The 66,604-nt window shown below is 36.1% G+C and overlaps 5 protein-coding genes across 7 annotated transcripts; 2 read left to right on the top strand and 3 right to left on the bottom strand.

The window, feature by feature from the left end:
• Window positions 1-8,784: 8,784 nt before the first annotated feature.
• LOC129243129 (bromodomain adjacent to zinc finger domain protein 1A) lies at window positions 8,785-15,590 on the bottom strand. Its single transcript, XM_054880281.1, has 5 exons — window positions 15,111-15,590; window positions 11,446-14,617; window positions 10,799-11,379; window positions 9,118-9,750; window positions 8,785-9,057 (listed from the first exon to the last, which is right to left on the bottom strand). The coding sequence occupies exons 1-5, from the start codon at window positions 15,230-15,232 to the stop codon at window positions 8,967-8,969; spliced, it is 4,599 nt and encodes a 1,532-aa protein (XP_054736256.1). The 5' UTR covers window positions 15,233-15,590; the 3' UTR covers window positions 8,785-8,966.
• Window positions 15,591-18,219: 2,629 nt separating this feature from the next.
• Window positions 18,220-19,874, top strand: LOC129243113 (probable enoyl-CoA hydratase). 3 transcript variants are annotated; one of them, XM_054880261.1, is made up of 3 exons: window positions 18,220-18,326; window positions 18,385-19,201; window positions 19,279-19,874. In XM_054880261.1, exons 1-3 carry the CDS (start codon window positions 18,273-18,275, stop codon window positions 19,407-19,409), a joined length of 1,002 nt encoding a protein of 333 aa, XP_054736236.1. In that variant the 5' UTR covers window positions 18,220-18,272; the 3' UTR covers window positions 19,410-19,874. The 3 variants fall into 3 exon arrangements, with proteins under 3 accessions (XP_054736236.1, XP_054736227.1, XP_054736245.1); XM_054880252.1 differs by having other exon boundaries at window positions 18,382-19,201; XM_054880270.1 differs by lacking the exon at window positions 19,279-19,874 and having other exon boundaries at window positions 18,382-18,631; window positions 18,723-18,808.
• Window positions 19,875-22,633: 2,759 nt separating this feature from the next.
• LOC129243106 (probable enoyl-CoA hydratase) lies at window positions 22,634-26,274 on the top strand. Its single transcript, XM_054880240.1, has 3 exons — window positions 22,634-22,878; window positions 22,939-23,703; window positions 25,892-26,274. Exons 1-3 carry the CDS (start codon window positions 22,755-22,757, stop codon window positions 26,077-26,079), a joined length of 1,077 nt encoding a protein of 358 aa, XP_054736215.1. The 5' UTR covers window positions 22,634-22,754; the 3' UTR covers window positions 26,080-26,274.
• Window positions 26,275-31,431: 5,157 nt separating this feature from the next.
• Window positions 31,432-51,248, bottom strand: LOC129243093 (acyl-CoA Delta-9 desaturase-like). Its single transcript, XM_054880213.1, has 5 exons — window positions 50,922-51,248; window positions 36,968-37,278; window positions 33,089-33,425; window positions 32,840-33,025; window positions 31,432-32,723 (listed from the first exon to the last, which is right to left on the bottom strand). The coding sequence occupies exons 2-5, from the start codon at window positions 37,257-37,259 to the stop codon at window positions 32,405-32,407; spliced, it is 1,134 nt and encodes a 377-aa protein (XP_054736188.1). The 5' UTR covers window positions 37,260-37,278; window positions 50,922-51,248; the 3' UTR covers window positions 31,432-32,404.
• LOC129243099 (uncharacterized) lies at window positions 34,556-36,080 on the bottom strand. Its single transcript, XM_054880226.1, has 2 exons — window positions 35,516-36,080; window positions 34,556-35,438 (listed from the first exon to the last, which is right to left on the bottom strand). Exons 1-2 carry the CDS (start codon window positions 35,831-35,833, stop codon window positions 34,725-34,727), a joined length of 1,032 nt encoding a protein of 343 aa, XP_054736201.1. The 5' UTR covers window positions 35,834-36,080; the 3' UTR covers window positions 34,556-34,724.
• Window positions 51,249-66,604: the final 15,356 nt, after the last annotated feature.

Raw genomic sequence — 66,604 nt, 5'->3', positions numbered from 1 at the left:
GCATTTTTCAGCCCGAAAGGAAGCCTACAAAATTCGTATTTTCCATTTCCGACAGAAAATGCCGTTTTTTCCCTGTCTTGCTCTGCTAAGGATATTTGATGGAAGCCTGATTTAAGATCAAGCGTTGTGAAAAATTTTGCTTTACCAAGATTTGATAAAATAACTGTAACGTCCGGAATAGGGTACTTGTCATCAATGGTCTTTTGATTTAGTTTCCTAAAATCTATTACCAATCGTTTTTTAATGTTTCCATTTTCATCTTTGCCTTTCTTGTCGACGACCCAGATAGGATTGTTATAGGGTGATCTAGAAGGTCTAATTATGTTATTTTTCAATAAATCCCGTATTTCACTGTTAACAAAGTCAGCTACTCCCATCGGGTAAGGGTACAACTTTGAGTAGACTGGGTCATTATTTTCCGTACGAATAGTGCCCACAATGTTTGTATTGAATGGTAAAGATTCATTAGGGTTTGCAAAAACTCCTAATAACTTTTTTATCATTTTTCTAAATTTTTCTGTAACATTTTGAGGTACAACTATGTCTTCTATTTGTGTGAAATTTACATTTGCACACTTTAAAAATTGTAATTTTTCCAACCCGCTTTGGGTTTGGATTTCTTTGTTTTTGAAATCAAGTTTTGCCCTTAATTGCGTTAGCAAATCAAGGCCAATTATACCATCGAATGTCGACAGTGACGGTAAAATAAAAAAGTTGCTGTTCGTATTGAATACGTTAATAATACATTTTTTTTTAATGGTCGTGAAACCGTGAATTGATTTCACTGAAAAAGGGTTATCTACAGGGGTTACGTTCTTTAGTTCCCGTAAGGGTTTAATGTAGTTTTTCGAAGCCCCTGTGTCTATTAATAGTTTAATGGTTCTCCCTGCGACTGTCCTTTCTATGAATGGTAGCAGGGAGTTCTGTCTAAAAAATTGACCTGGTCAAATTCTTCAGCATCGATTTCTGACGCAGCTGAAACTGCCTGTTGCTCATAACATTCGAGTTCAGCTGAGGCATCCTGATGGGAAAAGTGGTTAATTCTTTGTTGCTTTGGTCCCGTAAATCTAGCGGAATGTTCAAACTTACGTTTTACGGCCTGACCTGAGGTTTGATTATTGCCGTAATAGCCATGTGGTTGTAACCCGGTCCTCATTGGCACTTGATTATTATAATACTGTGCCTGGGGACCAATATTAGCTGGTTGGCGTCTTGCCGATTGTATAGTACGCATTGATTGATCGTAATCCGCTTGCTGAACTAATTCTTCTTTTTTAGGAGTCCTGTTGCCGAAACCTTGCCATTTAAAAAAATGTGGGTGTTTTAATGTCTGATTACCTGTACTAATTATTTTATTTTGTGTTTTAAATTCCCCTTTTTGTCTTTCCTTGTCCTCTAGGCACCTAGCATAGTTGCTGGCAAATAAATACCGTTCATGGTTAGATTCAACCTCTTGGGCTAATGCTAAGGCCGAGGGTAAATCGTTCGGCCGAGCCGAAAAAAGTACGTCGCTTAATGCTTTTTTTGTTCCAGATATGAACACACGTAGGGCGTCCATTCTATACTTTTCGTTAATCGAAGCCGCGGTGGTCCTATCATATGACATAATTGTCTTGTTCGTCAATAAGGTAAGTTTCTTCTCGACTTCATCATAAAACTCTAAAAGGGTCATGTTTCCCTGGCGGAGAATTGAAAGCTCTTGTTCGATTAAGTAAATCGGCCGTTTGTCTGAGTATGTGAAATCAAGCCGATTAATAATTGCCCTGAAGTTCAGGACTGTGTTGAAGGAGGACAACACCATGTCCGCTGGGCCTTTAATTTTATTCCTAATTATGGCTACTGCCTGGTAATGCTTGGAACTGCCCTCCGACTTTTCAAAAACCTTATATGCGATGTGTGCCGCTTGGCGCCACGAAACATACGTCTCCTGCTTGCCTTCAAAATCAGGCAGAGATTTAACAATGTCCAGTGGCTCATCACATTTTTGCCCCTGTATTATCTCTATGTCTTTGTATGTTTCAACCTTGGGGGTGTGAATGACACACTCATCGAATTTTTTCTGAAGATCCTCAATTTGTTGGTCGAAAACCTGTTTCTGAGATCTTAGGGCGGTTCCAATGGCGACCTCTACCATTGCCCTTAATTGTTCTGTTGTGAGAGACATTGTTGTGTTTTCCCACCAATTAGTTGCTCCTAAACTATTTCTATTTTGTATCTTATTGACTTCTATTCCGTTGATCCCCTCCAAAACTTGTTCTAACTCGTTATCAGATTCACTCATAGAAATCAAAAATAAAATCAAAAACAAGGAGCCAGATCAACCCGTGCAAAGATTTACAAAAAAATATTTTTAGTTTCCAAATTTAAACTTTGTTATTTTACGTAAAAAAAATTGTATTTATTCTTATAGAAACAAAAACAAGGATATGACACTACTTTTGCGCTCTACTTACTTAAGGTATTGCATTTTTCTTAAAATATAAGACTCCTTTTGCTGGTTTCCTCTCTGGTGCTCCGGTAAATTTTTTCTTTAACTTTTGCTGCTTGCTGCCCAGGCTATTTCGAAGCTCTGGTGACTTTTCTCCTTTTGCTGGTTTCCTCTCTGGTGCTCCGGTAATTTTTTCTTTTACTTTTGCTGCTTGCTGCCCAGGCTATTTCGAAGCTCTGGTGACTTTTCTCCTTTTGCTGGTTTCCTCTCTGGTGCTCCGGTAATTTTTCCTTTTACAATTTGCTGCCCAGGCTATTTCGAAGCTCTGGTGACTATTTTTTATTTAAAAACTTGTTGAAAATATTTTATTATTGTTCTGCATAAATTTTTTATTTTCAAAAAACTTTTGTTAAAAAGGTTTTATTATTTTTTTGAATTTTAATTTAAAAACTTCACTTTTTTACTGTTCTGGATTAATTTTTTGTTAAAAAGATTTTATTATTTTTTGATTAGTTTCTTAGTTTTTAATTAATTTAATCCGCGTTGGGCGCCAATTACATTTATTTAACAGCCAGACCTCGTAAGATAGCCCTTGTTGTACAAATTACATTTATTGGTATTTTTATTATTATTTTACATTTTATTTGGTATTATTACTTTATTTGATTACACTTGAGCTTCATGCTCTGTTTGAGTACTCTAAAAAGACTGACTCTAATTAGGCAAGCACAACATAATGAAACCTCGCTTGACTGCATTTACTGTTGACGATGCAACACGTGCGCGTCAGATTACCACAAAACACTTGGCACTGTTTCTGCCAAAATATCCGCTGTCGCAGACATAGCGTCAGCATAATATTTTGTGGGAATAAACAAATGAAGTTAATTTGAGTTGCTGAATACGTTAACTTACATATCAATACCTCGACACAAAATTTTTAGCTACAGCAATACGTAGATACATTTTTTGCAATTTTTTTTATAAAATTTGAGTTTTCAAACTGTATAGTAATACAACGCCGTCATATGCTGCTTTGAAACCTATTAAAGGTTACTCAAAAAAGTAATGGTTACTGAATAAAACAAGATTCAGCTGCCACCACTTGCTACCTTGGCTTTTATGCTATTTTTTGTGTTACATGCATCTTGATTATGTTCTAGAATATACGCTATTTCACGTGAGGGGGTGGCCAATAGGGGTGGAAGGGGGTGGATTTTCAAAATTTTAAGATCAAATTCGTAATCAGCGACCCCGACAACCCCCGAGTAAGAAATTTTGAATCAATTACTTAATTTTTTGAGTTTTGGCCAGCTTTTCGGGAATCGGCCGCACTGTGCGTTCCGTCAAAAAATTTCCGCAACAATGTCAACGTTACGCATTCTGTTAGTAAAATGTTGGCAATCAGCAGCATTCAGTAACTAATCAAGTGCAAAAAAGCTTTCACGGAATTCAAATAGAAGGGAAAGGTAAGTTTTTATTTAATAAATACTACTTTAAAGTTCAATGTTGTTAGCGCAAAATAAAGTTCAAAGTTATTGATTCGTAAAATTCCATATTTTCAAACAACGCGTTCGGCGCAAAACTACTTCTACATTAGGCCATCAAAAAAGTAATAGGGTTTCGGATGATAATCGGCTCTCAGCGAATTTGAAGAACTCAGCTGATTTGCAGACGTAATAAGGGGTATTGCAGCAGTTTTTTAGCAACACAGATGAACAAAAACTGAGATTGTTTTGATGATATACGAAAAAACTCAACGCAACCCTTGCCCCTGGTAGAGCCAAGCCTTAGACTTACCTTAGTCTTCATAGAAACCTAGAGGTTGTTGTCTTTCATCGTCCACGTTTACAATGTTTTGCTTTATTGTTGTTGTTGTTGTTGTAGCAGCATAAACACTCCTCATACATATATGGGGAATGCTGGTGAAGTGACAGTCCTTAGCCGGATATAAATCCAGGTCGTTCCGGTTTCGTGGAACCGCCTATCGCGGGAACGTTGTTTGCTTTGCCTTTATTTTCGCTTTGACGCGTTTCTATGTTTTACATTTGTGCGAAAAAACAATTATGTATAGCATATTTGGAGAAATTCCATTCTAAATAGGTAAGAAAATTATAGATATATAATTGGCGCTTACACCTTTTTTGGTTGTTTGGCCGAGCTCCTCCTCCTATTTGTGGCGGGCGTCTTAATATTGCTCCACAAAAGGAGGGATCTAAGATTTTAAGCCAACTCCGAACTGCAAATGGTTTTTTATGAGCTTTTTCATGGTAACAAAACCAAACGGAGGTTTGCCATCGCCTTTGCAGGGACGACCGCTATTAGAAACCATTTGTTCTACCATTTTGGTGTTTCACGGAGATTCGAATCTATGTACTCCGAATGATAGTCACGCACCAACCTATTCGGTTACGGCGGCCGATATAGCAGCACGATTTTCTCACGGATCTCAATTTTACGTAAAATACAGAATTTAGGAACTTAAAAACTTTTCCAAGTTAAATTGAGTAGAAGCTAACCAGAAACATGTGATGCGGCTATGGAAGGTTGGCCTAAGTTATGTAAAATTATGTCCAAGTCTTAGTTAACAACGATTTTACTTCACTGCCGTCTGAAAACCGACTGATTGGAATTGTGCTGTCAAGTCTCCAATGACGTAACAGCCAAAGTTACCTTCACAATTTTGCTTCAGATGACCAAATGCGTGACCCTTTATATAATTACATTAGGGTTATATTTTCGTAATAAATTTCTCAACTTTTCATAATTCCTTACAAATTTTTACATCATAAAAATATGTATTATAATAATATACCCTCTGATCGAAAAAAACTTGGTCGATTTACGCAGATTCAGATGAAACTATAATTAAGTATCAGGATAACTGGTCGAAGTAGGGCTCTCAGTCCATCATTGCAATATACGGCAAAATCAACGTATACACTTTTTTTGTGAAGATTGAGTCATAAGTAAAAAAGTAATTTATCCGTATTTTTGAGCACTCATTTCCATTTTTTACACAAAATTTGATGCAACTTGTTTGGTCCATTTTTTCGATAGCAGAAAATCGCCGAACACGCAAAACACTTGTCTTATTTATGTCTCTCATAAACAAACTAAACAGACTGTATTGCGAAAACCGTGAACATATCTTCGAGACGAGTGTACCCACATAAAAAAAAAAAAATAATCGCAAGTCGAATGTGCGTAGCGCGCCAAATTTGAAACTTTCACCTCAATTTTTGAACACACCTCGTATGTGCTTTGTATATAAAAATAAAAAAAAACTTTTAAAACGAAAAAAAAAACTATATTTTAGAACAAGGCAATTTAACAAAAAGAAAATTATTAATTACTAATACTATTGAGTATTTTATAAATATAAAAAAAATAAAACCTTTCATATAAAACAAAAGAAACTTCCACTTTCACACGGTGTTTTTAAAAATTTGGATTTTTATCAACACTTATGAGCACTTTGTTGCCTTAAAAATCGCGGTCATCCTACATGTCGTGATTTGGAAGTGAGTAAAAGAGAATACAAACAATATATAATATAACAGGGTGAGTTCATATGAGCTCATGATAAAGTTCTTTCGAATTAAAAAATGCCGATCAAAACTGCGAAGTAAAACTGCAATGGAAATTTGTTTTATTTAACATTTATTATAAAAACAAATTTGCTAAACATAACTCCAATTGTTGAATCAATCTATAGCAATATTGTGATCAACCAATCATAAAAGGTGAGTCTTGGGTCCCAGCATGAGATCTAGACCCTGATATAGTCATTCCAAAAATGGTAAAAGAAGAAATTAATCAACTGATTTCTGGGGTTGCTATAATTTGGTATAAACCGGGTAATTTACGTTCTCCCGACAGTTGGTTCTACGTTACCAGAACGACCCGGTTTTACTATATGTCACTCCAGCAGCACTCCCCGTACATGTATGGGGAATGTTTTTGCTGCTACACCAACAACAAAGTAACAACAGTGTAGAACAGTGAGTAGAAATCATCATATATTTTTTTACGTTTTTTCAGATGTCCATCACCGCGATATTATAAAATTGCATACCCAGAAGTATTCTAAAAATTCTTATTAAACTTGGAAGTTTTGATGATTTATAAAAATTATCTCAAAAAACCTCACTTTATATTTACTAGAATTACCTAGTATTAATTTTAATTATTTGCACACATTAATTTTAAATAATTTTTTACTAAAGCCCTTATTTCGAACTTCGAAAGCCCATATTTCAAAATAAGAGGATAACTTCAAGAAGCGGGTAAATTACTTTTTTACTTATGTGTGACTCAATCTTAAAATAAATAGTTTGGTTCAATACCCACCCGAGTGCTGTACACGTTATATTATCATATCTATTGAGTTTGCAAATATTCCGCCAGCCATTTTGAAAAATTCAGTTACTTCGAAAATCTTGTTGGAAAGTTTAATTATGATTAATGTAACCGAATACGCCTAGAACTAATATTTGTAGATATCACTTCTTAACGAAACAGAACTTTAAAAAATGTATACCAAGACAGATTATTGGGGATGTCTTGGGAAGCGATTTATGTAAAAATGAAAGGAAAAGTTATTTACATATATAGAAAAACTCTTTCTTGCAAGCAATGCCATGCTTGTTTTTGTTGTTGTAGCAGCATAAACATTCCTCATACTTACGTACGGGGAATGCTGCTGCAGTGACAGACAGATATAAATCCGGGTCGTTTCGGTAACGTAGAACCGACTGTCGTGGAAAAAAGCAATTTCATGTTGTTGTTGTAGCAGTATCTTCGCCCTGTCAGTGTAGTGTAATTACCGGTCGTCTTCGTCTAGCTCATCTAACGGTAGACCCACGAAACTAGCTGTTTCGACGGGTTGGATCCAGAGGGAGAGAGGTTTTAGATGAGTGGGAGCAATGTCATGCTCTTGTTACCTGCTGTTAATACATCAAACGAAATGCGAATTGCTCTGCCGTCGCGTTGAGGCGTCTGTGGGATACGGTACACTAGACAGGGCTAGTTTACTGGGGCGCAGCCCTTGGTCGGGAAAAACCCGAGTCATTCCGGTAACCTGCAACCGGCTGCCATGGGAATGCTAAGGCATCTGTGACAGTTCGCTCCTCTTTCCGGATTGATCATGTCCGAGACAAGCACTTCGTGGGCAACTTGGCTATCTGAGTAAATTGAAATATTATTTTTTTAACAAATGACGCTTGCATCCCGAGTTGGTCAGCATCTACATATACTGCTCCCTATTTTGGATCAATCAGTGCCGAACCAAATGGAATCATGTGAACATGCACTTCTTCTTCTTCTTAATTGGCGCTATAACCGCTTACGCGATTTTGGCCGAGTTTAACAAAGCGCGCCAGTCGTTTCTTTCTCGTGCTAACCGGCGCGAGTTGGACACACCAAGTGAAGCCAAGTCCTTCTCCACCTGATCTTTCCAACGCAGAGGAGGCCGCCCTCTTCCTCTGCTACCACCAGCTGGTACCGCATCGAATACTTTCAAGGCCGGAGCGTTTGTATCCATTCGGACGACATGACCCAGCCAACGTAGCCGCTGGATCTTTATTCCCTGCGCTATGTCTATGTCGTCGTAAAGCTCATACAGCTCATCGTTCCATCGTCTGCGATATTCGCCGTTGCCAACGTGCAAAGGTCCAAAAATCTTACGCAGAATCTTTCTCTCGAACACTCCAAGCGTCGCTTCATCGGATGTTGTCATCGTCCAAGCTTCTGCGCCATACGTTAGGACGGGCATGATGAGAGTCTTGAAGAGTGTTAGTTTTGTTCGTCGAGAGAGGACTTTACTGCTCAGTTGCCTACTTAGTCCAAAGTAGCACTTATTGGCAAGAGAGATTCTACGTTGGATTTCAAGGCTGACATTGTTATCGGTGTTAATGCTGGTTCCTAAATATGCACTAAGTATAGAATATTTCGGTTTTGCCAGAATTGAGACACATTTTTATTTATAGAATTTTAACTTAGATCTCAAAAGGTTTATTTATTTTAGATATAAATATGCAAACTTATATGGTTCCAATAATTTAATAATAGACGTGAATATACTTGTCTTGTGGTAACGTGATAAAATTAGTTATTTTTTTATTTTTCAATTTGAAATTGTTCTTACTCTAGGCTTAAATACGAGTTTTCTTAAGCTTACAAAATTAATAGCTATTTTTTGCATTAGAGAAGCATTATGTGAATTTCTTAAAATTTTCTAAATGCTCGTAACATTTTAAATATATGAGACGGCTTTATCCGAGTGCTATTTACTTCGAATTTCGTATCTTAATTAAAATGAAAAACGAAACGTAAAAAGAAAACACTGTACGGGATTTAGCACTAAATGTATATAATAGCAGTAATAGATAACCAAAATATGCGTTTATAAGGATAAACATTTTTATAATGCAGACACTAATTAAAATTGCAGCAGAAAAGTTCACAAAACAATTTTTATATGAAAAACTCTAATTTAGCATTAACAGACATTGCCATTCTAAACTGATTTTTATATTTATTGAGAAGAATTCATGTCGCTGGGTTTAAATGGTAAATTTAGGCATTTACATTGCTCTATAACATACTTCTCCAACGTAGAACCAGCGCTGAAATGACAAACAGTTTTAATACGGATATACTACTTTGAAATCCATTGCTTGACTTACCTGTAAATTTCATTGCCTTTTACATTGTATTCATCGCAATTTTGAAAAATCAATTGAATATCTTTCATTACTTCCTCATTCAGCTGGTATGCGCCCATATTAAGCTTTGACTTCACCTTTGCCAAATCCATTGGTGTTTTTATAATCTTGTGATAGTCCGGTACTTCTGCCTGCGAAACCGGGCGCGTAAACGGCCACGCATCTTCATGTTTCATTACATCATCTAGAAGCTGATATAAGGCGGCACTATTCAGTGGTAAATGGTCACCGGTACGACGAATTGAACGTCGTTGTGATGCCGATTTAGCTGCCTCGCGAGGGCTGCCGTGCCCATTCTGCTGCTGATAACCAGAATTACGTAAAGACGACCGTGACGGTCTTGTGCGTTTCACAAGCGGTTCGGAATCATCATCGTCGTCATCGTTTGAAGAGTCTAGAATATGCTTACTATTCCTTTTTATGCTCCTCGGCGAGCTTTTGTCGCTTCCGTTTACCGATTTACATTTTGGACATATGAAATTGTAACGAGGTGCTCTCTTCATATTGATGCACTCTAAATGGAAAGTTTCCTTGCAGCGTATACACATTAAATCACTTCCATCGTATGAGCAAACAACGCAAACATTGTCATCTCTGTTTGGAACAATAAAGTTAAAATTAAATCAAAACAAGTGTTTAAATAGTGCAGATGCCTCCCATGACTTTTATGGCCGATCTGATTTGTAGAAGTAGTATGAATACTTGAATTAAACAAAACATTTATAACTAAATAATGTGCTACATTCAGATATCATCACTTATTTTAATCTCTACTATTCAAGTTTTGATATTGGGTACGTCCCATTATTGGGTATTTGACGCATATTATTAGCATTAGCTTTGATAAGGAGTAGAAAATAATGATTCGAAATTCTAAACTTTACTATATCTAGTCTTTAAATTTAAATTTGGTTGTAATTTTTATTGAAAATCCTTAACTTACTCACCCAAAGACCCACCGACAAAAAAAATTAAATAAAATGATTTAACACATCTAAGAAGAGGACCAAAAAATATTCGTTATTACAGAAACATTGTAATGAAGAGTGTTAAAGTACTACTCGAATCCGATTCCAATTTAAATAAGTAAATATCACTATTGGAGACGCTATATATAAGTGCACACATTCTACGTGCTCATCCGCATTAGCGTTGCAATCCCACGGAAATTGGGATTTTTAACAAAGCCAACTGAAACAGTAACAGGAGTTATGCATTACCGGAGCGACGTTTCCACGACAGTCGGTTCTGCGTTATCGAAACGACCCGGATTTATATCCGGCCAAGGACTGTCACTCCAGCAGCATTCCCTGATACAACAACATTACCAGAGCGACCCGGATTGTCGCTCTAGCAGAGTTCTCAAACATGTAGGAGGAATATTTGCGCCGATACAAGAACAGCAGTCGTCCACATATTCCTATCACACGAAAATTGCTAACGATATACCTGATATGTTGCGCATGACAACAACAGACGAAGCGATAGCCCTAACTACAGCGCTAGCGCAGAAACGCTGGGAGCAACAATGACATTAGCTGAGAATTGAATAAACTACTCTCACACAGTGGAAGAAATTAATTTTTGGAAAACAAAAAAAAAACTTGATTTATTTTTACTTAAGCAAGGTATAGCCACTTACTCCTCTTGTTCTGTGCCATCCTCAGATTTCTTCTTATCAGCCTCATCATCTTCAATATCTTCGCCTTTATCACTACCAATTTCTGCATCATCATCCAAGTTTTCACTATTATTTTCATCAGCGTCAGAATCACCATTGTCATCTTCATCACTGTCTTGCGCAGCCTCATCATTGTCATCTTCCAATGCTTCTTCGATTTCATTCGTTTGCAAAGGCTTACTACTGCGGCGTCCACTACTGCGTCCACGTTCGCCATCTTTAGTGCCATTTACCATACCGTCATCAATATTATCATCAATATTGAAAGTACGCTTCCGTCTTTGAGACGCCGATTTACTATTTTTTTCTTCGTTTTCGTTACGTATACCCAAACGTTTGACGCACCGTGCGCAGTACCAATTACCTTCAGGCACTGTCTTCATCTTAGGTTTCATACAGAACATGTGTGTGCCACCATTGCATTCATCACATAGCAACATTTTGTCTGGATCACTTCCTCTGCGACATACTTGGCACAGGGATTTGTTCGTGGAACGAGCCCACAAAATGCAATCATGCAGAATGTTCAAATGAAGGAATACCTGTGTTAGAGTGACAAAAAAAAGTTAAAAAAAAGAAAGTGATGTCAAAAGAAATGATATACTCACTTGTGAGAAACTTGTGCTCTCTACTAAGGACACCTCCCATTGTTTCAATCGAGCGAGACCCCATTTTATTTTACGTTCCAAAAATTCTTTATCCTTTACATCTTTTAAGGGTGCACCAAACGGCTCCTTAATGAAACGCCGTTCTATTGCCTGTTCTACCTGTAGTAGAGCATAGGCGCAATTCTGTACATTGGTTCGGATTGTGGGCGAATCATGTAAGGAGATAAGCTCATCACCACTGTCCTCCGAGTCAATCTCGATTGTGTCACCCAACACATCGCCGGGATCCTTAAAGGGTCTGGTTGCGTATTTTCCACCATCTTTTGCATCTACCTCAACATCATCTTCTGCATCGTCGTCAGCACCCTCATCGTCATCCCCCCCATCTATGGCGACTTTTGGGCCCAACTGCAATTTGACTTGTGGATCATATTGGTTTGATTGAAGGTCTGACCGCCATTTTTCCATATCCTTCACCTTTAACCGACCCAAATCACCCGTATAAATGTCGCTTTCGAATTGTATTATTCGATCAATCAGCGCCGCATGCATTACTTCGTTCAGATCCCCGCCCTCGCCAAAACCAAAGTTCGCTTTACTATACTTTCGAGAAGTTTCAGACATCATTAACGATTTGAATTTACGAACTTGCTGGTTATCATCTAATGTAAGCAATTCTTCTGGACATTTTTTGCAATGGTTAACAATAAGTTGACGTAGAGTAGTTAGTTGCTCCTTTAATTGAGACTCACGCTCTCCTAATGGATTCAGTGCTGCAATAAGTGCATCGATATCTTCTTTTTCGTAGATATAAGTCCATCTCTGTCTGTCAGCGTTCCGTTCATCATGAACAATACAATTTCTCGGGTTGCCCGTACACATATATAATTGATATTGTGATGGAGATTCTTCGGCTTCGGATTCAATTACTTTCTCCTCACTCTTTGTATCGGGCTCGTTTCCTTCGGTAACATCTTTACCATTAGTGATACCATTTACTAGATGATTTTCTTTATCTTCCTTGTTTTCCTGGGACCCGCTGAGGGAGATTGTATTTTTCGGAGTCTTAGCAGCTTTATCGGCCTTAGCTGCTTCTTTATCTTCATCAGTATACATTTTCAACAAATATGCACGTATGTCTTTGCGATTTTTTGGCAAGTTTGCGATATTTGACTGTATAGAATTTCCTCCTAATACATTTTTGGGAGGATCACTTAAACAAGTGTCTAAAGCATCGGGTGCATGCTCCACAAAAATGCCTGGCATCGATTCCAATACGTAGTATTTGCGGTATGCACGATCCATGCCAAGATAGACAAGAAAATTAAATAAAGATGAATTGAATCCTTCTACCTGCTGCTCGTATTTTCGACGCTCACGTTCAGACTGTGCCAACAGCTCTGCAATTTTTTTATTCAATTTTTCTTCAAGCTGCTTTTTCTTTTCTTTGTTGCTTTTTATTTCATCTTCCATTAATTGCTGATGAAATTCATTAGTAATATTACGCTTCTGCGTTTGAACATTTGATAAACGCGTATTCTCCATCGTTGTTAATACTCGTAGATCCATCCGAGTCGTGGACATTTGCTCCATGCGTTCTTCAATAAGATTTATGGGACTTGAGTAAGTCAATATCTGCGCCATCAGACAACGCGCAATACGCACAATGTCAGTAAATGGTAACTGATAGATAGTGTACAGCTTGAGAGAACGCAAAATATGTGGATATCGCATACGTAGCATAAGTCCAGGATCCTCTGAGGATGAATAACCATTCCGATACTTAATGCGCCATTTTTCCGCACGCTCTTTGACTATAGCTCCAGACGACAACAAATGCAAACGCAAAACTTCACTCAAAGTCATCGAATCTATTGGCAACTCATTTATCTTGAAAGAGAAATGTCGCTTTGCATACTTATGAGCCCGGGCCGCTTCACTCATCGTTATTAAAGGTTCTCGATTTTTCAGCTCGGAACGCGCACGCAAATATTCAACGCTACAATCTTCCTCTTCTTCTTTCTGCATATCAAAAACAGTTCCCAGAAGTATCAGAATTATGTCCGACAGTGGTCCCGACACTTCACGAATACTAAAGGCACGAGACATTTCAAAAAAACTCAAATTTCCACGAAAAACTTCAATGCCTGACAATATGGTTGGGAAAGAATGAATGAATTCTCGAATCATGAATGCATCGCCGACTAGTTTAGCTGGAATATAAGTTTTAACAGGTCGATATAAGGGCAATAAGCGTTGGTCTGTGCGCTCCAAGTCATCCGTCTTTGTAAGCAAAGCGTTACATTCGGCATTAACACGTTCCACTAACTTCCGCTTCTCCTCTTTCTGTCGTTCCTGCTCAGCAATGCGTTTCAGTTTATCAGCCAATCTAGCTTCTTCTTCTTCAGCTTTTTGTGCCCGTTTTTTCTCTCGCCTAGCTTCTTCCTGCTCACTTAGTTTTCCACCGTTCTTTACATTATTTTCATTTTCAGTTTTCCCATCTTTAGCAAAATATTTATTCAATGTGGATTGCTTTTTACTGCCTGTATCTTGGGATGGACGTTTAATTTTTGCGGGTGTAAAATGTGGCATTTTGCCGATGAATATATTTTCGAAAGTGATACTTTGATTTGTCACATATTTTTGGTAAGACTCCGGTTTTGGTCGTAATATACCATCCACACGAGTTACATTATCTTTCACGAACATTTGCAGATTCTCTGTAGTGAACTCTTGTCGCTGACGACGGATATTTTCAAATGGTACAATTACTTCTGCCTCATTTTGTCCTTTCCGACGCAACTTGTACTGAAGTTTCTCAGTTTCTTCATACACGCCGTTGGCGGGAGGCGTGTTACTAGACGGCACAATACCTAACACTGTGTAGGCGTTATATGTAGAAGTTTTATGGCAGGCAGTTACTTCTTCATTGATAAAAAAACGCTTGCGCAGAAATTTGCATAAAATTACACAAAGTGTGTTCAATGAGGATTGCTTCGAGTTTTCAACAACTAGCATTACCGGTGCTCGAAGACAGTACTTAAATAGTTCCAGTTTCTTGCGCGCTCTTCGTTCACTACGTAATGCCTCTGCATAGGTGAGATTATCGCGACCAGTGGCTTCGCACTGCCAAACAGTGGAATTTATTACCATTACATGGCGGAAGTAGTCCCTGCAAAAATATACACAATTAGAAAACATTGAATTCGTTTACAGGAATAATAATACTCCGGATGGTTCACATGGCAAATCTTAAAAATACAAAATTTATCCGACACCAAGAACTTTGAATAAAATAACAAACCCTAAGTCCCATTATTTTTGGATAATGATATTTATTTTATCATATCCAAGTTATGGCTCAAATAGGGTTCGATCATGGCATATACTTGGCAACACTACACGCGTGCGTTGCTCGCGAATAAGTTCCCGCCAACCGCTTTCCGTAGCAGCTGGTTGGACGTTTTTGATTACATTCTCAATTACGCTTTAGCGTAAAATTTATTTGTCTTCTTTTAGTTCCCTGTTTCTTTTTGTAGCATCGTTTTACGCAAACCAATAGGGCAACGGCTAATACAAAAAAATGCGAAGCTTAAGAAAATGCAAAAAATTGGCCATCCCTCATCATGTCATTGAATTTATATAGCAATAATTATGATACTTACTCGTAGTCGCGAAATATCTCCCTTGTTACTTCACAAAAGAAAACCTCGTCGTTGTCATGAAAAGTCTCGTTTCGATTACGGGATGGCATATTATCGAAGCCATCACGTTTACAGATAGGCATTTTCCAAACAATTACAAGTGTATTTTATATGAATAGTACTACGGTGCACTTTTGCGATTCTTTTTTGCAGCACAGAAATAGAGGAGTTTCGGCAAATTGCTCTAGCGAGTGTTGTTGGAATGGATGAAAGCCACAAACACTTTATACACGACGCGAATTTTCAAATTAACAGTCTGCGTATTCACAGCACTTCTCCACAATTCCTGCAGCATAAATATATTATCCGTAAACCCACTTCGTTTTATCTGATTATTTCACAAGTTATATTTAGCAAATTAATCAGAAATTTAAAGGAGTTTGCACTTTTCACGCGCCAATAAGATTTTTACTTCTTCTTCACGAGTTGGTTGTCTCACGCTTTTCACTTTTAGAACTCAAACATAGATAACACTCAGAGTTGCTCTGAAGTTCGACGGAAAAGACATACAATAGAAACGTCAAGACTGTGTGGTAAGGCGAATTCGTACAAAAGGTGACGTCTTCCTATAACAGTTACTTCATTTTTCGGGGGATTCACATCATAACAAACAAAAAGAGGAGAAATTACATGTTTGAGAAAATTCAGTGAATCTATTGGTAATATAGTGAATTGTGAGATTAAAACTAAACAAACTAATGAAAACAAAGTGTCGCGTGTTAAATTGTGAAAGCACAAATTAATATAAAGCCTCCAAATGCAGTTTGTTTGCGTTTTTTATGCGGAAGACGCCGTGGCAAGAAATTGTGTGTGTGCATAATCTCTCGTGCTTCGTAATTTCTATTGCTTTTGCCTACACTTCCCATTCACAAACAAGTTATTCTCCTTCCTTTTGGTAAAAAAAGGCGAAACTCTTTCATTTTGAGTGATAGCGCGCCCATGAATTCGTTTCAAAACTTAGCAGCATTCACACATCACGGGATGATGAACAGCTGATAAGCGAAATGGTGGGCTGCAAGAAAATATGCGTCAAAAATACCTATCGAAAACAGTTCGTTGGTGCCTAATGGAAAAATGACGGGATTGAATTCCTTATATCCTTTTCGGCTTCTACTTTTAATTAGCTCTGTGTACATTTGTGAATACATTTTGCATACATGTAATTTTATTGAAAACTGTGTGTTGGTTTATGTCTATAAATATTACACGGTTGAAAAGCGTGGGTAAGGTTAATTGAATTTGAGTTTGAGATATTTTACAAACATACTTTTGCTAACTATTTTTAAGTTATAAAAAATTAAAGGTTATCTGCTTTAACTTTTTCTATTTGTTGTTTCAGCATTTTATGTTTTGTTACCCACTTTTAGTTATGTTTTTGGGGTTCATTACTTTATTATTATTATTATATTACTTTTGTATTTAAAATTTTAATAATTTCATTTAAATATCAATAATAGCTTATTTATGTATTTAATACTGATTGCGCTTATTTTTATTATATATATGTAGGTGTGTACGGGCAACTGGGCAACCTCAATGGTGGCGTGAAAACCAAAATTCCCAAATTTTGTTAAAAAAATACCCATTCAATGCTTCTTCCGGTGTGGCCTTGCTGACGAATGTTAAAAAATGCATATTTTTTATACTTTTTCTATACTTACGACATAGCGAATTCGGAAGGCGCAACCATGTATTCTATCATTCTTGTCCAAATGCAATTTTTTTCGTTCTTATGCGGAAGACGTCTTGGCAAGAAAGTTTGTGCGGCTAGATAATTTCTTGTGCTTCGTAGTTTCTATTGCTGTCGCCTACTCTTCCTCTTCACAAACAAGTAATTCCCCTTCGTTTGTACCTCAGTGTTATACTTGGTTATACGTTAAGCATGATAGAGTACAATGTTACTCCTAAAGGTTGCACCTTCCGAATTGGCTGGGTCATCAGACTCTGTAAATAAATAAACAAAAGAGAGCGCCATGTAAATGAAAACTCATTATCGTGTACTTACGACGGTACATTTTTCGTATACTTGTGCAAAATGAAAATTTGGATTTTTCCGTGAAACCGTGTGAGCTGATTGCTTTCTTAACGCACTAAACAGTACATTTTAAATTCATTAACAAAATAAAAGAACTATGTCCATATGTTGGTTTTCGGCTTTGGTTTATTGTTCAATGAAAAATTGTTATTGATAGTGCGGATGTGTGTAGATGTATGTATAAAAGAATATGAATGACAACACTGTCGATACAAGCAAACACAAACCAATGTATTGTGTAAATATGTAAACAAAGAAAGCAGCTGTACATATGGGCAAAAGTTTTGTTCAACTTTGTTTATCTCACGGGAAACTGATGCTGAAAACAGTGAACACCGTAAACTCAATCCCGACTCAACTGTTCCGATCAAACTTATGAGAACCCCATGTAAATGAAAAGTTTCTTCCTTCCGTATCGTAGTACCGTAGATTTTATTTCACGATTGTTAAAAAAATCCCGTAATACCGACTCAGCTGATTGCTCTCTCACCACACAGTGTTGCCAAGCAGTACATTTCGAAATTATTTACAAAATAAACTTAGAAAAATGATAATTTTTGTTAGAATAGCTTAAAAATACTGTTGAATAATGTTAATTATAGATAAATGAACTATTTGCATTTGTTGGTTTTTGGCTTTGGTTAATAAACCAATGAAAAATTTTAATTGATAACGCGGATGTGTGAAAAAGTGTGTAAGCAAAAATATCAATGGCAACATTGTGTAGATACAACCAAACACATACACACACGCAAACCGATGTATTGTGTAAATGTATAATTAAAAGAACGCAGTTGCTCTCGGGGGTGAGTTTTTGTGCACGGTAAGGGACTGCGGTAAGGGATTCCGTGCGGTCTTCACTGTTTTCAGCATGACACTATATACGGTAATGTTGGTGTATGTGGGCACTGTAATTCTATGATGTGCTGTTTGCTACAGGGTATGTACCCATTCGAAAAGATTACACTTTATCGAGTATGCTTTACGGATAAGCAATTATTGGTATCGGTCATCTCTACTCTCAGCTGAGTTTTGTTTAGGAAATTTTTAATTAATTGATTCTTGTGGCTTTGCTTTCAAATGAAATAATGGCGAATATATTAAGACCATATAGATCTAATAGTTTGCAGAAGCTACTAGGCGTAAGTTTATAAATTTATATATAAATTTATTTTAAGGCTAACCTTACGATTAAAGCAGAATATATGTTTACGAAAAAGGCAATACTTTTCAACTGAAGCATCAGAAAACAACGGCAAAGCTGGACCCATGGTATTAGTTGATAAGGATGACCATATCACGTTAATTGGTTTAAATCGACCAAATAATCGCAACTCCATTGACAATAAAACCGCGCGTTGTTTAAGTCAAGCCATCGCCAGTTTTGAAGCGGACGAAACGTCGCCGGTGGCAGTGATTTATGGAATAGGGGGCTCTTTGTGCACAGGTCAAGATCTGACAGAATTAGAAGCGCGTTGCAAAAAAAGTGATTTTAACGAGAATTATAGTGCGCTCTCTAATCATAATTTTTTACATAGGCATTCGAAAAAACCAATTATTTGTGGAATTAATGGTTATTGTGTGGCCGATGGGCTAGAATTGGCGATTTTTTGTGATCTTCGCATTATGGAGGACACTGCAGTGTTGGGATTTTTTGGCCGATGCATTGGGCTCAATCTAAAGTGTGGGGGAACAGCTAGGCTACCTGCTATAATAGGATATTCACGATCAATGGATTTGTTGTTAACGGGTCGGCGCGTGGGTGGCCAAGAGGCTCTTCAAATAGGGTTAGTAAATCGTCTAGTAGCTACAGGTACGGCGCTTGGGCAGGCAGTAAATTTAGCTTTTTCCATTGCGAAATTTCCTTTAAAAGCCCTTCAAAGAGATCGTAACAATTTATATGCAAATCATTACGAACGGCGCAATGGTTTTTGCGCAGCGATAGGCCATGAAACTGCCCCAATTCATTCTAATATTGTAAACGAAATTGGAGAAGGTGTAACAAGGTTCAAAAATTGTAAGTAATATTTATTTAGAATCCCATTAACCACGGTCAAATAGGTCCTTATGATACTTATTGAAGTTTTGTTTCAGCAAAAACAAATGGATCGAAGATAGAATCGTGGCAGGTAAAGCCGAAAGCTTTACAAACTTGGGAAAAAGAAGAAGAACTTCACGAGAAACGGTTTGCATTAAACGCAAATACGATTCAGAATAATTGCTGACTAAAATGCATAGCTACCGTTTTCACTCAGTAGTCTTGGAATTGGTCCAAGTTACATTTCGGCTTACGAGTAAAATATAAGTATCTACCTATACTTTTGAAGCAAATATATGATATAAAAATAATACACTTGTTGTTACCATAGAGGTTTCGAATTTTTCGAACAAATACTTGCAAGTATTTTACTATTAGTTAAAAAAAAAGAGTTTTAAAAAAATGTTTTCCTTTTTTTCTTCTAAAGGGAAAGTATGTATGTTCCGTTCCAAAATATGTACGTGGTAGCCAAATCATATGGTATATTTGTCCATGCATTTTTGGAGTTATAAAAAATTTTTTATATATATTACGAAGGAGTTTGTTTAATTCAAAAACGTTATATAAAACTACACATATCAAACCAAAATAATTCTACTTTCAACCAACATTGTACAAAATTGAACGAAAAAAGTATGTGATTATTCTATAACAGGTTAGTAGTTGTATATGATTTTTTTATTTATTTATTTCTTTTTATCATTACTTATTATTAGTAGTCAGATTCTCATTGACATTCACGACACCACGTTGTTTAAAAGACGTTTTGATTGTTACTGTAATATTTGTGTAAAGGCAAAGTTTTTTAAATTAAACAGCTATTCAATTGTATGTGTGCCAGTGTGTCCACCATTACAGTCAATGACTTTGTGTATTCGAATTGGCGTAGATAATATTCGATAATCCTACTGCAGGTTTCTGTGGGAGTGGAACACCATAATTTTTTTTTATATTTAAGAAGAATAATTTAAGATGATTTCTTTCCGATTCGCTTCTTTAAATCTCCCCAAAGGTTTTCAATGGCGTTTATTTCGGGTTGACTGGCTTGGTCAACCTATAACTTTAACATTTGTAGTATTTTTGGTCATTGGCTTGCATAAAAAGCCACGGAAGTGGCATATTCGCCTCAGGAAATGGTAGCATCTCTTCTTGAAGCATGGCCTTGTAAATAAATGTGTCCATTTTATTGGTTATGAGGTGAATAGAATTTGAGGGTGTTTCTCTCCATACCAAGAGAAGCATCATATTATCATGTTGCCGCTACCGCGATTGACTGTTTTTTTTTTTGTGAACCGCGGTGAGAACTTGTCACCTTTAGGATGGCTGATAAAATGATGAAATAAATTTATTTTTGTTTCTCGCTCCAAAGTATTTCGTACTATTTTTTCATACCCTCTGGTCCCCACATGACTTGTGCTCTTGAGCTAAATTTTTCCTTCTTCGTTAAATAGCTTGTTTCAACAGAGGAACTTTAGAGCTATTCTACCTGGAAGGTTCATGTTGTGCAATCGACGCCGAATAGTTCTAGCTGTAATTCCAGCAGGCCTCTTGGTACGAGGCACAATTAAGTTATCAGTAGTGTAAGTCGTTTTCTTTTTATCACCACGTAGTTCATGAATTTTTTGGGCTTAATGGCATGTAGGACAAAATTTTTGGACCGTCCTAGTGACTCAACGATATATTTGTACGATTGTTTCTATTTTTGATGATTGACAATAAGCCACCGCTCCTCCGCCATCTTTGAAAGAAATTCATATTAATTATTATTTATTTATGTGTTATTAGTATTAGCACTACTGCTGTTGAAAAGTTATTTATGAGGCCTTGTATGTTCGTAAGCGTCCCTATTATTTGCTGTTCTTGCTAATATCCAATTGTTTTTTTATAATGTTCAGTTTTATTCATACATACTGGACACAGTTTGCGCGGAAATAATTTTTTTCGGACTAAGTTAATATGTTCCCCTTTTTGGTTTTGCACACTGTGTCATTGTTTTGATGTTCTGTTTGATTGTATTGTTTCAAATTCACCGTTCAAATTAAAAGCAAAATATATAGAGCTGCCATTGTTTATTTCTTACGTTAAAAATCTCAAAATTTATTTCACCAACGATACAGATCCTCTATCTCTATTTAAGTATCATTTTTACCCATACTTCGATTATTTAATATCACCACATTATCTAAAGCACGTCCGTTTTGCCTTATACATGTGTATATATTCAAACATTAAATGAACTATCTTATTCGCTACTTACATTACATTAATTTTTTTTATATATTTTTCTTTTCACTTAAGAATTATCGGCAAAGTACAAAATTACACTTGAAAATAATAGAATCTGTGCAACTAAAAACGCGACTTAATATAACGACTCTTAAATTCACAACGATGCAATGATGTCATTTGTAAAAAAAAAACGGAATTTCAGTAATAGTTTGAAATTTTTCCAAACGGTACAAGGAAATCAATAGATGAAGGCAACGCACCTATTTTAATGGCCATATGTGTAACTGGCAAATTCAATATCAAAATAAGCGAATAAAAAAAGGATAGCAAAAATACGTTCTAGCCAAGCTGTTAAATTCAATTTAAGTTTTGTTCAATTGCATTTGCACAAAGTAAGAGTAACAAAATTTGAAATTAATATTTATTCCCCATTTTTTCCATGAAACAGAAAAGTAATGAACACGAAAAACATTATTATAAAGAAGTACGTAAAATATTGCTATTGGATCGGATGACCTCTGCCAATAATACAGAGAAAACACCTATATACTTTTTATTCGGTAAATATCGCGATGTAGTGATATTTCTTTATTTCAAATTAGGTTGCCGAATTTTAATGTGGTTTGTTAAGCGTACAAATATAAAAAGGGAAGAGAGATTGGTATTAATATTAGAGATAAGATACGGCGCAAAAATTGGTTGTGTGATAATCGATAAATTAGTAATGTTACAACAATTGCCCTTGGCCCTAAGCTCTACCCGGAGCTTAATATCCTTATTATTATATACATGTATATAAAATATTGCAATTTTTGAAAGTAAAAATAACGATCAACGAAGATAACCTTTAATTTTATATAACTTAAAAATAGTTAGCAAAAAAGTAGGTTTGTGTGATAAAATACCTCCAACTGAAAAGGTCTCAACTTAAATAATAGGATTACATAATTACATGTATGCAAAATGTATCGAGTGAAGTGTGAAATTTGGCACACCCCAATCAATGTTTTTTCCAGTGTGGCATTACTGACGAATGTTATAAAAAATGCACATTTTGACAGCGCGCGCACAAGAAAGAGCTCGCATCTAGTCATATATGGTTACTAATGCCCTTTGGTAACAAGGTAATTCGTGAATTATGTGCCGTGGGAACATAGCATAATTTTAGGCTTCTATGTTCAGTACTTCAAAGTCGATTTCTGTTTGTAATCTCTATTAGCGCTACAGTTTCATAGATGACATAGTTTACTACAAAAAGAGTTTGTTGTGATATCATAATTTTATAACTTTAATAATTTGAGTTATGTTACGACAACTGGTTCAGCATCTTAGCAAAAGGGGTTTTCTGGGAGCTCTCTCCGCCGACGTTAGAAATATAGGGGCAAGAAGTATTTACACTACAGATTGCCTGCAAAAAAATGAGAAAGGTGTGCCACCCCGTTTTCGAAGTGACATAAGATTTGTGTAAAATAATTTTTGTGTTTTAGGCGGACAAACTGCAACGGATATTATAGTTGACAAAGACAAGAATGTCACATTGATAGGCATAAATCGACCACATGTGCGAAATGCTATTAATGCTGCCACTGCCACACAACTTTGTGAGGCATTCAATGCTTTTGAGGCTGACGAAACATCACCTGTAGCAGTTTTGTACGGCATTGGTGGGTCCTTTTGCGCTGGTTATGATATCCTAGAGCTTGGAAAAGATGGTGGAGAACAGGTTAGCATTGACATTTTAATGGCGCATGAAGGGTCAGTGGGGCCTACTCGGCGCCATATACAAAAGCCGGTAGTGTGCGGTATCAGCGGTTACTGTATAGCTAATGGATTGGAACTAGCATTAATGTGTGATCTGCGTGTAATGGAGGAAACAGCAGTACTTGGTTTCTTTAATCGACGTTTCGGAGTCCCTGTTATCGACGGTGGCACAGCGCGCTTACCTGCGCTGATTGGTTTTTCCAGAGCATTGGATTTGATACTGACGGGACGGCAAGTTTGTGCCGACGAGGCACTCTCTATGGGTGTTGTTAACCGTGTTGTTCCGGCCGGTCAGTCATTAATTAGGTCTGTAGAGTTGGCACAACAGCTGGCGAAATTTCCGCAACGTGCTCTTAATCACGATCGAAATTCGTTGTATTCAGCCGTTTTCGATGCAGCAAACTTTAATCAGGCGGTGCAAAATGAGATTATGTACACATCAAAAGAAATAATTGAGGAAATGCAGCAGGGTATTAAATGGTTTATACAAAGTAAGCAAGATATAAATATAATATGGTATAATTGGCGCTTACACCCTTTTTGGGTGTTTGGCCGCGCTCGCTCCTCCTCCTAATTGTGGGACGGATACTATGATGTTTCAGAAGCGGAGAGACCTACAGTATAATCCCGAATGGCAAATGGTTTTTGTGAGGAACTTTTTCATAGCAGAAATACACTTGCCGAGAGATGACTGCTATTAGAAACAACTTTTGCGCTTCCGAATGGCAGTCACACAGCGGCTACAGCGGCCGCCCTAAGTAAGATAATACTTTAAATTTCCATATAGAAATTTTCTTTGGGCAAAGAAACATATTTTAATCTGTTCGAGAATTGCAGCTGTTTATATTATATGTATATCGCTCATTTAATGCTATTATTTTACGTTGTCGATAAGAGTTATTTTCCAAAACACAGATTGCCATACTGGAGCGAAAATAAATTTACGCAAGTAACAGGTAAATGAGCGTTTTTTGCCTTAAAAATTATGTTAAGTGACAAAAGGTATGATTTGGGTGATGCAAAATCAGCTTTAAGGTTTTTAAATTTCACATTTGTTTTAATTAAAGAACATCTTGGTTCTATGCTCCAATGGGAGAAACAGGAACTGATGATGATGGAAGAACATCCTAAATTTTCTACGAAATGCAAATGCCTGAATCAATATGGAATTTGCCAATATTCGAGATTTGAAATTCTAAAATTAACTTTTATCTAAAGTCTGTTACAAATGAACCTAGTTGTGCTAGGAGTTAGAGGACAGTTATCGACAACGTAAAAGATATTTCATAATAATAAGTGTAAGGAGACAACTTTTTTATTTTAGTTTGTGCAACTTTTTAGCTTATTTTGGTTACCATGTATTTTTTAAACCGCATAAAAAGAACAGCTGATTGCAATCCCTGCATACTTATCTAAAAAAATATTTTTTTGTAGCGATGATATATACAATGAATCAAAAAAAAAATTATCCGGCAAAGAGTTTTGTCTTTGACTTGCATTGCCCATAAAGTCATTTAAGCTTTTAGATTGCAACCACATGTGTATATATATATTTTCTTTTCATTTTGAATAATTCATTATATTGCTAGACGTGTAAAAAAATGTATGTAACTCCTCTTTAGAAGGCCATAAACTTGTACACTTGAGCTGGAAAGACTTTAAATGCATTTATTTAGTAAGCAGCGTTATTTTTATTTACTAATATATTATTTTCGTGTTGTGATTGTGTGAGTTTTTTGCATTGTGTGTGACTTTTAAAATAATGGCTTTGAAGGTAAATTATCCAGTTTATGGTTAGTTTATTAAAATTTATTAAAAAAAAGTCAAGGGGGGTACTAATAGATGCATATTAGCCCCAATATTAATAAACTGAAGGAGCGAAAGGATTTTTTGTTTTTCACCGTAAAAAGTTATCAAAAGATTTTTGTATAAGGCTATAACTAAATACAAGCATTGCGCACAAAGTTCAGACTTTAACCCCATTGAGCAGATGTGGACGTGTGGGCAAAGTGCGTGATTATTTTTTTGATATTTTTACTTTTTTTGGAATTTTGGGTAATAAAATCAATTTTTCAAAATCAATTTTTTCTATATACTTATTGAGAGAGAATAGTATATTATTATACTTACTATTGTTTAAATTTTAAAGTTTAATATTGTTTTAGAGACAATGCATGTCAAAGACAAAACCTTTGGTGTACAAGTTTGTTGTTTGGTTCATAGTTGTGTATTATTATATTATATAGGTATATTGGTTCCTCAGTGCATTTTCTAGCTCGGTGCTATTTCCGACAAGAATTTCGTGCTTTAATTATGGCGGTTGATCACAATATTCCAAAAATTAACTGGGAAGACATAGCCGCCGTAGCCGAATGGGTTGGCGCGTGAATGTCATTTGGTAGTGCCCGAAATTGTAGAAACAGTTTTTTTTTATTAGCGGTCGCCTATTGGCAAGCAATGGCAAACCTCCGAGTATATTTCTGCCATGAAAATTTTCTCGCCGTTCCTTTTGTGGAAAAATAGGAGGGCGCACATCACAAATAGAAGGAGTAGCTCGACCAAATACCCAACAAATGGTGTAAACTGCAATTATATATACAAGTCGTCCAAATTCTATCTGTTATATGCTTTTATTTAAATCAAGTTAAGAATGTAATTCCAATAAACGTTTACTTCCAGCATTTAAAACCGATACAACGCATTCGTGGTTAAAGCGTGAAAAGTCGATGGCGGACTGGGATGACAAACAATTGGCTGCTGCAGCTGAACAAAAAGAGGCCGAAAAGCAGGCAGCAGAAGCAGCGCGTATTGAGGATGAGAAAAAGTCGAAGGAGGCAAAACAGAAGTCCAGTGAAAAAAAAAAGTAGTGTAGGGAGTAATTGAAAGCATAAGGCATAAGATTTAATTGACAGCTTTAAAAGAAACCCTTGCATTATGTTTGAATAAAATTCTAAACCTCTATTCGTGTATGGTATATAATTTATTTGATTTCATGCTACCTTCATATGTTATATACATTACGTTAAAGTGAACTGAATTAAATTAATTTCCTTAAACTCTAATACTAGTAAATAAATTTTTACTTAACATTTTTATATGCACGTTCGCAATGAAATGTTCAACGTTGCGGGTACAGGGAACCTGTTAATTTTGAAGTATAGAAAAATAAACTTCATAAATTCTGACAAAAATAAGGTATTTTCAGTTAATATACAGTGCCGCTCAACTGAATAGGTTTGAAAATTATTTCTTTTATTTTTTCTTCTCTCTTTGTTCCTATGGCATTTTTTCCTTCTTTCTTTTTTGTTTTGAACATTCATTTGTTTACTCATAATATGACAAAAAAATGTAACGGGTTCTATGCAATGGTAAATCAGAATTTGGCTTTCGTCGTGAAATTCGCAAAATGTGTGGTCTATTTTTAGCTCATCTGATTAGGTTTGACAACTTTGACTTCACTTTTTGATTGACTGCGTGATTGAAAACATATCATTTCTTTGGTCTACTTAAATTTAAAGTATTTGCTACCATTTTTTTTAATATGGGTCGGGGAAAATCTTTAACCGATTTTGAAAAAGGTCAAATTAAAGGCTATATTGAATCTGGCCTAAAACATAATGAAATAGCAAAGAAGATTGGTCGAAGCCAAAACGTGGTAAGCAATTTTCTTCGTAATGGAGCCGATTACGGGAAAAAATGAAAGGAGGAAAAAAGTATGCTACAACGGCATCAGAGAGGCGACTAATCCTTCGAACTGCTTCGAACTCCCACCTCTCTGCCAGTAAAATCAGGGATGAATGCGGTGTAAATGCTAGTTTGGCAACGGCAAAACAGGTTATTCGGAGTGCTAAACACTTAAAGAGATTAAAAATATAAAAAAACCTACTCTCAATGATGCACGGAAGGAAGCGCGCTTCGATGTGCGCGGGATCACATGACATGGAACAAGGAGTGGAAGGCTGTGGTCTTCTCCGACGAAAAAAAAGTTCAATCTAGACGAACCGGATGGCTACAATTATTATTTTCATTCCATGCCACGATATGCAAAAAGGGGAATGCTTTTTGGGAGCCATATCGTTTTATGGAACTTGTGAGCTGCAGTTTGTTTCATCAAAGATGAATGCAAATCTCTACAAGACTGTGATTCAAAAGGCTTTTCCCCAGTTTTCCGAAATTTTTGGACCTATTCAATGGACGTACCAACAAGACAACGCCCCCATCCATACAGCCCGGGTTACAAAACAGTGGATTAAGGACCAAAATGTCAATTTTCTCGACCATACTCTCCAGACATAAATATTATCGAGAACATTTGGGGACTTTTATCCAGGAGAGTGTATGAAGAAGGAAGACAATTTCAAGACTCGGCGACCCTGGTTGAAGCGATTAGAAAAGCCTGGTCAACTATTTCACCGAGTGAAATTGAAAAATATTACGATTCCTTATCAACTCGAATGTTTGAAATAATTAAGAATAAGGGTGGTCATACCAAATATTAAATAATGCAGAAATAGTGTATTTTATTATTTAAGTTACCAAGTGCCATGAAATATTACTGTGAATAATTTTTTTTTATAGTTTGGTTGGTCAAACCTATTCACTTGAACCAAAAATAATGTAGATTTTCAGCTATGTTTTTGAAAATATAATAAAAAATATATAAAAACCAAATCAAAAAAAAAAAAACTTTCGTATTTTATAAATAATTGATCGTTTTACTTAACAAAATTTATTTGGTTTAAATCTGAGTGCTCGTTATGAAGATATTATGTTCTAAGTCTAAAAAGAAGTCAAACCTATTCAGTTGAGCGGCACTGTATTTATATATAATTGGCGCGTACACTCTTTTTGGGTGTTTGTTGTTCCACAAATGGAAGGACCTACAGTTTCAAGCCGACTCCGAACGGCGGATATTTTATGAGGAGCTTTCTCATGGCAGGAATTCACTCGGAGGTTTGCGATTGCCTGCCGAGGGGCGACCGCTAGTAGAAAAATGTTTTTCTTAATTTTGGTGTTTCACTGAGATTCGAACCGACGTTCTCTCTGTGAATCGCGAATTGTAGTCACGCACCGACCCATTCGGCCGTCAGTTAATAGAAATAGAAATAATAAAATAGTTCTTATTTAAAACTAAAAATGTATACTAAACCTACAATACTATGGAAAACTTATTTAGGGTAATTTGATCCCTCATAGTGCTAAAAATAGTATGTACAGATGATTATATTTCAGCACTCTTCAATTACTTTAAAAATTACTGCGTAAAACACTAAAAATTACTAATTTAACTACTGAAAATTACTCTGAAACATTTTTCTAATAGCGGTCGCCCTTCAACTTAAGTTCCTTTTTCTTGTGCAAACAAGAACCTGAGGCGCCTCACAGGCACGTCAGGGGGCATCTCTTCAACTACTCTGGGCCGGACAGTATACAAACACTAAACGACATTCATCTTCCTGCACTTCCGACCTCTGAATGACGTCATCGGATTCCAACCACCACGATTGCAGACGAAGACCTCCAGCTTCCCCGAGAGTCCCGCGTAACCTTGGCACAGTTATGTTCTGGACACTGTAGCAGGTTAAACTCCTGCTTTTCCAGAATTGATCCGACATACTAAACATATGCTCTGGTCCCAACCTGCCGAAACACTTCGTTTCTTGGGTCTACCGTTAGTTGAGTTAGATGTAGACGACCGGTAACTATATCGCACTGAGGGGGTTTAGTAAGTTGCTGCAGCAACAACAAGAATGCAGAATAGGTTACAGATACGCTTAATTAATTCGAAATATCTACTCGTCAGCTTGAGTAAATTTCATGCTACACGAGTGTACGGAAGAGTTCTGAATACAGAGGGGAATTAGGCAAGGCGATATGATATCGCCTAAGCTATTCACTCTAGTGTTGAAGCTTGCTTCTAACAAACTAAATTTGGACTGTCCCAAGGATGGAAAATTGATGGTTAATACCTGAGCCACTTACGTTTTGCTGATGATATTGTGTTGATATCCGAAAGTGATGCGACAGAAATGATAATAGTAATCGCAAGAAGCTGCAGGCAGCGTTGGCTTAAACATGAACGTACAGAAAACAGAGTTTATGACAAATTTAGTAGCAAATGGTAATCTTTTAATAGATGAAGGTTTTGAAGTGCAGCAGATTTTTAAATTACATATCTCGTACATGAAATCACAGTCGACAAAGATAACCAGACTCAGGAAACTTCTAGCATGAGGAGCTTTTGGAAAGCCCAAAGAAATTTTTAAAAGTGAATTACCTATATGCCTTAAAAGAAAGACTTATTTATGATCAGTGCGTTCTACCTGTTGGCTGCAAAACATCTACTCTTACGAAAAGTACTGTATAGAGATGAGACGTGGGTCAAAGAGCAATGGGAAGATCCATACTGATCGTAAATAGAAAACACAGAATTTCAAATGCAGCTCTGAGACAGAAAACCAAGCAAACACGAAAGAGTTACCAAAGCTGGCTGGCCACATAGCGCGCTTTACAGAGAAAAAATGGACAAAAAGAATCCTAGAATGGAGACCAGCAGAAGACAAGCGGAAAATTGGAAGACCGCTCACAAGATGGAGCGACAAATTGGGTAAAAAGAGCACAAGTCAGAGAAAATTGGAAATCAATGGCAGAGGCCTATGTTCAAGTGGCCGCAAACGTCTGGATGATGATGATAATCTAGATTCTGTAAAATTCTGGTTCCAACAAGTACCGCACAACTGTCTGCACTACGTAAAGGGTCATTCCTTTAAAAATATATAGAGAATGGTGTATGCTGTTACAACAACTACAACCTCAACCAATTCAAATAAGCGTTGCTAAAAGATTAAAGGAAATTAAATTTCGGATATGTTTGCTCATCTAACTGTAAACATTTTTGATTGTTGTAAAACTAATCACTGTATCCCTAAATCACTGAAGCAATTTCAGTTGAAGCAGTATTATGCTTCGGCGACACGCTCATGCATTTGCTGTCCAGCAGCTTATAAATATGTATGCGTGTCGGGTGACACACGTACTTGCTTCGTGTCACACATACTTGTTGTCGCTGTTGGACAGCAAATGCACGAGCGTCGCCTAAGCATAATACTGCGGGTATGTTCAACAATGCATTATAATGCGCAACATACCATTTCAGAGTGAGCAGTGCGTTCAAAAATGCAAATATGGCAGTACTGCAAATGCAACGCGTTCTTAAACGTCATTTTTGTATCAAAAGTCGTGCATTATTTGCAGCAAAAATTTTCACACTGCCAATAAATACGCTAGTACAATGTCTGATGAAAAGTGGGTATTTAATTATTTATTTTAGCTTTTAATACAAAAATTTATGAAAAATACGATATTTAAACTTTATTTTATTATACTTTTCTTGGTTTTAGTGATTACTTTAGTACATCGGAGATAAAATTACTGCTCAGAGTCCGACTGAGCATGGAGAACGAGTTCACATCGGGAAGGAGGAAAAAGAGCGTGCTCTGGGCTAAGGTTGTAGATGAAGTAAAAAAAGTTAATAAGGATTTAAAAACAGATAGAAACATCGCCCAGCGAAAATTTTCTAATTTACTCATCACATATAAGCGAATAAAAAAAAGATATTAAACTTTTGATATTAAACTTTTGACAAGATATGTCCTTCTTTTAAGCTTGACACGGTTTTTTTTTCTTAAATTTAATAAAAGACTATCGGTTTTTTCCTCACATACATCGTCCATGACCAAACTTAGTAACAATTCCATTTTACTGCACAGCGCGTTCATAAATGCAACAAATCTATTTGCAATTTTTCAACAAATCTATCAGTTGCATAAATTGTCACATTGACAGTGCTGCCAGCGCTGCATGTACTGCGCATTATAATGCGTTTCTGAATATAGCCTGCTTCAACTGAAATTGCTTCAGTGATGTAGGGATACAGGGCTGTTGTTGTAACCGCTTGCCTACCGCTACATGCTAGCAGGAACTCTTTGCTGAGCAGTGTGTTATACTACAATATAATGTAAACAAATTTGTTTTTTGGCATGCATACTTACCTTCGGTGAAAAAGCCCGCTTTAATAAAACCTTAAATTATGATTGTTTTTTTTTTGTATTTAAATTTGGTTCACATTGGCCAACATATTTATATGTAAATAAGGATAATGGAATCACTATAAGAATTTAAAAAATAGTCGTTTGTATTCTTTTAGTATTAACCAACAATTTATATGCAATAGTTTATATTTATTTTTAGAAATAACATATTTTATATAATATTATCTGTTTTCATTAATAAATACTAAGAACCCCATTTGTAGTATAGTAAAGTTTCTAAATAGCGTGTATCGTGTGGCATTTAGCGTACTAATAGTAATGATTTGGACCACTGAATTTGAAATTAATAAAATTTATTAATATATTAATTTCATTGCCGTTAAAGTAGTTCATGGAACGTCTTAAGGTTTTTGGTTACAATGCTATCGGAATTAAGCCTGATTTCTGAATTCATTTAGTTTACATTTTTCTCTTCTTTAGCCGATTATCAATTCATTATGCATGCAATTTCAGCACTTATATTTATATTTGTATGATTGTATTTACATATTAACCTCCGGTGCTTACGCAAGTAGGTCCTTAGGTCAATGCCATCTTCACACACCTCGAAAACACATAAGTTAAATTAAAGAGATGTGGAAGAAAAAAATGTCTAACAGCACATATGTATAACATCGATAATTCATAAGACAATTACTCACAGATGTAATGAACTATTTTGTGCTTGCGTACAATACACTGATCACTTCACAAAGATTGGTTCAGTTAAGGTATTTGTTTACATTAGAAAACTTAAGTTTCAAATTAAGCTATTTAATGCCGTGCAATATATAAACTTTTGTTTGTTTCTGTTAGCCTTTGAATATCTAGAAATTTGCTATTAGATTGATTCCGGTACTCCACACACTCAAATGATTCCATTTCATTATTTTTTAATGCATTCCAAATCGCTATATACATACTTGCATTATTATTGCCAAGAAGGCAACTGACGACTTAACAGTCGTTTTCCATTCCTTTCACTTGTGATTCACCCACCCACATTTTTCCAAAAATTTTTACCAATTCTCACATACACACACGCTTACGTTCATCTGTTGATCTTCGCTGGATATTTATTTCTTTGTTCATCTTTTTTATTCTACTCATCTTTTCTGTGTGTGATTAACGCATCCGCCATTTCTTCTTTAGACTGATCCTGATCACCCCAGCCCCAAGTAGCATGTGAACCATCGCCTGTACGCTTGACACGTTTCTCGATAATGTCGTGAGACACCTGTTTTAAATCGTAGGCCCAGCCGATCTTGGCGAAGAAATCAATAAAAGCCGTGGTCAAATTCAGGGAATAATCGCCAAGTTCAGCTGTCTTGTAGTCCCATGGAAATACATGATGATAGTTGTGCCAGCCTTCACCGAAAGCAAAGAACGCGACCGATTTATTTTCTGATGGATTGATAAATCTGTATAAAAATGGAACATGCATTACTTGAGAATTCAGTTGTTATGTTTAAGTGAAAAGCAAAGTTGTATATATTTGGTTCCATAGTTTATGTTTCACATATGCAAATGTATTTACCTATCGTACGGTTTTCCGCCAAATTTATGGGCAGCACTATTCACAAGCCAAGTTACATTTAAAGTGAAACACCAGCGGAACATAGCAACAACAAACCAAGAATTAATGAAACTTTCATTCCATAAGTACATAGAAGTCATGGTTGGCACCAAGAAGCATAATATTGGCATGAGAATCATGTAATATCTAAAAGATAAAAATATACAAAATTAAGTTACTTTTTACTATTTATTTAATAATTGTACTTACTTCTTCTGGAACATTAAAATGGGGTCGGCGCGCAAATCAGACAAATCCATACCTTTGCCTTTAGCTTTCACCTGAGGGTGTTTTTTACACAATAGCCAACCCATGTGGGAGAAGAAGAAGCCTCGTGTAGCATTATGTGGATCAGCATCAGTTTCCGAATATTTGTGATGTACACGATGGTCACGTGCCCAGTGGTAGGCAGCATCCTGGAATGCGATTGTGTTGAAAATCATCAGAATCAGACGCAATGGCCATTTGGCCTTGTAGGCGCGATGAGCCCAGAGACGATGTGCACCCGCAGTTATACCCAGGCCAGAAATCACATATAAGGATATAGCTGTGAATAAAGTCAAATATAGAAATCTAAAGTAATTTAATATTCAGAGCACTTGAGCGGATGCAGTATTTGTCCATATTATATCTTTTCCAAAAAATTTATGTTTCCAAGTATTGCTATTTGAAAGTTTGATGGATATTCTAAACACTAAGTGGTACACACTCAGTATTAAAGAAATTGTGAAGAGTTGTTCTTAATTTACTAAAACAAGTAAGAAAGTGCCAAATTCGGTCAGGACCGAACTTTATATACCCCCGCATGTTTAACAAATCTAATTTGGGTTGGATATTAATTATTGGAATCGGACCAACTCATAGACACAGAGTTATCGCTTGTAAAATCAAAGGGACGGATGGATATTTAGTCTTAACATATAAACGTTGGGCGGCGTGGTTTTTAGGTCTGTCATGTTCTCAAAAAACTAGGGGAAAATGAGAGAGCAAAATCACATTTCATTTTGAGGGGAAGTTGCGAAGCAAGTTAGAAAATTTCTATATGTAAATGGAAATGGTGATTAAAATGGAGAATGTAAGTAAATATTTATATTTTAGACAAACTTTATAAAGTTTATTTGAAGTCATATATTAAATAGAAATCGGCCAACGAACCACAGCCTCCAGTTGCCGTTACTGCAGCTTCCGAAATATAAATCGAAAGCAATGAAGGTATCTTCTGTGGTTTATGCTTGTACTTCTTGGATATAATTTGGCAATATATGTGTGTTCTTCATCTGGCAGCGATGATGAAATGGAACCAATTATTGTGGACGAAAGGAAATCATGCGATGTTTTTTTTAATTTAATACGAGGTAGCCCAACTGAGTTTTTTTTACTTTTTGTGATTTTTCCCGCCAATAATTTAATCAGCTGTTAGTGAAATTTTCAAATTGTTACTGATTTTGGGTTCATATACTTTCTTGATATTTTTCTCTTTGAGAGTGGATTTTCGGAAATTAAGTTATTGGCAAGTTACTGGATAATATTTATATGAACAGACCTTATGTATAACAGGACAACCAGCATGTCCTTTAATTGAAATAGTTTTAGAAAAGGATAGAGTTCGAAAGTCCTGTATGTTATTCGGGATTAAGAAACTACACTGGGAATTCAGTCCAAATGCAAAAATAAAAATCTCATGCTGATTCCATGATTCTATTTAAACAAATAAAGCTTTTCCACTCATACATACATTTAATATTAATATCTATAAAATATTATCTTTCAATAGAAACTACTAGTCGTTGCTTTAGACAAATAAAATATTGAACCCGTTTCTTTTCAGTTAAACATTCACACACTATCACTTTATATAAGACTGCGTGTAATCAGGCAACTGAGATATAGACGACTTTTGTGAAGTAGCAGCAACCGTATTAAATGTGTTTATTGTCTGTCTGGACACACACGATTTTGACATTTGATTTTGATTATTTGTAGTTTTGCTTGAGGATGCTGCAGTCCTGTAATCAGAAGCTGACGTCGACAAGTCCTGTGTTTGAAGGTCTCTTTCCTCATTTTCTTGCAGTTCATTTCTTGCATTTGTGCCTTTCGTCTCCTCATTCTGCTCTTGTAACGGTGGTGTCTCGACTATTTTGCGAATATCCACAATGTTTTTTACAGATGTAATTTCAGATATCTCCAGCGATGGTGTGGGCGTCACATTAGCAAGCATAAAATCCAAGTCCATTCCAAGTGGGTATTGGTAGCCTCTGGAAGGACAACATTCCTGCAATTGTGTGTGTGGGTGATGTAGTGAATAGAGGTCTTGAAAAATCAGAGGTGTATCGATAGATGCATTTATATGGGACATTTGAGTGGTTGAGCGGTTGTGTTTGTGTTGACGTACACGCGGCAGGTATGCCCAACGACCGGTGTGTCGCACCTTTTTATTATTTGTGCGCATGCGCTTGCGTGTGCGGTCGATGTCATCACCTGAAAGAGATTCCTCATCAGTACAAGCACGCCCACGTTTCGTATTGGGATCCAAAGTACTTCGACTGCACCGCCGTGGATCCTAATCCCAAGAGATAAGAAAATATGAGAATAGTATACCTATAACCTTGAAGTGTAATCTTTGACGAATATGCTCACAGTTCCGCGAAACACTCGACGATCTGGAGTTATAGAATTAGGTTGTGCATTTGGGCCTGGTACGACAGCAGCGCAACGTCCAAGAGCGTACCTATACGTGCCAAGTCGCTCAATCAATCCAACTTCGCTTAGGTTCTTTAATGACTTTTGCACAGCGCTCTCTAGATTCGGCACAGGTACTAAGTTTCGCATCTGATATTTGACTTGGTTTATTATATTTGAAGTGATGATGACCTGATGACGAGAACCGCCACTCAAAACACCCAATGCCTTCAATACATGCCGGTTCACTTTCTTAGGTATATTAAAATGATCCATCGCTCACACTTTTTTTATAATTTCAATCTCGTTTTTTAATTCTACGGGCTAAGCGGCTACCTCGTTTAATATGAACTCTCAATAACTCGAGAGAATACACAAAAATTTTGCAAATATAAACTAAAAACAAAAACAAAAAATTTTTCAAACAACGCGAATACAATTTTTTTTTGGAATACAGAAAATAGAGTTTATAAAAAATAAAATGCTAAATGAAACTTTTTGTATAATTATTCCAATGTCTGACTGAAATGTCAATTCAAACTTTGATTAAATGATATTTTTTATTTTTTATTCTTTTTTTTTCGAGTAGGTCAGATCGGAGTGCCTGCTGCTGGTAACAATGGCACACATTGGCCAAAAGTAAAACACATTGGAGTAAGTTGTTTAGAACTACTAGTAGCCAATAAGTTTAATAAAACGGTTGCGTGTGAAATAACCTAGGACGGTAACTGTTATGCTTTTTTTCATAAGAGTCAGTAAATAATTGTTATTTTTCCAGAAATAACCTAGGACGGTAACTGTTATTCTTTTTTCAGAAGAATCAGTAATTAATTGTTATTTTCCCAATAAAAATAAAAGTCAAAATGTTACCCTTAAATAAGAGATCTGGCAAGTGCCAGCGACACAAGTCAGTGTAGAACGCGCGTTCTCAGCACTTAAGCTTGCGCTCCGTGATTTAGGATACAATTTGATCGATCAGAACTTATTTATTGCACATATAATTGCGCTACATAATGAAATAATGGATTGAGTGTACCTTGACCGATGTGGTGTTTCATCCTGTTAAATAATTCTTATTGAAAATTTATTATTGACGGTTATTCTTTTGATAAATACATATCATAATTCTGCCATGAAAAATCTTTCTCATGAAAACCGTTTGCCGTTTGGGGACAACGCAAAACTCTAACTTTAAAGAACACACCGCACGGATGATCAGATTTTTAAAAATTAGGTTGACAGGATGCGCTACTGTGGAGTTAGCGGCGCCAACCAGATGAATAAAATCATGTTCCATAGATAAAGGATAATTTTGAGTTGTGTTCCTTTTTTATAATCGTCAAAAAGATACTTGTATTTGGACCAATACATAATGCAATGATCGATCACAAATGAGCCAAAAATACTTACCAAACGCAATAGTTGGCCATTTGGCCGATGTCAACATAAGCCAAAGTCCATAAACTGCTGCCAAATGCACGTAGACGAATGCGATTATATTTCGCCAAACAAGTTTTAGTCTTCGTTTCTCAGCTTTCTTCAATTTTTCAATGTCCTTCACTAGGCCGCCATCATAGGTCTCGGCATCTTGTTCGAAGAGTACACCAGTAGAGTTATCAGTCAGAGTCTTTGAATCAGCACTGGCGTCCGTAACCAACGAATTGGTTATGGATTGTGTATTTGCTGTGGCGTTTGGTGGCATGATGTTATTGTTACTTTAGCTGCAATGAAAATTGAAACAAATTCAGAATTAAATCTTTGGTTTATTATTCGGTCAGTGATGCCAAAAGGGGGCCAAGATAAACGATTGAGTAGGGCGTGCAAATAATGAAAATTTACTATTATATTATTGGTTGAGATCATGATTATCTCTCGAGAATGTGACGTAATTGACTACCAAAAACGTGCAATTTGTCCCGCTAAATTTTTTCATAGTAGATTTTCAGAAGTTTCAGGTCTCTGCAAATAAGCCGCAACCGACCGATCACCTCAAAGTCAACATAATCTACGTCACTGCTCAAATTCAGTGGGATCTATGCAGCAGTCATTGAAAACTGAACTCTTCAAATCCATGATTTTGTTTTATTTCAATTCGTACCGAGCTTCTTTTAAAACCTTATAGTTAAAATAAATGAGAATTCATAGGGGAAATTTAATTTGGGACAGAAGCAGATGCCTAATTCCTAATGTCTAATGTCTAATGGACTCGTAATATGTATGCAATATATGTATTTTCTGAACAATTTCACTTTCGACATACAATACTTACAATCACGATATATTATACACTTTTCCATATACATATACATACATATATACGTATGTATGTACTACATGTGTATGATTTTAGGAAATCAAATATGTACTTATGTAGCACGCAGAAAAAATCAATAACAATATGTCCTTGTGGAGGGGTGCTAAAGCAATGTCCTTCGATGCGATTTCGCCGTGTCCCCTGCATTGACGGTCAGTGGAAGCCGGCTTCCTGGAAGCTGCTTTGACAAGGTAATAGACTAGCTTAGTATGTGTGGGCTATTTGGTTATCAGAGCGGCGTTGGCGCAACATGCGTTTGTTTTTTGTTTCCATTCCGGTCATGAATGTTTTTGTTTTAATATCATAGGTCTTAAGGTTATAAATTAGTTATATTGACAGTCTTATTTATATATGTAATTAGACATTTTTCTGTTGTTACTACTGTTAAAAATTTCGAGAAGTTCAGCAAGAGCTGGAGCGAGAAGCTACAATGCTCTTAAAAAATCAAATGAGATATTTTTTTTTATTGTATTGTAATTTACGGAAATATTTGTTTACCCGTAATTCACGATAAACCCAAATACTTTTAACATTTTCTAAATTTTTTTCTTCAAATTTCACATTCCTGGATAAATTCTCAATATTTACAGCACAGCAGCGGCTTTAGTGATGGTCGAATCTAACAATATTCCAAGTAACTTATAATTTCATCTGATCTTTAAATGGAGCAACATTTCTACTAAGCACAGTAGGAATCATTTTACCATATCTTTGTGATTATAATTTCTTAATCGCGCAGGCTATGACCGAATAGGTGGAAGTTGTCAGGTATCAACAATTTTTTTTATTTAGAATGTTTTTTAAATTCTATTTTTATAATATAGGCTATTTATTTATACGATTTTTTTTGATCTGGCAGCGTATGTATGAACACTTCCCCTGTGAGCAAATACGGGCACTTTGTAGGACGAGAAGTAAACTATTGTATTTAATAATTTTCCTGCAGGGCGAATTTTAACATTTACTCAATTAAATCTTTTGTGTTTTTGTTTTGTTAATAATATTTATATTGTTTTAGTTGATTAAAATTGGAGATATGTATGTCGATTTCCCCACAGTAGTAACAGTATTCTATATTTTTTATGGATTATCGCATTTTGCATATTACGTGTTTAAGCAATGACAAGAGACTCGAACCCACCGGTCACATAACTGTTAATTATTGCTACAAATTGTATTTAACAACTGAAGTTAGTAGTCTTGACAATTTCAAGGGGGAGGAATGTTAATGACTACAACGGCACTTAATTTCACAACACTTTACTAGGTTCCGTATCCTCTGACACACATATCCACACGTACTGTTAAAGTATATTTACATGAGTAATATGGTATAGCTTAAATTGTATTAAGGATTTTATGTGTCAGTCACATCAAATTTAATTAGGGAGGCAACCTCGTATTTCTACTACACCACTTAATGTTAAATTTACGAACCTAGTTGAAAATTAACTACGAAGAATTTATATATGAATTTCCCGTTTGTTTAATAATTTTGTCCAATCTCTTGTACAACGCTCCCAATCAACTCAGCGACTGGTTTGAAAAGTTAACTTGCGATTTCAAGTATTTGAGAGAGTACAATCGGTTAACGCGCTCTTTCTCCAACTCAGTGGCACCTGCAGGTGGGTGGCAGCGAATGCCTAGAGAGTCAGGGAAGCACTCTCAGTTGGCAAGTCACGTATTTTCAGGCGCCATTTCCCCAATGAACTACAGCTACACAAATGTTAAATATTGTTGCATATTTATATGTTTGCATCTTAAGGTCAAGGCCTTTCAACTTCGCATGTAAAACGAGTGCGAAATTTACTACATTTCTACAATACGACATACATACATATGTGTGTATGCAACAAACTTAACAGTGGCCAAACTACGAAGCTTGTTATAGACGACAAATTCTGTAGGTATATCAATAGATTTGTTTTGCATTTAACCAATGTCTACTTGCTAGTCATTATATTAACCTTTAACTCATATAAAATTAGCCGACTCCAACGTGATGTACGTACAGTCATACACGTATAAAATGAAAAAAGTATCGTTCCTTGGTCTTGAACAGAAAAGCACAAATCAATTGAACACGCAAGTCATTATGCGCAAAAGTCATAACTGTGGGAGAACAGGAATGTTTTTTTCCCTGTTTTGTATACGAAATTGTAAAAGCCGGCAAACAAAAACTGATGAATATCCGAGGCAGAGTTGCTCTTTCAAAGAGTTTATATTTATAGAGAATTTGTATAAGACATTTTGTTCTCTTTATTATGCAGAAATCTACATATATAAAACATGAAATAAGAGTTAAATGCCAAAGTTGTACGCTAATTACGATACGAAAAAGCACTCAATAACTTTTTACAATTGTTTAAAATTGTTAAATTAAATGTTCCATAAAAGGTGTACAATATTGAACAGAAACTACCCTTCTATAAATTACATTATATCGACCAACGAACAACTTGTTTAAATAACAATGGTTGCTGTATGAGCTTTATACGATTTTATTTTGCCATTACTTTTTTAAACGATTCTTAGTAAGTTATGCTATATGTGGACGTTATGTGTAATGCGCATGCCGTAGAAGTAGTGCTATGTGCTTTAGCATTGAATAAGACTGATACGTGGTAGTATTTTATTAACGTTAAGAACATTGAATTTACTTTCGCATGCTACTTTAGACTCTAAAGCACATTCTACGTATTAACCCATTTACGTTCGCTTTATCTTATGGACTGCGATTGAACAAAGTGTTTCGAAAATTGGTTCAAAACGAATGCAAAAGTGTATTGATCCTCATGTTGAATATTTTAAAACACAATTAAACCGTTTTTAATCACTATTGCTAATTTTTAAATTGTTAGGTTAGAAATATAAGTAGCAATCCTCAAAGTGCTACATCAGGCAATTATGCTTTTTATTTTGGAACATAGAAAACATCTTAAATATAGAATATTTATTTCTAATATTACGTCCGTGATAAACAGCGTTATGCAATACTCGGCGGATAGTTTGGGTACTACATTGCTTTCCAATTCCACTTCAGATTTCAATTTGTGGACACTTATCTTAGAATTTGTACTTATTTTGCGTATGATTACACTATTTTCACTGTCACTGAAGGCCCGTGGGTGGATCTTATTAGAGGTTTTTCCCGCACTTTTATATATTTTTTACCATCTTTTGAATCGTAGCATGACTTTCATCTACGAAACGACCGTTTTCGCATAATGGTTTATTCTCTTTGTGATATTTTACTATCAAACTTTTCAAATCATCAGAAAGCTCATTCGTGTGCATATGAAAGAGTGTGCCAATATGCAAATGCTATGTGTAAAAACTTATGATTACATATTGGGAAACGCGTTAACTTCAATATTTTCCAAAAACAGAGCTGGTATGGTTAACTGTGGGTATTAAGTATAATGAAACTAACACCTCTACTCGGAATATGAATATTAATAGAAAAATATCACGATAAATTATTAAAATTGTTTTAATAAAAGTATGAATAAAATATACCTTATATAAAAAAATCATAGTCAACATGCACAGTCATGTTAAATATGTATATGCACTTTTTCCTCATGATTGGTAAGTGATTTCCATTCTTACCTGTTTAGCAACTACCTTACATTAATATTCGTGTAACTTGGTAACCCCAAAATCTAAATGCTCTCATTATAACGTCAAATAACCGGCGAATTGTGTAGAGTCGAATCATGCGATTCAGCTGTGAGAGCCAATGACGGTGTGAGCTTTCATGCACATGTTTATGCATACTAGAGCTATCGATTCCAGAATCCCGGCATTTGTGTGTATATATGTATACAATAACTCAATAAAGAATTCGGACACCCAAGTGATATGGTTTTAAATAAAAAAAATATTTATTAAACTGCACATCTAATGCGTTTATAGGTCTTCAAGCGTTTTTCAAAACAACAAAAAACATGAACAAAACTTAACTTATTCGCACATAAAAAATACAAAAATAAAAACTTTGCAAAATACATGACAAAGAAGAACTCGGACATTTATATAAAGTAGAGTTAGGCAAAAAATATTCAAGAAAAAAACAATATAAAGCATTCAGTCTTCTCGGCATGGATTCGACCAGTTTCTTGCATGTCAAAGAATCTATCTTATCCCATCTTTAATAGCATATCTTAAGTTTTTCTTGTTTCTAATAACATGCTTTTTCAGTGGGATGTCTGGGGATTATGGAGATGTTTCAAGTTCTTTAGGGCAATTGTACATAAGCCATAGACGGACATCAAGTGCTTTATGCTTGGGATCGTTGTCTTGATAGTACTGGAAATTGCCCTTAATTTCTAACTTTACAGCACTTTGGACCAAATTTTCTTTCCTAATTGTTAGGTATTGTTTGTGGTACATATCGCCGTTCATGAAGTACACATTTCCAGCACCAGCAACGGACATGCAACCCCATACCATTACCGACCCAACCCCATGTTTAGCTGTCGAACGCAAGTTTTTTTCCAGCAACTCTTCATTAAGTCTTCTCCCACCATATGACTGTCCATCTGACCTAAATATGTTAATCTTGCTTTCATCAGCAAATACAACATGCTTCCAGAACTCGAAATCCTTATCCCCACGACGCTTTGCGAATTTTATTCTCTTGTGTCGGTTAATCTCGTTGATGAAAGGTTTTTTCCGTGCAACTCTTCCATTTTAATTATTAATTTGTTGCACTATCCACCGTTCATCTGCATCCGACAACAGATTTGGTCGTCTCGATTTCTTCTTATTTTCCACGGATTTTGTTTCTTTGAAACGTTTCATCACGTCGCATACTGTCGAACAGGGTCTATCTACTATTTCTGCGATTTCCAAACGGTTTTGCCCTTTTCACGATGACTAATAATTAAATTTTTGACTTCAATTGAGCTTTGTCCACGCTGTCTACCTATGTTTATAATTTAAACTTTTTTTCATCAAAACACGACTGAAATTTTATTTTAATTTATTACGTTTGGTTCTTTCTTTGCACTATTCTACCCAGAGTAAATTAATGGTGGCATTCCCCGTTTTAAAGTGCCAAACTATCGCAATAATGCCAGATGTCCGACTTCTTTTTTGACAACAATTTTGCGAATGCTGCATTACAAATTTTTTATAACAAGGAGGTAATAGATTTGTATATTATTATTACTATTTTTAGAATCTTATTTGAATACCCCATAGAAAAATATAAAAATAAAAATTATTTAACTTGCATTTCTTACAAAAATTTGGAATTTAAAGCTGCATGCTATGTACATATGTCCGAGTCATTTATTGAGCCACTCTATGTGCATATACATATATAATAAAAAGTATAATATATTTAAAATCCATTTATTTATTACTTATTATATGGTAGGAGCTTGTATCATACAATATTGATGAATTTTTCGAGTTAATTTCTTGCTAAATAATGACTATCTAAATAATAATAATAAAAACTAGTCCCGAAAGATCCGGGATGGTAAAATTCGAAAAGTTAGCAACCCTAACGTATGTACGTACGTACATATAGTACACTGCTGTACCGTGAGCGTTGAAAGATGGTGGGCTAGAGGTTTGGGGAAGCTTCATATTGAAAGAAAAACAAAATCTAAGCAATAGCAGATATGAGAGCAAAGCGAAACTAGCAGGAACCACATGAAACCAAATCGGAGCGAAAAGTATAAAAAACAGCAAAATTGAATTGAATGTATGCATGTATGTAAATGTACCTTAAATTGAGAGGGCAGATCGAAGAAATATAGCAATGATATTCGTATACATACATACATGCATGCGTATATATGCGCGTAGGCAAAGTTCTATTGCTCTCTCCAACATACCAATTGCATCATCTGTGAATAGAATGTATATGTAGACCAGAGGAATCTATTTTAGTTCTGCATCAAGAATACAAATTAAAACGACTAAAACCATTTTTAATTTTGCAATGTACAACCTTGACAATGAATTCGCTTGTACTGCTCGATGCTGATATTGGAGAATTAGCAATTGTTGTTCAAAATTAGCGGAATTTACTTGCAGTAGGCAACAACACTATAAAATAGGTGAGGAACTTAATTTAATTACCTTTTATGAACTGAACACTAGAAGCGTTAATGTATGCAAATTTGTATATATAGGGTTATTCAATAGGTGCGCTTCAACTTTTTTCCGATAGGGAGGGCGAACGACGCAATATTTTTTATTTTTCGCTTATCATTTGTAAACTTCATTACTATACATTTCATCATGGAACGCTACACACTTGAGCAACGATTGCAAAGTTCAAAAGTTGAAGCGCTCTTACTGAAAAACCCTATACTATACGAGTACATACAAGACTTCGAAAGTTTCACTAACGTAGTTTAATTGTACATACATACTTACTAATGAATTTATTTAGGATCATTTTATTTTGATGCAGACAACTCTTTCATACGTTGCTGGTTTTATGGGGTGTCATAAAAAGTCGATATTATACCGAAATGTTTAATTCCATAACAATTAAAGCCCTTAAGGCGAATATCGTCTGAACTAGTCGAGAGATATACCCAGAAACTATAAAGGTCATGAAAATTCGGTTATTGAAAGGGCGCGCAACTAAGAACAACCAGCCGATGCAGTTACTTTAATGAAAACTTATTTTACGTTTGTGTTTCTGCTTTAATATTTGCGTTTTTGTTTTAATATTGTAAATACTAAAAAATAAATTATTTTTGTTCACCTCATTTTTTTTTTAATTATTAAAAACAAAATCGAAATAAATAAACGTCAAATGTCGTGATTCCTTAAAAAAGCGTTCTAAAACTTTTCCAAAATGTTCTTCAAATTTTTCCTAACTGCGAATTTATTTAAAGTATACAAATATGTTTTGCTGCAAAGTGTGCCGGTGAAAGACCAAAAAGAGTCCGCAGAAGTATCACTTGAAGAAGAGAATTGTTTTTTTCGAAGAAAGTCTTACAATTGATATGTTAAGCACCCGAGTTTATCTGAGGTTTCATTCTACAGGTTGGTTGAAACGTATTGAAAGCGGCACCTATTATTCAGTGGAGAAATCAAAATTTCCTAGGTACATATTATATATCAAATGAATGAGTAATAGATATTTCACATTACATTGTAATTTAACAAAAAGCTGTGCAGCCCTATTTGGCAGAGTGTCCAGAAAATCATTGCAGAGATGGTACAAAATTATTGGAGGATCATTGGATAAAAAACTTATTTCATTTAAAAATTCACAATCCTTCATTTCTGTTTTCTTACTTTTCTACGAATATGAAATACATTTTAGTGAAGCACTATTGAACGCGTGATTGTTGTGGAGCTCACACTCATCAATGTACATAGTCCCTTTCCGTTGCCCGTAGGATACACAAAATTGTGCAAAACTTATCCCGTAGAAAACAACTGCGCTCTTTTAATTACATATTTACACAATACATCAGTTTGTGTGTGGTTGTGTTTGGTTGTATCGACACAATGTTGCCATTGAGATTTTTGCATACACACTTGCATCAGTTACTATTGTTCATTGTATAATATGCCAAAGTCGAAAACCACCAAATGTAAATAGATCATTTATCATTTGTTTTGTAAATGATTTCGAAATGTACTGTTTGACAACACTGTGTGGTGAAAGAGCAATCAGCTGACGCGATTCTACGGAAACATTCCACAATCCACGTTAAAGATCAACGATGCTACGGAACGAAACGGTGGTGAGAAATCATTTACATAGGGCTCTCATTAGTTTCATTGTGTCAGCTGGCACGGGCGTACGTTTACGTTGATGAGTGTGACCACCATTAGGCAGCTATTGGGTAATGCCGTAGTTATAGGGTAACTGAACTGGTAGAAAAAAGGGAAAACGAATTGTTGATCTTTATGCTGATATGGATTTAAATATGTGCCCAAATTTTTGACTTTATCTAAACAAAAACACTTTCAGCCATTAGGATATGCTATACATACACACAAGCATTTTTCTAAGCAGACGTGCATATGATTGCACCATTTAAGTATTATTAAGTTATCATTATACTTATAGTTTCCCTCTGTAAACTGCTTGCCAAAGATCAAAGTTTGATAACTTAATTGGAATTACGAGTTTGTATCGAACTACTTACATACAAATAGGGAACCAGTTTTTTTAATATTCAATTCATAAATGCATAACTTTGCCACGTAGCTGCTGTTTGTAACAATACTAGTGCTAAAGTTAGTGTCGATACACTATTATTAAGCTATTTTTATAAGCACTTTTGAAAAATCTACAATTGATTAACTTTACGAGTTTCCTATACAGACACTTTTCCCATAGCATACGTCATTTACAGTGTGAAAATAAACTTAAACAAATGTAAACTTAAACTTAAGTAATTTTAATTTCCAATTCTTTCCATTTTAAATGAGTTGGCTCATGAAAATTGCCTATTGTAAAACCACTTATAATAAAAGAACATAAAAACCTCATTAGACTACGATTATCCGCTTTTGTTTTTTAGCTGTATGCATTTCCAATTTTGCTTGACACATTTCAAATAGTTTTAGCACTAATCTTTGCTTGAGTCACTTGTTAACCCTTAACGGTCCGGAAGTATTTCCAATTTACTTCCCACCAGGTCCAAGCTCTTTTTATAGCTGGGTATTTAATATTTTTATGAATTTATAGGAAAGAAAATATTTGTATTTTAGTAAAACATTTTTTAATATTTAGAGTAATTGAATATCAAGATGCTTTAAATTTTATATTTTTTAGGTTATGATACGCTCAAAGCACTCTTGGATAGGAATCCCTGGCTTGAGAGCGTTTCTCTCTTATCGAAGCTTTTCGATACGAGCATTCTGTGCAGTTTTTTTTAGTTCCACTGCAAATGATATGGAGTGCTCCAGCGCGTTAACTGCAAATACTCTATAACGCGAAAATATGCATATGTATATACAAAAAGATACATAATAACGCAAGATAATAAAATTATATTTCCCGCCATAAACGCGCCATTAGATCCACTAAGTAGTATTGCCATGCCGCTCATAAAGCGGCCCGTTAAGGGTTAATATGTGTAATGAACCTGCATAGGTATGTACGTACTTACTTATAATAACACTAAATACCCCGTCATAGTGGGATCACATATCAATGAACTGCGGGAGAATACTTAATCGACGGTGCTGTATACAATCGACAATACTATAAAATAATTAACCATATGGGAAATTTAATAGGAGTCGATTAGAGGTGAGGAACTATTTAAGTTAAATATGTATCTATGCACTAAAAAAGACTTTTAAATGCACCCTGTGTCTGCAGTTCAAAGTTTTTAATTTGTATATACATATATATTCCAGTGATTCTCCTGTGGAAATACAATGTATATTTTTTATTGGAAATATGTGCGTTTGTACGTATGTAAGTATGACGACAAATGTCGATCGCTTACCTAGCCAAACGCGAATTTAGTGCATTTACGAACTTTCACGTTTTTATTTGCATGTACTTATCATATTTACATATATGTTTTTGTGCATATTTCTTTATAAGAAGGCAATTCGAGAAAGCTCTTAACGTACATATATCATTGAGCTATGTTAGCTCTTGGTGACATTCTTCCTTCACCCTGTGAAATACTGTCACGCCCATTCGGTCGTCGAACAACCGCAATAAATAGTGTTTGGTAACAGTGCCTATCATTGATCCAATGAGGGACGATTAAATATTTTAGATTTGAGCTGTCAGTATAAGTAACAAGTAATGCTTTGAGAGACAAATGTAGAAGAACTCCGAACTACGCAGAGCTCTGACCGGAATATTAAAGGAAATCCTCTCAAAAACCGGGCAGTCAACGGCACCACGGATCAAATCGAAAATTAAAGACAGAGATAGGATTATTCTCCTGTTCTGCAATGATTTTAAGTTAATCAATCAGCATGCGCTTCATAGATAAAAATAGGATCCGAAAAGTGTAAATTACGCACCCGAAATGTAAGAATACTTTCTGGATTCGTGCAATTCTATCAGCATCGCACATATCATACGGAGGCCAAATGCAGCATGCAAACAACGCATACAAAAGCTTCAACGTATGGTTGGTTGGTTGGTTAGAGTGGTGATTCATCCAGAATCCAACTAGCGCTTCCGCACCATTTTGTTGCCACATCCTCGTTACCAAATTGTTTAACAGTTATTTACAGCAGGACTATATCCAGTCTGTGCGGTTTAGGAACCTTATTAGGTTGTTGACGTCTAAGCCAGACAGCTGCTCGAGACTCTCGAACAGCGGTTTGCCCAGGGTTGACATTCTGTCCTTCTATAGGGCAGGGCATTCACAGAGAAAATGGAAAATTGTTTCTTTTTTCTTCGGTTGTTTACAACTATGACAGTAGCTTCAACGTATAAGGGCCGGAGAAAGCGGAGCTATGACGCCTAACAAAAGCAAGCATGGCGTAATATTTGGTAATCACTAGCAAAAGTAAGCTTCGAATCAAATATTACACGAGCCTTTCATTTTACTTACATGTGACAGGGGCGTGCTAGATATGTGATAGGAGGTGCCGATGACAGTGGCACGCTTAGAAAAGGTAATTCGCACGGCGATAGACGATTATTGATACACCAGTTACTGAAATTATCTAAATCCATTTGCATCAATTCAGAATCGAGAGAGCTAGTGATCGCCAAATTCGCCAAATAAATCTTAATGTAATCTTAGCTGCATTGCAGCTGGCTTGGAGTTTATCATGCAGATATTAGTACAAGTTCCAGGCATAACCGCTTGTTTGTTTTTGTTCTGGCAGCGGCTTACAGATGCCTGTTTCGACAGGATGGAACGAAAGGGAGTGGAGCGTTAGATAAGAGATAACTCGTGACAAAAATAGGCGCTACTCGTTGCCCCTTTCTATTTTGCTCCTAGATGTAGTGATACCGTAGAATAAAAGGAACTGAAAAGCCACTGTGTAGAACTACGCCTGTGCGCGACTTAACCCTATACACATAACCTTCTAAGCTGCCCTTTTAAACATAACCATTCGTCATTTCGACGAGCTATTATTCGCGATATATAAAATCGGTTGAAAATATATATTTCTGAAAGTTTTAATACACAGTTATATTAACCAAGTATATCTTAAGTAAAACACACAATAAATTTAATTTTATGTTAGTATATTTTTTTATAATCTATGTTTTTATAAAACGCTCTCTTTTGAGATCACTGTAAGATAACATACGTATAAAATCTAAAAAAAAAAAACAAACGCAAAAACAGCCTCTGCTTCTTTGGCGATATTTAACTATATTCATTGCAAATTTTTTGAAGCACATTGTGTGTAAAAGTCGATTTTGTGTTCACCACAAATCGCAATATTGCATTTCACAATTTCTTCTTACATTTGATCAGTCATAAAATGCTCAAATAATGCAAGTGGATCAGTTATATTTTTGATAGAACGGGCAGGCCCTCTAGCAACATGTACAATATTAATTGAAGATGTTCTTTTTGAGCTACTCCCTTTACTTTTAGCCCAAGTATGTCGTGAGCGACTACGAATGTTACTCGTAGAAAAGCTTAAAATACATGGATTGTTTTTTGAAAGTTGAACTGAAGGAGAACGGGACTCTAGTGAACGGTCCAGCGAAACAAGAGAATATTGATCTTGTGTATTTAGGGAGTTATCCACACTATCTGAATAATCGTCTACGTGAACGCTTTCTATATCATCCAGCTCCACATTATCTTCAAGGTCGCTGCCAGGCGAGTCATCACACACACTGGCACCTTCCTCCTCCAATAAGAAACGAAGAATAGCTTCCTCAGATAACACTCCTCTTGACGACATTAAAAAAACTACACAAAATAAAAATACTAAACTGTCACAAAATCTACACAATTGTAAAGAAAAGCACACAAATACTAACCATACGTCGAAATGACGTACAATTTCTCGGAATCTCAAACAACTACACAACTACGCGCCTCACACCTAAGCTTCTCAAGAGAGCTCAATGAATACTTAGTTAACAAGTAAAGGTATGGCGATCATCCTGCATATTAAAAAGTTACAACGATATTTCTATCTTCTGTTCGACGATTCGACGAAGGTTATGCGTATAGGGTTAAACGACCAGCTTTTGCCACCAGCTTCTTTAGATCCGTTTCCAGTATAGTCGTATGTTTCCCATTCTACTCTCTACGCTGCGCAGAGCGATGTTCTTTCGATATGGATATTACTAGAAATTAAATTCTATTGAAGCCTGCTTTCAATTGAAAACTGATATTTTGAAACTTCATGAATGTTGTATACATAACCTTAAACCCTTTATTCCTCATAAAAATAACATCACAAAGGGCCCAACGGTCTTCTGCATGCTGGTGTAATTGTCAGGCTATTTTAATTCTAGTTATTTCAACAATTTAAGCCCTTCAACATTCAACATAAAAGATAAATAATTTGTGAATGCCTTCAAGGAGAATTAAGCGCCAAACAATGTACTTGACGCAGCAAACACATATGCAGACATAAATACAATACATAGTATGTGTGTGCCAATGTATGCATTCATCTTTATGCATTCACATGTTTATTTAAATAATTTAAAATACCTTGAACTTTTTTTAGCGCGTTAATGAAGAATGAAAAACTATTAAGTATACATTTTTATGCACACACTTCTTTTCCTTGAATATTAATGAGAGGAAGATGCCGCAGACAAAACTGGTTACTGAAAAATTCAGTAATAATTCAACTATTATTGAAGAATTATGGTTAAGCACTCATGGTTCACTCGATTCAGGCGCATTGGTAAATAGTAAATCAGCCCGAAATTAAAATCGTGTTATGTTGTCGACAAAATATTGCATTTATTCTACTCTGTAGTTGTCAAAATATCGTCTTCTTCTCTCAAACGGTTTTCCTATTGCCCCACAAAACCACAGTACCTTTTTAACCTCAATCAAACGTACTTATTAGCGTTGAATTGATACTTTCCTTATATTTTCTCCAAATATTCTTTTAGTTTGGATTTTCACAAGTTCTACTAACCTTTATTTAGTTTCCACTACGAAAATATCACACAATAGTATTTTTGTTTATTTTGTTCTCTTTTCAACAATCAAGCACTTATTTAAGCTTTAAAAAGCGCAAATACCAATGGATATTTATTTTCAAGTTAATTTTCGGTATGAATATTTTAATTGTTGCCTTTATATTACAATGTTATGCCGAAGAACAACACTACCGGCGTTTGAGTGCTATTCTGGAATGTTGGTGCCACCGCAATCGCTAATCCGCAAGACGTTTGTCCCCTTTGCGATTTCTACTCGAACTGATCTTGTCGGCGCAGAGTTTGTACCTATAGGCAACAAAGAGCTTTGCGAGTGCTTAATAGATCTAGCGGCGTGTGTGTTCTCGCTTGCTTTAGGTGACTTCCCTTCTCTACATCCGCACAGCATGAAGCATTATATGTGAAATGAAATTCAGCAATGTTTAGTTTACTCAAGCAACAACAATACACACCAGGTTTGTATAGCAAAATGTACCTTAATAACATTCGATTTTAATGCCGTAACATGCTGTTATGGCGTTCCTTGAATTTTATTCCCTTATCGCATTGAAAAAATAAACGAATTAATACATATGTATGTGCCGACTAATCCAATTATTAGTTGCTATTCCGTAGTTTAAAATTTGCAAATATCATCACCGAGTTAATCGATGATCGTGTACTTAATCTTCAATTTTGCTAATTTTGTATGTGTATTGTTGACGGTCAACGAGAACGAATGAAATGCGATACGCAATAAAAGTTGCATGTTTAATGCTAACAATCTTACAATTGATTCAAGGATGATTCACGCATATGGCAATAATTTTTTGGCGAACGCAATGAACTGCACGCACTATGCATTTGTATACATACATACATATGTATATGGAAATATACATAAGTATATAAGCCAATTTGGAAATTACAAAAATTGTGATGAGCCTTTTAATGTTTTCCTTTTAATGTTTTCCAAAATAACTGGTAACAGAACAACAACAAAGACTTCGCGAAAAAATAAATGAGTTGCTCATATAATTAGACAGACGAATGATAAAAAAGCCAATTGCCGTGAATACTGTCAAGCTAAATACATACTTTTTTCAGTATTCATTGAGACCTACGCCTCAACAAAGTTTACAAATTGTACAATAGTAATACGAAAATCGACGCTGAAAATTTTCATCGCGCGCTCAGGCCAACTTACGGTATTCAGCAATGAGGCCCATTTTTGGCTTATTGGCTACGTCAATAAGCTAAATTGTCGTAATTGGTCTGAAGTGCAAGTCGAAGCCATTCAAAAAAGGCCATTACATCCATTGAAAACAATCGTTTGGTGCTGCCTATGGGCTGGAGGAAACATCGGCCTCCTTCTTCTTCAAAGACGAGGCTGGCGTCAATACAACAATTAATGGCGAACGCTATCGCGCCATGATAAACGACTTTTTGATGCCGGAAATTGAAGCCCGTGATCTCCACAACATTTGGTTACAACAAGACGGCGCTACGTGCCATACAGCCCGTGAAACAATGGATTTACTGCCTCGTCGTTTCGGTGAGCAATTTATCTCTCGACTCGGACCAGTGGGTTGTCCACTAAGATCGCACACCTTTGGTCTTTTATTCATGGGGGTATGTAAAGTCTAAATTTTTTGTGGATAAACCAGCTTAGATTGAGGTATTAGAAGCCAACATTAGGAAATACATTCGGAACTTTTTCAAGCCAGAAATACACTATTATTATTTTTCTATTACTTGGTGTTTCGTCGTCCAGGTTTCGAGCCTGGTAGTCACGCACTAACTTATGTATGTAAATGTGTCCGGATAAAAAACGATTGCGCCCACAAGTAGAGGTACTATATTCACTCGCATTTTTGTTGTTCTCGGACGCTCTTTTACTGAGTTAAAATAAAATATATGGCGGCCGCCGTAGCCGAATGAATTGTGAGTGCGAAATAATAGAAAAAGATATTTCTAATAGCGGTCATCCCACGGCAGGCAATGACAAACCTCCGAATGTATTTCTGCCATGAAAAAGCTCCTCATAAAAACTGAGGGGACCCATTTGTGGAACAACATTAAAACACAAACCACAAACAGGAGAGGAGCTCGGCCAACAGAAGTGTACGCGCCAATTATTTTTTATTTCCTTTCCGAAATAAAATATATGCACGTAATATTGCTTCTTTGTTCAAACCCACTTTTGATCGATGGCTTAAAAGTACAAATGTTATGAAATTTTATTACAGAGATATGTATGAAGACAGTCCGGAAAGTTTTGCAACAGACTCTGTTTTTTGATTTTTGAATGTCTTTTTTATTTTAGTTTGAGTTGGTAAATTGGACTTGATTGAGTTGGAATGATTTCTAATAGTTTAGTAACACTTTCTTACTTAGAAACACTATCATGAATTTTTTCCAGTGGGCTAAAAGGCAAATTTATAGATTTACATATTACAATTCAATTTATGATAATATTGTATTATACCTAAGAACGCATATATTCTCGCAATGTGAGACTGAGCTCAAAAGGCACTGGAAGTAGTTATAAACAACTTCCTCTTTTTTATATTATTTGTGTTATGTTGGGAATTAAATGCTTTGACTTTCAAATGATATTAGTACGTACTCATACATTTCAAGCGTCATTTGCTTTTCTTCCAAGTTCAATAAAAATTATAATATAGAAAATATGATCTTAGTGTTGTTATCTGTTGATGCTGACTCCTAATTTTTTTAAAGTTTGACATTTGAGAATATTAAGTGCATAATAATATAATAATAAAAAACAATAATTTACTACAAGCCACTATACAAAAATTTCCTCAGCTCAATATATGCATATATACATACATACTGCGTGTACATACGTAATTTAGATGCATAAACAACTGGTTTCTTCCTCTTGATTAGTGATAAGCTTAAGCGCCTAGGTGATTTTGTCCGATTATCTGTCAAGCACTTGAATTTTATTGTATTTTAACAATGCAATAAGATACGACCAATTTATAAGCTCTCATAATACATATATTCGGTAATCAACATTGATAGATTGATGAAATTAATTCGAGGGAAGTTTTTCAAAAATTGCACTATTCTCTATCTTGTGGCTGCTTTAGATTATAACAACAAAACTATTATTTTTTTAATTCGTTTTCTCATCACAACTTTTCCATAAACAAAAACAGTGTTCCATTTCATGTGAAATAATCTGGCAAAATCCATATAAAATCAAAGAAACGAAAAATGCCTTAAACTTCACAACAAATTTGCGCAGTTATACTCTGTTTACGCCGTTTTACTCTGTTTTTACTCATTTTTTTTAATATTTGCAGTTTAAAATAGCGTTAAATTTTATTAGAACTTAAATTTACCAACAAACTATAAGAGCAACGAAAGGTTTTTTGTTAAAACTAATTAATTTTATATAAAATAACCACTTTCCGACTCAGCTTTGTTGCGAACGTTCATTTCGTCTGTTGGTGCTATGGTATAGCTATAAACATACATACTTACATATGTACATCATACGATATCAAATTAAAGGATTCGATCCGTAGATGCGCAATAAGGTTTTGCTTTTTCGTTTAATTCTCCAGATTTTTCCAGACATCGGAAATTATATCATAGTTTTCTAATACTGAAACCCCATAAGGTTTAACGATAATGCTTGCTATAATTTTAGGCGTCACCTATTATTTGATAGCGAATTTGATGTAACACACAAATTGTTTTGTTTCAACACGATTTTCAATATTTTATGAATTATTCTTGACTCTCATAAGTCAAATAGAGTGAGATTTTTCAACACATGTAGGAAGCGTTTAAATTAATCTCAGGAAAAGTCTCTGAGACTTTGATTGATTTTGATTTTGCACTCACCGTTTATTAATTTATTTTTCATAACATATTTAATGAATTGAAATGTATCAGCACAAAATAAATTCTTAAGTGAACCCTAAAAGAATTTTTTAATGTTGTTTTCATCTAATTCTCTTTTTACACAATTTTTTGGGAAAGCGTCTATAGTGTAAAAAGATAATTAGGTATATTCCCCTTTTGATGTTAGCAACAGGCGTTTTGGAAAACGCATATTGTAACACAAACTAAAAAGTAAATTGGTGTGTTGAATAATAGTCACGCACCAACCCATTAGGGTAGTAGTAAATTAATATGTTGTATTGTGTTCCTTTTTGTCAATAACAGCTTGGAGCCTCTTAGAACTGATTCCACAAACTTCGCAGACATTAAGAATAAATATTTTATAATTCCTTTTTTAAAGTCTTTTTGAGGTCAGATTGATTTTTTTGTTCGACTCTCTTTAAATAGAACCGACCGCAGGTTCTTAAAACAATGCACATTGTGCGATTGCGCTGGCGTTTGAATGATAGGCAGGCGATTTCAAATGATCCAAAATAACTGAATACATTTGCCATATTCTTCTTGATTGGTGCGATAAGCACTTACACGATTTTGGCCGAAAAGCCGAACAAAGCGCGCCAGTCGTTTCTTTCTCGTGGTAACCGGCACCAGGTGACAACACCAAGTGAAGCCAAGCCCTTCTCCACCTGATATTTCCAACGTAGAGTAGGCCTTTCTCTTCCTCTGCTACCACCAGCGCCGCATCGAATACTTCCATCCATTCGGACGTAGCAGCTTGATCTTTGTTCGCTCCACTATATACTTGATCCTGCCACAGGTTCTGTTATATATATTATTATAACACTTTTTTTACTGAAATTTGTTTTATTTAATCACTAGTAAACCCGGCCCGCTTGGCTGGGCACACTAAAATAGAATAGATATGGTTTAGAACAGAAAAGATATGGTTTTCATATTATTTATTTCTTTATTCTTTATTCAAGCGCTTTGGCATAAACAATATTTTTTGTTTTTCTATTTGTTTTTGAGTAAATATAAAATATAAATTGAAAATCAGGAAAAAAGAAGATTGTTTTTAAATTTCAAATCAACGCGAATGAATAACTAAGAAACAATCGTCTTTTTTCCTGATCATCCATGAATTTTTCGTTCAATTTATATGTTTTATTAAGCATTGGAGCTTTTTTAACCATTATCCATTTATATTTTCAAAAAAAAAAAAAAAAAACGAAAAAAAAATTTTTTTCCACGAACACATAATTTCATTTGAACATTCGGATTTCACATTAAATTCTCAAATTTCGTAAGAAATTATTCACTGTTCCAAAATCCACTCCAAAAAAATTCACAAAAAATTTTTACACTTTGCACTTACGTCTTCTCCTTATGGCATCCAAATCAGAAAGAAATATTGACACATTGTAACTCACACTGTCAATTTGACAGCGTTAAAAAAGTAAGTGACATTATGGCTGGTTCAAAAGAACGCTGTACCCGTTGCCACTGCTCCCAATTACAACCAAACTTTACGAAACCCATTTTCAATACTTACTTAACAATGTGTGTAAGTTTGGTTTAATTCGGTGCAAAGACCCGTCGGGTCCACGTTTTGGCATATATTTCGAGACCCTAGTCATCAATAGGTATGAAAATTACCCCGTATTAAAGGACTTATCAACAGCTTTCATTTGATACCCATATTGTACATACACAACCAAAGGTTAGCCGGGCCTACGTTTTGACCTATGTATATCTCGAACCCTATCCACCAATACGTATCCAAACTATACGGAAACCATCTTCAATACCTTCTTAACAATGTGTGTAAGTTTGGTTTAATTCGGTGCAAAGACACGGCCGGTTAGCGAACACACACAAAAAGTTGACTTTATTTAATATATATAAGATGTAAATATTAAAAAAAGTTTACTTTTACACAAGCCGTCAAACGATTAGACCATCCAGCTATTGCAGCATGCATGGTTTCCATGGATGTTGACGTCGCTGCTGGGCTGGAGCGGAATCTTGTTGGAAGATCCAACGCTCTCCATTAAAGAGAGTACTCAATTGCTTCACCACGCCTACTAAGACATCCTCCTGGTACACTTTTTCGCAGAAATGAAGAGATATAACGCATTTACAGACACTCCCTACCAAAACATTACGGAGGTTGGACAGTGGCCATACTGAACACTTGGAACAACATTTTTTGCGCATTTAGAAGTTTGAGTATAGATTTTGTCGTTTTGCTTATCCAAAACTTCTTCAACAGCGAAAATTTGCTGATCTGTGAAAAGAATAAAAATTTCATGGGCGTTGACCGCGTGCCACCGAAGAAGCTGCTTACATCTTTCGAGTCTATTTTTCTTCAAGTACGCTGTCAAAAGCAGTGGAATAATTGGACCATATTTTTTTGAAAAGAATCGAGGGCAGTTGAGCATTGAACTATTGTTTTCTGCCAATAATCAGAGCACATCCTTCCTTCAGTACACACTCATGGTTTCAGCAAGAAACATCACACACGGTCAGAGCGACTATGTCGACACTGAGTGATTTCTTCCCTAACAAACTTCGGTGACATATCCTAGACACTCAGGTCGTCCGATCTTACCCATATGGATTTTTTTCTGTGGGGGTACCTCAAAAATAAAACATATGAGGCTATCTCAGATTTAAAAGAAAATATAGTTCGCGAGGTTAATGGCAGCGCATGGCACGCAGTACAGACACCAGATTCCCAGAATGTACCCGACGCAACGGTCAACATTTAGAGGAAGTATTTTAAAAACATCCGCACTTGTCGTCTTTGTAATAGTTATTGAAATGAACTTTGGTCATTAGTAATTATTTTTTAATTTAGCTTTGAATTCGTAATTCTGCCATCGAACTGTAAGTTATATGTGAGTATATAAATATTTTACGTGCATGCTTTGATGTGTTTTTACTTTATATTTTAGCTTTATATTGCCACAAATGAGTTTTTTAAATCAGTTTCTCCCATAATCAGTTTTAACGAAGCGAAATGAAAATTTTACTGTTTGCTTGGTTAGTGATTGAATTAGGTTAGGTTGTAGCTGTTATCCACTACGGGACACGCGGGCTCATAGCCCATTGTGATGCCGTATGGGGTACTTGTCTTGTGTGAAATTCCTTTTGGCGTTTGTCGTACGCCAAACATATTTCCTGTAAAGGCAGATCAGTGAAAACTGAAGCATACTGTATATTGTGTCATTTTCATAGAAATAGTTCACAGGGCGCTACATACTCGACATTGAGAGGGGTTTCAGCAATGCCCTCCTGAAAGCAATTACTAGGTCTTTGGATAAACTGGGGATCGCAACCGACCTTATTAGGGGTTCTATAGAATGCTTAGCGGTAGAGCGGTCGTGGGGCGGCGCGCTTTCCTTCAGCAGATGAGTAGGCGCACTACGGTAAGGCGGTGTTCTTTCACCATTACTCAGGCTTGTGGGAGGAGCAGGAGACGAGAAGCTGCAGAGTGGTTGCCTACGCGGATGACGTGACACTTATTGTTTGAGGGAAGTTTTTAGATACTCTGTATGAACTGATGCACGGCTACCTAAATATAGTGGCCATGAATTGCAACTTCTTGGTGAATCCTTTAAAGGCGTGGACATTTAACATCAAATGATAGAAAAGGGTTTCCTTAGTTGCGGTGGCAAAAATATACTCGGAGGTATGCCGTTGCCTGCCGAGGAGCCACCGCAACTAAGGAAACCCTTTTCTATCATTTAATGTTAAATGTGCACTGTGGGTTTCGAGCCCTCCGAGTGTATTTCTGCCATGAAAAAGCTCCTCATAAAAAATATCTGCCGTTCGGAGTCGGCTTGAAACTGTAGGTCCCGTGCTCGAAACCCGGGTACTAATATTAAGACCAAAACAGTATTAGTCTCGCAGCTTAATGGATAAACATTTTTCTCAACAAACACCGCAGTGAAGTTTTTCTAGGCGAACAAAGCTCACTTTTAACATCTAACATCAGAATAAAGAAGTTACTCGAACGTAATTTAATACATCCGCAGTAATTTTATGGTAAAATATGCAGTATCTGCAAGTATCAATAAAATACGATACGAATCTAGTATAAAATGTAACATTATTTACATGAGTAAACTTTCGGAGGCCAACTCGAAAGGATGACAAAACAAATACATTGGATGCGTCGAAGATGCTCTTAGTGGCCTCATCTGCACACCTTTTCCATTTTGGAGGAATGTAAGATTGTCGAAAGATTTTTGTATGTGGCCTTGTATCAAAACAATGAATTCCTTCTTATTTTTAAATTTTTAAATGTCTTTATTGAAGAATGCCATCTTGAAGACGTAAAGGAGGGAACGTACATACGGAGAAGAAAGGGGAAATGTTTTAATACTGACTGTCTTCTTTTGATACTCAAAAATTCACCTTCAGTGATGATTTTGAGCTATATTTACGGTAAACAATACAATCCGACTAGTGCCGTGGTGTGAAGAACTAGAACAATGTTTTGGTGGCACCTCTAGAGTTTAAAGAACATCCATCATTATTATTCACCAGACATTTTTTGCAAAACGGTGCACCTAATTATTCAATCGGAGCAGTCGCGTGCACGAATAAGTAAATAAATATGTTAACTATACAAACAGATGTGAGAAGTGAATCGCGGAACATTGCCTTAGCAGACTTTACATCTTTGCATGCACTTGGTTCGATTACATAGGTTTATGCGTTGCGCGACAGCAAGGCCAGCAATGATTATCGTGTTGCGAATATACATATATTTATTTTTTCTTATTAATCCACGGTGCGTTGGTGCGTGATTACCATTCGGAATTCACAGCGAGAACGTCGGTTCGAATCTCGGTGAAACACCAAAATTAAGAAACATATTTTTCTAATAGCGGTCGCCCCTCGGCAGGCAACGGCAAACCTCCAAACCTCCGAGTGTATTTCTGCCATGAAAAAGCTCCTCATAAAAAATATCTGCCGTTCGGAGTCGGCTTGAAACTGTAGGTCTCTCCATTTGTGGAACAACATCAAGACGCACACCACAAATAGGAGGAGGAGCTCGGCCAAACACCCAAAAAGGGTGTACGGGCCAATTATATATATATACCATATATATATATAATCCACTATTAACCATATCTACCGGCTTATACATTCCATCCATCGGTTTATACTTTACCGATATTTAAAGGTCACATTGAATTTCACAAAAACTCATTGACAGCCGTCTGTTGGTGCAGCCAGTTGTGTGATATAGCGTTCCGAAGTGGAGGTATAGTGGAGAAAAGCGAGCGACTAAAAAAATATGTTCGGTTTATTAAGGCACGCTCTAGTAGACCAACTATTCACAATACCAACAAAATGTGAAAATCGTTCCAATGCCAGTGAACTGCCTCATTTGCATAAGGATGTCCTCAAACAGATGTTTGATGTATGTAACCTTTTGGGCCGAATTGACGACTGCGATTATTTGCTGAACATCACGACATCGAGTAATTTTTGCAGCAGATGGTGACTGGCAATGAAAAAGGGGCCACGTAATAGAAAATTGTGAGAGGAACTTTGGCTGCCACGTCCCTTAGGAGTTTGGGACGATCATCTCACATGCATTCACACATTCGCCCAATCAGTCGTTATTCAGATAGCACCCAAATATCGTTAGTTGATGTCTTCGCATATCACCAACACAATCTCAGTTTTTTTGTAAACACATCTCAAGTGCCGAATAACGGTCTGCTAAATAAAGGGTTTTCGAATAAGAGGTGTTATTTTGATATTCAAAGAAAAATGCTATTTTTTAATAATATATATAAGTGATCGGATGTTTATTTCATTATAAAGAGGAAGGCAAATGACCACCACCACCACGCTTACAGAACAATATCCTTTTCATGAAATTTCCCATAACCGAATGGCAAAGTGGCTGCCCTATGTCCTCGATAGCCTCACGAATTCCATCTTTGAGGCTTTGAATCGACCCTGGGCTGTTGGCTAAGACCTTCTCTTTAACGTGGCCCCAACGAAAAAAGTCACAGAGTGTTAAATTACAAGATCTCGGTGGCCAATTGTGATCACCTCTTCGAGAGATATCACGGTCCGGAAACTTTTCCCGTAAAAATCGTTGCTTGTGTGGCACGTAGCGCCGTCTTGTTGAATGTTGAATGAACGTTGTCCAGATCAATATCATCCAATTCCGGCCATAAAAAATTCATGTTATTTGAAAACCCTTTAGCACACCTCTAAAAATCGTTTGACCGTGTCACGGAGTGCCCTTTGTGAGATGCAGAGATCTGCTCGGCAAATGAAATGATTCATAGTTGCAGGCGGCTAGGAAGTGCGGAATAGCTAAATCTAAATCTAACTAAATTTCATCGTGTCTATAATATTATTAGTCTCCAATATATGTATATATTCCTTTAAAATTACATTTGTCCTTTTTCATATCCTCGAAGCATTTTTAATATGCGGTTTTTGGTATGGCGATGAGAGCTCTTCCTCCAATGCGATCTTTATCTTTTGAATCCTGAAAAAAGTCGGAGGGGACCAAGACCGGTGAATACAGTGTGGACGCACTTAGTAAGTATTTTGGCCAAGTTTCCAATTTGACTTTGTCCTGCAACTTTCTTAACCTTTCTGTTACATTCCGGTCATTTCATGACCTTTTTTTGGTTGAATTTCATCATATCTGCTAATATTAACAACATTTCACAATTTCCTTTCATGACTTTGTGTATTGACATAAATCCAATAGAAAAAGCATAAAAAAAAATGATTTTGATTTAATAAACAGGTGGTAACATCAAAACTTACGTGCGCGCACCTTCGGGTCATTCGGTGACCATCAGCTGTTATACATATAAAGTGTATATTTCGCGCCTTTTTTGTGGTTAGGTTTTTGCTGCAAAAGCTTGTATTTGTTAAATTCTTATAAAAATGGAAAGATTCCAAGCTTCTGTAAGTATTTTTATTATAATATTTAATTATTATTGGTGTGTTTATTTATGAAAATTTGGTTTAGACGCCAAATCGTCTGACTCAAAGCCAAATAGAGCATATTATTGACAATGATGAGGATTTTGATGAGTGTAGTGAAGATGGGGATGAAGATTATATAGTGGAACAATTTGAATCAGAAGGATCTTCTGACGAATATTTAGATTCTGATAACGATGAAGATATAGTACCTGCATTGGAAAATGAAAGCAGTGTTCCTATGTATTATTGCAAGGATAGAGCTACTGAGTGGTCAATGGAACCAGTTGGCCACAATAGTGGCAGGGCCAGAATAGAAAATATAATCCACAGAAGACAGGGAGTTACTGCATATGCAGTACATCGTCTTTCTACTATCAAGGAATCATTCGATCAATGCTTTACGTACCAACTAAAGCAAATTATAATACAATTCAGCAATATAGAGGGCGAAAAAAAAATTGGAGCTGGATATAAAAAAATAGATGAGATAGAACTCGATGCATATTTGGGTATTTTAATTTTAGAAGGTAGATAAATCAATATAATTTTCCGTATTTATGGCTAAAATGAAGACATAAATGTATTTTTTTACAGGAGTATATCGTTCACACAGAGAAAGTATTCGAAGCCTCTGAGATGAAGTGCACGGCTGACCATTATTCCGTGCAACAATGTCACTTGGCAGGTTTCTTGAAATTAATCGTGTTTTGAGGTTCGATGAAGGGCTCAAAGAATGAACGACAAACTTGCTCCGATTTGCGATTTGTATGAGAAGTGGGTGGCTAATTTACCGCTACTTTTTGTTCCATACGAAAATATTACAGTAGACGAGCGTTTAATTCCTTTTTAGTTTACATGCCAAGTAAACCAAGCAAATATGGAATGAGAGCCTGGGTACTGCGGATGTGCGTACAAAATTTTGCCTTAATTTCCAAATGTATTTAGGGAAGGAGTCAGCTTCCGCTCCACCGGAACGGAATCAAGGCCAGCGCGTTGTGTTGGATCTCGTTAGTGGGTATGAAGGGCGGAATATTACAACCGACAACTTTTTTACTACTCGGGATTTGGCACTGGAGTTATTGAAGAAAAGAATTACTTTGGTAGGCACCGATTTGTACCGGTTTGTGGTGGTAAAGTGGAGTTAAGGTGTCTACCAGTGCTAAGCAGTCGACATTTCTTTAATGGATCAGTTACCCTTGTGCAATACATACCCAAAAAATATAAGATGGTGACTGTTTTAAGTACCTTGCACCATGATAAAAGCGTTATGTAAAACCATCCAAAAAAGTTGCCAGATATCATCAATTTCTACAACTCTACAAAATCTGGAGTGGATACTATTGATCAACTTGTAGAAGCATATACATACAAGAGACAAACTAATCGTTGGCCTGTAGCAATTTTTGTAAACATCGTAGATACCTCAGCGTTGAATGCCTTTGTATTATGGACAGAAATTAATACTTCGTGGAATGCTGGAAAAACATATAAACGTAGACTTTTCCTAGAAAATCTTGGCTTAGACCTTGTTCATGGGGAAATTGAACGCAGAAAAACGCTACCAAGAACTCAACCGTCAGCAGATATTATACGCAATATGAGAGCGGACGCAGAGCAACCAAGCACTTCGGCAGGAACTGTTCCGAAAAGAAGAAAACCTAGTCAGCGAGCCACCTGTGCAGTTTGCCCTAGCTCAATTCGTCGCAAAACGTACGAAAGCTGCACGGTTTGCAAAAACCTGTGTGTCCACAACATCGTTCAACGGTTACGGTTTCAAAAACCTATTGTTTGGAGCATTCAAATTAAAAAAATGTGTCTAATGTATTTAAATATGTATATATAACAGCTTAATAATCAATAAAACTAATGAATTTTAAAAACTTCTATTAAAATTATAAACTTTTATACTGATATCTAAGCAAAACACAGGTAAGGTCATTTCGTGACTCGAATATTACATGTGTAAATTTTTTTGAATGTAACAGAAGGGTTAAGCCACCTTTATCTGGCAGATAGTTTTATTTATTTATTTGTACGCTGGCGGACAGTGCACAGTTCCTCTTTTTTTTTCAAACAACCAAGTAACAAAGAAACAACACCTATAAATAATAATAAATACTAAGAGAACTTTTAAGTAATGTTTAGAGTATTATTAAACATTTCTAATAAAAAATCATATCGTTGGTCAAGAATTTAATATACAAATACTCGCGGGTTTCAATCAACTCATATTTCTATGATCCACGTTTGCAATAATATATATACATATGTATGTATGTATGTACATATCTACAAGTACATGCACATATGTACATAATTATAAATATTTCCATGAGAGTAAGAGGTTGAACTACTGTAGATAACACAAGTCCTACGCCGTCCAAATTTAAGATTTAAACAGGGTATTTTTTTTGAAGTGATTTTTATTGTCATTTCATTAGATTTTCTTGTTTCTTAAATAAGATGCATATGTACAGTTGTCCACAAAATAGTAGGAGTGCCAGCATGGAAAATATTCCAGGCTAAATTTTCAATAGAATAACGGTTTTATTCCCAATTTTTTTTTTTTGCATATAATAAATAACATAAGTTGTATTTCTCTTTCCGCAGTTCACATATGTATATCAATCAAAAATAAACAAAAATTAAAATTTCAATTTAAGCAAAACGAATTAAAAAACAAAGCTCCGGCTTTGAAAGTATTCAATGCAGTGCCACCTGGTGGTGGCAGAGGAAAGATCACTTGGTGTGCCCAACTGGTGCCGATTAGCACAAGAAATAAACAACTGTCGCGCCAATCAAGAAGAAGAATTTATATAAGGTTGTCAAAAAAGTCTTGCGGTATTTCCGCAAGCTTGTCTTTGCAAGCGCGTAGTTCTAGTTGCATTCGTCGCATCGGTTCACGCTAGAGCTTTTTGGAAAGCTCTTTTCACGTGCTAACACATGTTTGATTAATTGTTGTTTGCTTTTAGTCGTTCGTGAGTTATAGCGTCGCAAACATGGAGCAAAATAAAGAGAAAATACGGCATCTCATGCTGCCAATAAAATTTGTGCAGTTTATGGACCCGATACAGTTTCCATTTCCACCGCACAACGATGGTTTCAACGTTTTCGTTCTGGTGCAGAGGTGATCGAAGATGCGCCACGGTCCGGAAGGCCTGTCGTCGGAAATTGCGATAAAATCGCTGAATTGATCGAAAGAGACCGACATAGTAGCAGCCGTAGCATCGGCCAAGAGCTGGGCATGAATCATCAAACCGTTATAAACCATTTGAAGAAGCTTGGATTCAAAAAGAAGCTCGATGTATGGGTGCCACACGACTTGACGCAAAAAAAACATTTTTGCCCGTATGGATGCATGCGAATCGCTTCTGAATCGCAACAAAATCGACCCGTGTTTGAAGCGGATGGTGACTGGCGATGAAAAGTGGGTCACTTACGGCAACGTGAAGCGCAAACGGTCGTGGTCGAAAAGCGGTGAAGCTGCCCAGACGGTGGCCAAGCCTGGATTGACGGCCAGGAAGGTTCTTCTGTGTGTTTGGTGGGATTGGCAGGGAATCATCCACTATGAGCTGCTCCCCTATGGCCAAACGCTCAATTCGGACCTGTACTGCCAACAACTGGACCGCTTGAGTGCAACACTCATGCTGAAGAGGCCATCTTTGATCAACAGAGGCCGAATTGTCTTCCATCAGGACAACGGCAGGCCACACACATCTTTGGTGACGCGTCAGAAGCTCTGGGAACTCGGATGGGAGGTTCTTTTGCATCCACCGTATAGTCCGGATCTTGCACCAAGTGATTACCACCTATTTCTGTCCATGGCGAACGAGCTTGGTAGTCGGAAGTTGTCCACAAGAGAGTCCTGTGAAAATTGGCTCTCCGAGTTTTTTGACAATAGGGAAGCGAGCTTCTATAAGAGGGGCATTATGAAGTTGGCATCTCGTTAGGAACTCGTCATCGAACAAAACGGCGCATATTCAAATTCAATTAAAATACCGCAAGACTTTTTTGACAACCTTATATAATAAAAGCTCACTGTACACTGTTTGCATTAAGGCTTTACCAAACAACACAAAAAAAGAGCAATACTTCATTGAAGAGTCTCTACCTTTCAGCTACATCACATTTTTTTGGCATAGAGTCTGTGAGATCTTGACAAAGTTTTGATGAGATTCCTTTCCCTGCATTTTTTACTACCTTCCATAAATCTTTAGAATTGGTTGGTTTCCGTTCAGCAACAGTTTTTTTAATGTCGGTGCATAAGTTTTCTATGCGGTTGCGCGCGGGACACTGAGCAAGCGAACGCATAACATCAATTTCGTTGACGCTAAACCATTATTTTGAGACCTTACTGATATGTATGTTTGAGATTATTATCCTGCTGATATAGCGGCAATTTTCGTGGACTTCTTGAGAGTAATTTGTGTGGCACTAAACGTCTACGCGCAGTTTCGGCACTAACTGGCAAACTAAGTTCGTTGTTGATGATCTTAGCTGATGCAAATGGATTACTTTTCCAGAAACGTATTATATTACGATCGTCTTTAGCGGATATTTTGCGCTTTCGTTCGCGAGTTTCATGCTTATTTGTATAATTTAGGGCACTTGCTACCATTTGAGCATAACATTTAATCTTGAATTTTCTTGCATCTTTCCATGTGTTTTTTTAGCTTTTGATCATTGCTCGCTTTTCTTCTTTACAGTGCTTTCCTCTAACCACTAGGATCAAAAACGTTAGCACTACTACTATATTGTCTCAGAAAACAAGTACTCCTGCTCTAAGATAACTACCGCAGCCAAGAATGATAGATTACAA

This window comes from Anastrepha obliqua, chromosome 1 (genome assembly GCF_027943255.1).
Source record: "Anastrepha obliqua isolate idAnaObli1 chromosome 1, idAnaObli1_1.0, whole genome shotgun sequence".
In the NCBI taxonomy this organism is placed as follows: Eukaryota; Metazoa; Arthropoda; class Insecta; order Diptera; family Tephritidae; genus Anastrepha; species Anastrepha obliqua.
Note: the sequence above shows the minus strand (reverse complement) of the source record. Positions and strands in the feature narration are given on the sequence as shown.

What these genes read in the sequence shown, in the direction of transcription:
- LOC129243129 (XM_054880281.1), bottom strand. Translation starts at nt 15,232, where the DNA reads ATGCCTATCTGTAAACGTGATGGCTTCGATAATATGCCATCCCGTAAT. An exon ending in GAGATATTTCGCGACTACGA is followed by an intron (nt 14,618 to 15,110) that starts GTAAGTATCATA and finishes ATATTTTTGCAG; the next exon opens with GGACTACTTCCGCCATGTAA. An exon ending in AAAGGCAATGAAATTTACAG is followed by an intron (nt 9,058 to 9,117) that starts GTAAGTCAAGCA and finishes TTGTCATTTCAG; the next exon opens with CGCTGGTTCTACGTTGGAGA.
- LOC129243113 (XM_054880252.1), top strand. Translation starts at nt 18,273, where the DNA reads ATGGCGAATATATTAAGACCATATAGATCTAATAGTTTGCAGAAGCTA. An exon ending in GTTTGCAGAAGCTACTAGGC is followed by an intron (nt 18,327 to 18,381) that starts GTAAGTTTATAA and finishes TTACGATTAAAG; the next exon opens with CAGAATATATGTTTACGAAA. An exon ending in TGTAACAAGGTTCAAAAATT is followed by an intron (nt 19,202 to 19,278) that starts GTAAGTAATATT and finishes GTTTTGTTTCAG; the next exon opens with CAAAAACAAATGGATCGAAG.
- LOC129243106 (XM_054880240.1), top strand. Translation starts at nt 22,755, where the DNA reads ATGTTACGACAACTGGTTCAGCATCTTAGCAAAAGGGGTTTTCTGGGA. An exon ending in CCTGCAAAAAAATGAGAAAG is followed by an intron (nt 22,879 to 22,938) that starts GTGTGCCACCCC and finishes TTTGTGTTTTAG; the next exon opens with GCGGACAAACTGCAACGGAT. An exon ending in TATTAAATGGTTTATACAAA is followed by an intron (nt 23,704 to 25,891) that starts GTAAGCAAGATA and finishes GTTTACTTCCAG; the next exon opens with CATTTAAAACCGATACAACG.
- LOC129243099 (XM_054880226.1), bottom strand. Translation starts at nt 35,833, where the DNA reads ATGGATCATTTTAATATACCTAAGAAAGTGAACCGGCATGTATTGAAG. An exon ending in GTCGAGTGTTTCGCGGAACT is followed by an intron (nt 35,439 to 35,515) that starts GTGAGCATATTC and finishes TCTTGGGATTAG; the next exon opens with GATCCACGGCGGTGCAGTCG.
- LOC129243093 (XM_054880213.1), bottom strand. Translation starts at nt 37,259, where the DNA reads ATGCCACCAAACGCCACAGCAAATACACAATCCATAACCAATTCGTTG. An exon ending in ATGGCCAACTATTGCGTTTG is followed by an intron (nt 33,426 to 36,967) that starts GTAAGTATTTTT and finishes CTTTATTCACAG; the next exon opens with CTATATCCTTATATGTGATT. An exon ending in GGCGGAAAACCGTACGATAG is followed by an intron (nt 32,724 to 32,839) that starts GTAAATACATTT and finishes ATTTTTATACAG; the next exon opens with ATTTATCAATCCATCAGAAA.